We start from the raw sequence: 72089 nt of genomic DNA on the forward strand, positions 1-72089 counted from the left end.
TATGATCCTATTTCCCAGTTTTACTTTACCAGCTTTATTTACCTTTGTTTTATCAAAGTACTTTTTGATTTATGATTTACCTAGTTAGTATTGAGTTAGTACAAGAGTATCAAACTTAGCCTAGAAGCAAAGCAAATACTTAGCACCCCTCATACATAGATGCTAGTGCTAAATTAAAAATGACTACTCTAGATGGGAACATGTGTCATTGAATTGATGATGGTGAAAACCTTGGAATGATGAGACATTTCCATTGAAAGATTTTGAAGGTGAATATGACACTGAATTTGACTTGGTGATCTTGGGCAAAAAACTGATGATTGAGTTGGATGCGATACCTTACCAATATTAAGTACCCCCACAATACCTGATTATGGGTAGGGCTTAGCTGGAAATTTATGTGTCTTAGTATGGGTTCCCTCTGAACACACATCATAGGGGTTAGGCTTGAGGCTGCCTCCGTTGTTGAGAAATGATGTGAATTGAGGTGAATTGTATGGCCAAGCCCTGTGCAGTTCCCGGGTTAACAGTTGGTTTTCACCGGGAGGCCAAGCTCATGGGGAGAGGTGCCTATACTAGGGTGTGTAAGTGAAAGGTTAACGGTTGATGATCCGCGTACTGAGTTACGATTATTCGGGGTTTTATCCCTGACGGATGTAATCAAATGTTGTGGCACAAGTGTGCAACCTCTGCAGAGTGTAGAACTATTTGAATAGCCGCGTCCGCGGATATGGACAATTGGAAAGGCCATTCTGTTTCCGTCATCAGAATTTATATCTATGTGACTGGTGTTTTTGAACTGGATTTGAACGGTGACTTTGAATTTGAATCACAACTGAGTTGTGGGAATGACACTAATGTTCCCACTTGAGTTAGTTAGCACATGAGGAGTTGTTTACTAAAATGTTTATCAAATAAAATTGGCTTTATGCAAATAAACGTAGAGCTTAGAACACCATTAATAGCAATGTTAGTACTTACTTTAGTATTAGATTGCGAGTACTTAAAGTACTCACGGCTTTGTCCCTGGCTATTCAAATGGCCAGAATATGAAGCCGAGCAGCAGTACGAGGATGACGATCAGCAGGACGTCTACCACAACTAGGAGCTTCTAACGTCAAGCGTTGGCCTGTGGACTAGAGAGTCCTTGTATCTTACGCTTCCGCTATGAACTTGTGTTTGTTCGTTGATCATTAGATCAACTATTCGTGTAATATGGATCATGTGATTCCAATTTGTAAGACATTATGGTTTGTAATGAATGATGACTGTGATACTTAACTATTATGCCTCGCAACAACAATTTCCTGGGATTGCGATGTATGACATAATAGGCATCCGGACTTAAAAATCCGGGTGTTGACAAGTTGGTATCAGAGCCGTTGTTTGACCTTAGGAGACCCTAGTTAGAAATGGACGTTCTGAAAAATTTAGTTTCAAAAAGGAATGAAGTATTTCTGAAAATTTAAGTCTTTGTCTTCTCTTTGAGGTCTTTGAAAAAAAAAACAAGAAGTCATGCTCTTCCTTAGAAATATAACTAAAATTTTGCCACACTTGTTCACTTCTCTCAATTAATCCTTTACTTCACTTTCAGATGGAACCAGTGAACACGAAGTTTTACCAGCTTGGGAATGGGGGAAGCTTGATCTTCGAGCACGACCTCAACGCCCTGTCCAACCACCTTGGTCACCCGCACCCGGAGTTCCACGGAGCCCAGATCGCGAACCAGCCAGGAGGCGAACTGCAGTGGATCATCACTACGGATTTGAGGGGCAAGATGGAGCCTCCCACTTCTGAGAGGATCCTCTTCTCCTTCATGGAGAGCAACTGGCTGGACGGACTTGCCCGCGCCCTTCAGGAGGGACTCGCACGCTTGTGCGGGATGAGCGGGGAGGCACTCAAGCACCCTCGCTTTTCTCACCTCGCGAGGCGTAACTCTGCTGGGGAACCCATGGACATGTCATCCCACCCGGAGCTGAAGCACCATGTGGAGCATCTCGACTTCATGCTGTAACACACGCAGCAGGATCTCGACCACTCCCGTGAGTACGCCAACCAGACTCACGCCCGCATCATCGAGCAAGGAGACGCCATCAAGATGCTCGCCAACGACCGCAGGACCCTCCGCCAACAGCGGGCGAAGAGGGATGCCACCATCACTCGCCTCCGCGCGAAGATAGCAGCACTCGAGGCCACTGTCAAGGCCCAGGAGGAGCAGATGAAGAAGATGGAGGAAGATGGAGAAGACATTCAGGGAGGAAGCAACTACCTAAGTGACGACAACGACTTCGAAGAGGATGAGAACACCGAGGGGGAAGACTACGACTTCCTGGACGACGAAGATGATGACCACACCCCCATCGATGTTGATGAGGATGAGGAGTAGTTCACTTATGCACTATCATAGGTGTGAGTTGTATCTCGCCCCATGTATCGTAGCTTGGAGAAGAAGGGTTCTTAAAACCCTTAGTGTGTTAGCTTGTAATGTGTGTTGTTTGCTATGAATGAATGTATGTTTGTATCCTCATGAAAGACTTCAAGTTTTAAGCTTTTGAACTTAAACACAAAACAAGCCATAGAAAATTTCCCCCTTATCTCATGATCAATCTCAATGCTCAGATGGCCCCTCCAACTCGCAACGCGAATCAAGACGCTATGATGCAGATGTTGCAAGTTATGCTGGAAGATAGAGAAGCAGAAAAAGCTGAACGGCAAGCCAACCTAGCAGCACTTCAACAGCTTGCCAACAACAATCAAGGCCACCATGATCATCCAGGATCCAAGCTCAAGAACTTCCAGAATACCAACCCGCCAGTTTTCAGCAAGACGGAAGAACCACTTGATGCAGATGATTGGCTCCAAACTATGGAGAACAATCTAGAAGTAGCTGGAGTTGAAGAGAATGAGAAGGTGCTGTTTGCCACACACTACTTAGCAGGACCAGCAAGAGCTTGGTGGACAAGCACCCGTGCCATGAACGCAGGACAGTTTATGACTTGGACGGATTTCAAGCTCAAGTTCAGCAAGTACCATGTACCCCCGGGTCTGATAAAGAAGATGAGGGATGAATTCCGTGAACTGAAGCAAGGCCGGATGTCCGTGGTGGAATACCGCGACAAGTTCCTAACTTTGTCAAGGTACGCCCCGGATGAGACCGACACTACTGAGAAGAGGAAGGAAAGGTTCCTGAACGGACTGCATGATGAGATGCAGACTGTGTTGATCAACATCCCCTTCGCCGACCTCGAAGCCCTTGTGGACTCCGCCATCCAAATGGAAGGCAAACTGCACCAAGCCAGCGAGAACCGCAAGCGCCGCATGATGAACCAGAGTGGATCAAGCCACCCACAGAAGTATCGCCCTAGCTCAAGCGGAGGTTTCACTCCGAGGAACAACAAGCCACCAATGCAGAACTCGCGCCCCGGTTATCAGAACCGGAGTGAAGGAACCTCGAGGCCAGGAGGCCACTACAACAACAACAACAACAACTACAACCGCGCTCCGCCGAGAGCCCCCAACCACAACAACACCAACACCGCACCAAGGACCGGGAGCAATGCAATCCCAGTCGCGAACAAGCAGGACAAGACCACCATCACTTGCTATGAGTGTGGTGTAGTGGGGCATTACTCCAATGAGTGTCCCAAGAGGCTCGCCAAGCTCGCAGGCAACCCCGCACCACCCGCTCAGCAGCAACGCCGTGTCTCCACCGGCAAGAAGTTCGCCCCCAACAACCCGAACAACCGCGGAGGTCGCCTCTACCACATGAATGCTGAGGAAGCCCAGGAAGCACCTGATGTGGTGCTGGGTATGTTCTCTGTTAACTCAATACCAGCAAGAGTGTTGTTTGATTCTGGAGCATCACATTCGTTCGTTACAGAAGATTTTGTGTGCACTAGTAAGATTCAACCAATCAGCTTGAAACATGTCATGGTAGTTCAAATACCTGGATCAACAACTAAAGCTAGAAAATTTTGCAAAGATGTACCCATCAGAATCCATGAAATAGACTTTTATGCAAACTTGATTGTTCTGGGAACAAAAGGATTGGAAGTAGTCCTGGGTATGGATTGGATGGCGAAACATCATGGATTGATAGACTGCGCCAAGAAGGCCATCACCATGACAAGTAGCACCGGAATAATAATAGAACCCTTGTCTGAAAAGCTACCCAGAAATTTCACATGCAACCAAAGTGTAGCTAGACCAACTCTGGATCAAATCAGGGTCGTTTGTCGATACCCTGATGTGTTCCCGGATGATCTACTCGGTATGCCCCCGGATCGGGATATCGAGTTTATCATTGAGTTAATCCCTGGAACAGGACCTATAGCCCAGAGAGCCTATAGCATGAACCCCGCAGAGTTGATGGAACTGAAGAAGCAACTGGATGATATGCTGTACAAAGGTCTGATTCGACCAAGTGCGTCGCCTTGGAGATCACCAGTTTTGTTTGTGGATAAAAAGACGGTGCCACTCGTTTGGTTACGGATTATCGTAAGCTTAACGATGTCACCATCAAGAACAAATATCCCTTGCCAAAGATAGAAGACCTGTTTGACCAGCTAACCGGTGCCCAAGTATTCTCAAAGATTGACCTGAGGACAGGTTACCACCAACTGAAGATCCGAGCAACAGATATTCCAAAGACTGCCTTCACCACCAGATATGGACTGTATGAGTACAATGTCATGTCCTTTGGACTGACCAATGCCCCCGCTTACTTCATGAATCTCATGAATAAGATCTTTATGGAATTCCTGGATAAGTTTGTCGTTGTCTTCATCGACGACATCCTTATCTACTCCAAATCCGAAGAAGAACATGAGCAACATTTGGAAGTGGTTCTAGAAACCCTTAGGCAGTATCAGTTGTACGCCAAGTTTAGCAAATGTGAGTTTTGGTTGAAAGAAGTAGGATTCCTGGGACACATCTTGTCTGCAGGAGGAATTGCGGTAGATCCCGCAAAAATCAAAACCATTGAGGAATGGAAAGCCCCAACCACCCAGACTGAAGTCCGAGCATTTCTAGGATTAGCGGGATATTACCGCCGATTCGTTGAAAGATTTTCAAGCATCGCAAGACCCATGACACAACTGCTGAAGAAGGACCGGAAATTTGACTGGAATGACAAATGTGAAGAAAGCTTTCAGCTACTCAAGCTCAGATTAACCACAGCCCCAATATTGATCATGCCCGATGTCACCAAACCATTTGATGTCTATTGTGATGCATCCAAGACTGGTCTTGGATGTGTGTTGATGCAAGAAGGCAAGGTGATATCTTACCTATCAAGGCAACTGAAGCAAAATGAACAAAACTATCCAACTCATGACTTGGAGTTAGCAGCCGTAGTGTTAGCCCTGAAGGTTTGGCATCATTACCTCATGGGTAATCGATGCGAGATATATTCAGATCACAAGAGCCTGAAGTACATTTTCACCCAGAAGGAGCTGAACATGAGACAGCGCAGATGGATTGAATTAATCAAGGATTACGACATGGAAATTCACTACCACCCCGGCAAGGCCAATGTGGTAGCGGATGCATTGAGCAGACTGCCGTGTCAGTTGAACTCCATGATCGCAATAGAGCAACCAAGCCTGTACCAAGAGTTTGAACAATTCAGACTAGAGCTAGTGAGCGAAGGATTCCTCGCCAGCATTGAGCTCCAACCCACTTTGATGAGCCAGATAAAGGAAGCCCAGAAGGGAAATGCCAGCATTGACGGAATCAAGAACCAGATAGCTGCAGGAAAGGCACCCGGATTCACCGTAGATGAAGAAGGAGTTCTTTGGTACAACGAACGCCTTTGTGTACCGTCAGATTCAGAGTTGAAGCAAGTCATTTTGAAGGAAGCTCATGATACCCTGTACTCCATTCATCCTGGAGGAACCAAGATGTACCAAGACCTGAAGGAACAATTCTGGTGGCACGGAATGAAGCGAGAGATAGGAAGCTACATCGCCAAGTGTGATATCTGTCAACGAGTCAAGGCAGAACATCAACGCCCCGCAGGACTGTTGCAACCATTACAGATTCCGGAGTGGAAATGGGATTCTGTCGGTATGGACTTTATCACGGGATTGCCCAAATCTAGCCGAGGAAATGACTCCATTTGGGTAGTCATCGATAGGTTGACTAAGGTTGCACATTTCATCCCTGTCAAGACCACCTATCAAGGCCCAAAGCTTGCAGAGTTATACATATCCAGAATAGTCAGCCTGCACGGAACACCGAAGTCAATTGTGTCAGATAGAGGATCGCAATTCACCTCAAGATTCTGGCAGAAAGTGCATGAAGGACTAGGAACCCGTCTGAATTTCAGCACAGCTTATCACCCGCAAACTGACGGACAGACCGAGAGAGTCAACCAGATACTGGAAGATATGTTAAGAGCCTGTGTGTTAGAGTACGGATCCAAATGGGAAGACTGCCTACCATATGCAGAATTCTCCTACAACAATAGCTATCAAGCCAGCTTACAGATGGCCCCCTTTGAAGCCCTGTACGGAAGGAAATGCCGTACCCCTCTGAACTGGTCGGAAGTCGGAGATAGTCAAGTCTTCGGCCCCGATGTTCTCCGCGAAGCCGAGGAGAAGGTGCACAAGATCTGCGAGTACCTCAAGACCGTCCAATCAAGACAGAAGAGCTACGCCGACAAGAGACGCCGAGAGATGACATTCGAGATCGGAGATTTTGTGTATCTCAAAGTCTCACCCCTCAAAGGAATGCAGAGATTCCAACTCAAAGGAAAGCTCGCCCCCAGATATGTCGGACCATTCAAAATTCTGAGTCGCCGAGGAGAAGTCTCATATCAGTTGGAACTGCCGGAAGAGATGTCCGCCGTACACAATGTGTTTCACATCTCACTGCTTCGGAAGTGCCTAGAAGTGCCAGAGAAGACCGAAGTATTCAAGAACATCGACCACAGAGCCATTGATATCAACAAGGATCTAACCTACCGCGAAGTGCCGATTCGCATCCTTGAAGAAGCATTCAGGACCACCCGCACCAGAAGCATCAAGTTCCTGAAGATACAATGGAGTAATCACACCGAAGAAGAAGCAACTTGGGAACGCGAGGAAGACATGAAGAAGGAATACCCAGATCTCTTTAGAACCTAGTTTTCTCTAGATCTCGGGACGAGATCTTTTGTAAGGGGGAAGGGTTTGTAACATCCCAAGTTTTCAATAAAAGGAACAAGGGAGAGAATTCAAGAATCCAATTTTCAGAGCCAACAAAAACTTTCTCTCATCATATAGGACTATGCATATTAGCTCACCTTATTAATTTATTTGAGTGTGCTTTTGCCATGATGTTTGTTTATGTGTTACTCTCATTCCAAAACCCTAGCAATGATCCCTTGATCATCCAAAGTCAAATAAAAATGAAATAGAAAAGAAATTCCAAAAATCAACTTCACCCTCACATAAGGCCTATGCCATTTTTACAAATCTTTGATCTAGGCCAAATTGGTTTGCACCATCACTTGTAAATGGTTACTAAACACTTTTAACACCTTTGAAATCAAGCCAACTCAATTCAAAACAATTTTGAATCAAAATGGAGCTCACATGTGATTATGGTCATATGTGTCATTTTTACCCTAATGCCCACTTTGAGCCCCTGGCTTTTCACTTTTCACTTCTACACTTGGTCAAACCTTTTTACCTCATCCAAGACAACATCAAGCACTTCAACTTTGCCCAAAACCATCACCCCAAATTCTTTGCCAAACTCAAATGAGAAGCAAGCAAAGTTGGAACAAACTCACATATGCAAGATCATATGCAAAACGTGATTTTGCATCTCAATTCCATTTTGACCACCACCACCACCAAAATGCTCCATCTAATATTTGTTTACAACCCACCAAAAAGTTTTGCAAAATTCAAAAATTATTTTCTTGCGGGCATTTCATCAAACACCTTATAGGCAGGGTATATAATGGTGCCCATGCTGAAAAATGGAGAGGACTTGGTCCAACCTGAGCCACCACATCAACCCCTGGACCCTCCTCTCATTTCACAACATCAGTATCACCAATTACATTGACCATTGTTTGATCAAATCATCAAGAACTTGCCATGCCGTGGCATGGCATGTCTATCTCATGCCATCTCCTCACCTGGTCAATTCCAGCATGCACCACCATGTCTGGCAGCTCCCTCTCACCTCCCTGAACACGCCCGTGCACCCCCTTGACCAAGACCACGCGTGCACACGCGGGCATTGACGTGCCCAGACACGCCCAGGCACGCCCTGGACGCGCCAGAGCGCGCATGGCGCCAGCCCTGGACGCGCCAGAGCGTGACGACGCCCACGGCCCTGCGTCCCCTCCACCCTCGCTCTCAGCGCCAGTCGACGCACGACAGCTCCTTGCATCGCCTGGACACGCGCACGGGGCCGCGGGAACGCCGCAGATGACGAGAGCATCCACGACAGCCCGCCATGGCCCGAGCACTCCCATCAAGCGCGCCAGCGCCACAGAGCCTCTGCGGAGCCACGATCACGCTCGTCACCCTCGCCAGTGCACCAGCAACACGCCGCGCCCATCCCTTGCCCCTTGGCGCCCTTGGAACGGCGACGACGACGATGACCCCGCTCCGCCCTTCGGCCACCTCTCGCCGCTATAAAAGGAGGACGCCTCCTCTCAATCCGAGCACACCAATCGCTTCCATTCATCCTCACAGCTCTCCTCGACCTCTCAATTTCACCAAGTAGCCACCCCACTGCCCCAATTGCAAGCTCGCCGCCGCCGCCAGTACACGGAGCCCGCCGGCGAAGGAGGCCACCCCTGGAGACGAGACTGCTACAGGCTGCTTCATCTACCTCGCCAACGTCTTCTCCGCGCTTCGCCGACCCTCGCCGCGCCGCCGGTGAGCCGTCGACCCCCTGCCGTCGCCGCCAGTGCTCGCTCTTCTCGCCGGAGACGATGACGTCTGTCGTTCGTCCGATCCTTTTCTAATCCAACCGCTCACATTTCACCTTACCGTTTCGCTGTTAAATAGACGCTGACGCGTGGACCCCACGCTGTCAGGCGGCCCGCTGCGCTGGACGCAGTACTGGGCCGGCCCAACTCTCTTTCTCTCTGCAGCCCAGCTATTTCCCGCGCAAGCCCACGGTTTGAATTCAAATTTGGAAAATAGGAAAATACCCTAATCTGATGCAAACTTTGAATTTCAATAGGGACAAATCTACTTGGCCAAATTTTACAAACTTGATATTGTTGGAAATCTTAGGATTTTATCTACACAATGCCACTGGATAGAACCCTAGATCTATTGTAGAATTAAAGTGACAAAATAAACAAGGCAGGGACTTTTCTGCCTTATAATAATTCTTAAAAATCAACCATAAATGCTTTTCAGTTAATTCCACCTCCAATAATTCACATTTCACTTATACTAATTGTTTCTACAAAAATATGCCATGCCTACTTTGAATGATCATGGCTTAGTTGATTTAAATGACTTTATGGCTATTTCTAGTCAAAGATATTGTCCAAAACTATTAAGAAATCTTGTGAGAGAGTTTCTCTCATTTAAATCTTGTCACCACCAATTCCAAATGAAGTAGAGACTCTGGTCATTTAGGTCTCATAGGAATTGTTGGTGATATTAAATCCTTGCTATGCTAGAATTAAATGGTATGAGGTGCTCACCTCATTTAAATCATTTTCTCAAAATGATAAATGTGAAGAGGTTGACTTGGGTCAACCTAGGTCACATATTATGCATAAGAGAAATTAAATCTTAATAAGAAAATGAGAGGAAATTATTTCTCTGAATAATTCAAAGTAACATTTAAGATTAGTATGAGAGGAATTTATTTTTCTTAAATAATAAGAAAAAACACATCCACCAACTTAATAGTAATATGTGATGCTAGTTTAAGTGTGTGAACCATGTTTGTGCCTAGTTTAGTAAATTAGTTTGGTGTGATGATTGTGTACCCCGTATTCGTATTTTAGACGCTAGTACCGAGGAGTACCAGGAGGAGGAGGAGGTCTACTTCCAAGAAGAAGAAGACCACTTTGACCAGTTTCCCAACCAAGGCAAGATAATACTCTTGCAAAGTGCAAAGCTCACCATGAGCAAGGCATTACCCCATTTACTTTATGTTTATGATTCTATTTCCCAGTTTTACTTTACCAGCTTTATTTACCTTTGTTTTATCAAAGTACTTTTTGATTTATGATTTACCTAGTTAGTATTGAGTTAGTACAAGAGTATCAAACTTAGCCTAGAAGCAAAGCAAATACTTAGCACCCCTCATACATAGATGCTAGTGCTAAATTAAAAATGACTACTCTAGATGGGAACATGTGTCATTGAATTGATGATGGTGAAAACCTTGGAATGATGAGACATTTCCATTGAAAGATTTTGAAGGTGAATATGACACTGAATTTGACTTGGTGATCTTGGGCAAAAAACTGATGATTGAGTTGGATGCGATACCTTACCAATATTAAGTACCCCCACAATACCTGATTATGGGTAGGGCTTAGCTGGAAATTTATGTGTCTTAGTATGGGTTCCCTCTGAACACACATCATAGGGGTTAGGCTTGAGGCTGCCTCCGTTGTTGAGAAATGATGTGAATTGAGGTGAATTGTACGGCCAAGCCCTGTGCAGTTCCCGGGTTAACAGTTGGTTTTCACCGGGAGGCCAAACTCATGGGGAGAGGTGCCTATACTAGGGTGTGTAAGTGAAAGGTTAACGGTTGATGATCCGCGTACTGAGTTACGATTATTCGGGGTTTTATCCCTGACGGATGTAATCAAATGTTGTGGCACAAGTGTGCAACCTCTGCAGAGTGTAGAACTATTCGAATAGCCGCGTCCGCGGATATGGACAATTGGAAAGGCCATTCTGTTTCCGTCATCAGAATTTATATCTATGTGACTGGTGTTTTTGAACTGGATTTGAACGGTGACTTTAAATTTGAATCACAACTGAGTTGTGGGAATGACACTAATGTTCTCACTTGAGTTAGTTAGCACATGAGGAGTTGTTTACTAAAATGTTTATCAAATAAAATTGGCTTTATGCAAATAAACGTAGAGCTTAGAACACCATTAATAGCAATGTTAGTACTTACTTTAGTATTAGATTGCGAGTACTTAAAGTACTCACGGCTTTGTCCCTGGCTATTCAAATGGCCAGAATATGAAGCCGAGCAGCAGTACGAGGATGACGATCAGCAGGACGTCTACCACAACTAGGAGCTTCTAACGTCAAGCGTTGGCCTGTGGACTAGAGAGTCCTTGTATCTTACGCTTTCGCTATGAACTTGTGTTTGTTCGTTGATCATTAGATCAACTATTCGTGTAATATGGATCATGTGATTCCAATTTGTAAAATATTATGGTTTGTAATGAATGATGACTGTGATACTTAACTATTATGCCTCGCAACAACAATTTCCTGGGATTGCAATGTATGACATAATAGGCATCCGGACTTAAAAATCCGGGTGTTGACAGTCTGCGCTCGTTGTCCGCAGCGAGTTGTAGTCTTCTTGTATTCATAATTCTGCCTTCTATAAAGATAAGGCACACTTTGGTGTGCTCGCGGAAAAAATAAATAATCCAGAACAGGTAAGAAATACGGTCAGGCGAGACCATTCATGACGGCGATAAGATAGTTGCTGTGCTAAATCAACATCAATTACTATCACTACTGTACTAATACAGCAATGCAGGCATGCAGCCGATTTCTGGCGGTTCGCAAATTGCCCCTATCTAGGCTGGACGTGGGGCAGGACATGGACCTGACCCTGCCTTCTGTCGTGGTCAGAATTGAAGGTTCAAAACACCACAACAAAGATCAGATGATCGATTCGGTTTTGTCAGTCGGCACGACTTCACAGAGTCTGCTTGACAAAGAGAGTACCTCATCGTCAGAATCTGTGGTCCGTCTACAACAACGAGCTCTTGGTGCCCAAAAGTTAAAGAAACAAGGCAAACAATTTCACCGTACAGTAATCACAGCTTGCATGCTAGTTATGTGAAAAGTGCGGACGGCATCCCACAACAGATTGCCAATAGCTGAATTTGGAAGTCTGAACCACCATGGATTCAGTGGGTGGATGTAAATGGACTCTGCTTAATTTTTGGATAAAGGGTAAAATATTAATATCAAGAAGTACCAAGTACTCTGCCGAACCGTTTTTTTTCTTAGCTCTGCCGAGCGCAAGGCTGTCTAGGGTCACATGTTGTGCTAGGCCGTAGGTCCCCGTAGCAGGAGGGGATGAGAGCCGACCACCGGCATCCCCGAGCAGGCGCTATGTGCCAACTTCCTCTGTCCATGGCAGGAGAACAGAGGAGAGGGAAACAAGGAAAGCGGCTATGGTTTTGTCGTGCCGCCCTCTAGGAGAGTATTCTGCACAAGACCAACGATATAGTTGGTTGAGTCTAGATTAATATATTTATTTATATGGACAAAACATATCGAGGCTTCGAATCGCCTCCCTCTGGCTGCGGTATGAGGAAACCAAGCCTTCCAATCCATGGGCCCTCCCTACTGCTCCTTTGCCCTCAGAGTTAATGAGAATTGGCAACATATCAACAATTATATTAAACAGAGTACGAGATAATGGATCTTCTTGCCGCGAACCCTTTCTTGCTTGACAATAATGATCAACACTTTATAAAGAAAAAATAACTGAATGCATGCTTAAAGTGATCTTTGTCTTTTTATCAACTCGATGATGTATTACCTACAAGCGTTTGTGTGACGTCTATTGCCAATATTTGTAACAATATGGGGCTTCTAAATTTATTCGCTCCATCCTAAGAGTGCGTTCCAGTGTTATCGGACTCGATAGGTGAATATGAATAAGTAAACGGGCTAATATAAAATGGATTGTGTAAATGAAAGTTTATTTGTAAATAAGGGGCGACGTGGGCTTAGCCCAGTGGTTGGGGTCGCAGTGGCGCACCCTAACGACTGGAGTTCGATTCCTATCAGGGACGAATTTCGGAATTGTCACGCCAAGTCCCACTTCTACTATATCAAAAAATGTCTAATTCCTCCTAGATACGGTTTCATTTTTTTTTTTTTTGTAAATAAGGGAAGAAATGGGAGAGTGATTTTTTTGCCGATTAGAGCTGTTGTGTTCTTCATTCTCTATTTGAAACCCTAACTCGTGTAAACATGCAAATATATTGACATCTATTTGGTAAAGACACTCAGATCATATTCTGGACACTAGCACCACTGCAATTAAATACAAATATATTCAACTTTATGACATTTAGTTATGACTTTTTGGCAACTTGTACACCATTTTTAATATATCATTTCCAAAATTGCAATCCGATATACCTTGTTAGGATGACATGAAAACCACCCAGAGTTGTTTTGTTGACATACAGAAATTGTCACACGATTACATTGTGGGTGTAAGACTGGATATACTCTTTATTGACATGTAGAAACTTAAAACCATATAATCATATATAAACACATACATCAAGTGGACTTAAAATTACAGGAAGACCGAACTTAGGCTGAAGTGATAATTTATCTGCAGGTGCATGGACATACTTTGGTGAAAGAGTAAAGGAGAACTTCTGCACGATCATTGCCAGCATCGACTTGGCTTCCAACATTGCAAAATTTTGACCGATGCATGATCTTGGACCTATAGAGAATCCTATATGAGCATGTGGGATCTTTGCTGCTTTTGTAATCCCATTCTCAAACCTCATCGGATCAAACTCACTTGCTCTGTCACCCCAGACCTCCTTGTCTCGGTGCAGTATTGGGATAGGAATGACAATTTCATTGTCTTTACGTAAGTTGAGACTTCCCAGTTTGATATCAGAGATAGGTCTTCTCAGCATTGAAATAAGAGGGCAATACAGTCTCAGTGCCTCAAGGAGCACCATTGTCATCTGCAATGCCAATCCCCAGTGTTAGGTTGTCAGATATGACACAAATTTGTATTCAGATGTAACTATAATTAGATGTAAATATATTCAGATATGACACTAAGATAATTATTTATTCAGATGTAACTATAATTAGAAAAGTTATGGCGCCTACTTAAAATATGATGAAGTTGCTGACACTTGCAAGAATTAAAGATGGACAATTATGGAATCCATGAAAGAGTAGGTAGGTTCAGTCTTACCTCTTTTAATTTACTAAGCATTTCTGCACTAGGATTTTCCTTCCCACATTCTCTCCGAACCTCCTCTCTTACCCGCTGCTGCCACTCTGGATACACACTTAGCAAGAAGATCGTCCAAGTAAGTAGATGTGATGTGGTTTCATGCCCTGCAAAGAAGAATGTCTTGCATTCATCTATGATCTCATCGATACTCAGAATCAGTTTGTCGTGCTCCTCCCCTTGTTCTTTTGCGAAGCAAGCCTCAAGCATCAGTCCCAACAGATCATCTCCAAATCCGCTTTCCTTCGATGCTACTCGGCATTGTATCATCTCAGATAGCGTGTTCCGAAGCTTCTTTTGTAGCATCCACTTGCGTATGTTCCTTTTAGTAGGGAGATATCTGAAAATATTTACATAGTAAAAGACCCATAATTATTGTATATGCAGAATGTTACTATTGCGATATGAACTGATTTACTTGAATCCTGGTATCTGCACATCGAGGAAGGTTGCCACCATGATGGCCTGAAGTTCTTTCTGTGCGTGAAATACTTCTTTGCCCTCCCTGTAGCTACTTCCAAAAGCAGTACGAGATATAACATCTGCTGTCAACTCTTGAAATTGGTTGCTCAACTCAACTTCTATCTCTCTGTTCTTGTTATTGGCAGCCTGGTCTTCCCACTTCTTGATCAAACATTCAGCACAACTAACCATTGTTCTTGTCATCATCTGTAGGTTAGGATCCTTTTTTAGATTTTTGCAAGTAAGCGAGCGTATGGCTTGGAGTTGGAACTGAATTTTGAATTATAGGCATTTACCTTAAGCTTGTCCATGGCGAAAGCTGGATTCACCACTCTGCGGTGCCGCACCCAATCTGCGCCTTCCACCATTACGAGCCCTTTGCCGAACATTGCCAGAAAAGTCGGATGTGCATCATTTTTCATGAAATGTCCAGATTTGTTTGCGAGAATCTGCTTAACCAGCTCGTAATTGTAGATGCAAATTCGAGGTTTTGGACCGAACCAGTACAGAAATGGCCCTCCTAGTAACATTACAAATAGAAAAATTACTATTCGGTGAAAAGAGTCGAGTATGGAGGTACTATGGGCTTAGACATGTGTTCATCATATACTGCAGGACTTGACCACCCGGTACTGTTAGAACATCGTTACCTTTATTGCAAAAATGGGAGTAATTTACTAGGCCTATTTTTTCCTGTTATTTATTCTGATTGTGCAAAAAAAATCATAGTTATTTTATAATCTGCTACTCTATGACATTTAAACCTGCAGAATGTCATAAAAATATGATGACCATTTGTGCCCTTCACAAAACAACAAAAACATCAGGGAGTACTTTGAAATTCGACAGATAGATATATTTCTTTCTGATAGAAACTGGATGCTCATATATTAACACCACGGGCCAATAAATTGGGTCTTCCAAAAGTATATTTTTTGTTGAAATTTTGCAGGTTCATATGTTAACATACACTTCATCCATTGCATTTTTCCTGTAGTTACGAAAACTTTTCAGGGTGCCTCAAAACGACACAAGAACACATGCCTTTAAGAGTGTAAAAATGTCCTGCTAATTAACAAGCAGTATCTTTTGGTATATCAGACATCGTCCCTTCGACCAAGGTTACTTAAAACCAGACACACTGTTATTTCTTATCAGCTTTTGTTAATGAGAAACCATACCGTATTGATCCTTCCATTTCACAAAGTGCGGCAGGGCCCTCTTGAGGTAGTCGTGGTCGTGCACGTCCAGCTCCACGCCGTCCGCCTCCTCCTTCATCCTCCGGATGTCCTCGTTGGAGCCCCTCAGGTACCTGTACGGAGGCCCGCGGACGCCCTGCTCACGGAACATGCTGGCCACCGCGCGAGGCCGCCACAGGAGGCGCACCACGGCGTAGCTCCACAGCCGCGACACGGCCAGCGCCAGGAGCGCGGCGAGTACCGCGGGCAGAACGGCGAACAACATCGACGACGGCGGCGATCGGCCCCTGTGAGCTAGCCAGCTGGAGAGTGGTGCTTGACTGGGATCGTGGAAGGGGTGGTGTTGCCAGCTAAATAGGCTTGGCGGCTGCTTTATTAAGACGGTAAGAGCCGTTCGTGTCGCTCTCCATGAATCCATTGAATTCGTACGAATCGTGGAAAACTCTTGACTTGTTATTTTCCAAGGAGTGAATTGCATTCACGTCTCTATTCTTCCCCAATACGCTCTAATTTCACCGTCCCGGCTCCCCAATCTTTCAAAATTGCCATTTCAGTTGGTTGAGTCCGTTTTTTTTCTATGCTATTTGAGGCCAAAGCAACAAAGTTGTAAAATCAGACACACATAGACATGGTAGGCCACGATCCAAGGCCGCAGCGCCCATCGCAGCGGTAAGTGCATGCAATTCGATCACAAGATCTTACATTGTTGAACACTATAATTATGATCATTCCAAAGAGACCAACGTAAATTCCCTCAAAATAAAAAAGACCGACGTAAAGCTCTCACACTCGCTCGGATACTAGATTTTAATTGTTAACTCGCTCCTCACCAAGTGTTCACCACGTTGTTGGTAACCTGCTGCGGATCCAATAAGCACTTTTTTTAAGGGTAACCTTAAGCTTCCACATAAAATCTATTATATAATTAAAACACAAGACATAGAACGGCCAGGATTTACCAATTTAGTGTTACAATATATAAATGGTTGAGATTAATCAATGTGGATCTCACGTGGTCTTAAAAGTCCTGCGCCAACACGCTAACCTTTTTGTGTGAGTCACGGATCTGTGCAATCGATAACTAACACACAGGTGTCTATCCCGGTGGATCAGCAAATTCGTGCAATGACGATGCAGATTGGCTAACAAAGATTTGTTCAGATCCACAACTGCTTGGGCGGGCGCGACGAGCCGGAAACAGCAAAGAGGAGAAACGGCGGCTGGAATCAAGACGAGAAGGATCGTCCAACCAGATCCGTGCCGATCAATGGCATAGTCACGATTACTGCTGCCCATCCAGATGGGAGGCTGTCATGGACCATCGTGAAGCCTGCATCTCCGTCAAAGAAAGCCTAGAAGAGAAACTGCCGGGAGAGCTACTCCCTGCAGGCAGCTCCTCGACAAGTGCCGGCCGGCAGGTTAGCTATGGGATGTACTCCGCTCCACCAAATACAGTATGTTCCACCAATAAGTTGCTATATGTAAGTTGGAACTAGGGCAATTGCATATTAGATAGATCTGTTTTACGAAGCAGATGCATGATCGCCTAAGTACTATATGAACAAATTCAAATTGAATGATATAGGTCGATGGAAGAAGGTACGCACTAAGCACTCCATCTCTATAATTCTGAGGACATCATATAATCTATTTTTGACAACTATTATGCTACAACTTTTATGCATTCGCTGGTTTGAATCTTCTCAAAAAGTATTTTCAGCAAATACAGTTATTTTAGTTGTGCCTATGTTGAGGTCTTCCTAAATAACATACGGAGCTCATCAGCGACGCCTTGAACAAAAACAAGATCGAACCTGTTGTGTCTGCTTTCAACACAATGCATGCCTACCATTCCGCTTGCCAATTCCAATATTCCCATATTTTACCTTTTGGAGACGACCAACCTGTGTTTGAGGTACTGTGGTAAAGGTAACTATAGATTTGTATGTGTTGTACTATAATTATTATTGCCACAATGATTCTTTTTTTATGAGTCGCAGTGATCCTTATGCATTGTGTTGATCATATGATCAATTGTTCTCTCCAGTTAATCCAATTTACTTTGGTTTGAAGGTCAGTCTTCGGATATTGTTTGAATGTCATCAACGTACAGCGTGCATGTTACATTCGTGCATTCATTTTCAGAGTTCATTCACAGTTCATATAATATCCTGTTACAACAACACATGGGCGGAAAATTGATCATTAAGATTTTAATTAAGGATGGCATCTCAATCTTTGAGTTTGGATTAAATGGTTCGGACAAATCAGCATCAAGCTTGAAGAATCAAGTGGGGAAGATAATTATATGCACAAGAACTGTATATATGTTGTGGGAATATGTGATGATAAATAACCAAGAAGGCTATACAAAATCTACTATGGAAAAGATGGCTCTTTCTTGAGTAGTATTGTCATTGACTTGCATACTTCTATTTTGCTTATGATATGTGTGACCAAAAAAATGTATGTAATCATACAATTTGTTTTATGAACCAACCAGGCTCGGGATTTGTTTATGTATTTTGCAGTATTATATCTTCCTTATGTTACTATGTCATCCAAATAACAACTAAATTTGAGCGATAGATTTAAAACAATGATGACAGATGAAAGCGATTGAAATTCATGAGAAGCTGTTGAAGTATCGCACGGTAAACTCCTTTGCGGTATTAGGGTGCTTCTTCTGCAATCTGGGACTTTTACTACAATGAAAGAACTATTTTCATGTGTGATGGAATTTCTATGAGCTCCAATGATTTATTCACTGTCGGGCAACTTCATGTATGCTTCCCAGTGAAGTAAGAGATCAATTGCTTACTTCTATTTGTTCTATGTTTGCGTTTTTTGGCTGTCTGCAAATCAGAATAATGATGTTCTGACCAGGTATTTTATCATCAAACTATACATTTTAGAGCTGAGTAATAATATACAAAGATCCAGTGATTTATTTTCCAGTAAATTAAGAGGTCGGTTGCTTTCTTCTATTTCTCCAGCGTTTGTAACATTTGTGTTGGTGGCAACTCAGAATAATGGTGCACGTTTTATCATGGTATTATATCATGTTCTAACTAAGTATGTTATCAGAACACTATACATTTTAAACCGAGTAATAAATATTGTGATGTCCTGTTGCTATATAGCGAGGTCTTTCAGTTGCTCAAATATTTTTGCGAATGTAAATGTCTGGAAGTAGACATTTTTTTAAGAATCCTGTTTAGTATCTTTATCTTTTCTCAGAATGCAATCAAGAATTTCTATCCATACTTAAGTGGTGATGATAATTAGAGGCTCTCGGTTTTACGATACATGAATAAGTATTTCTTTAGAAAATGAAGAGATGAAATTTTTAATTTTCAGTTGGAAAAGATATGCCCCACTATCACTTTTACGGTTTTATCGGTCTATTTGTGTTGGGACCTTTCCCGTTTCCTTCACAGATTATTCTCAGTAGAAACATCTTGAAGTTGGCATGGACCGGTCGCCACCAGCGGTGCTTTGGTAGGTGAGCAGAGTACATCGAATGCACTAATGTTAGGGACGCACACTAATATAGGCTGCCACAAACTTTAAGATGACCAAACATGTTTATGTGCATTTTCTATTTTAGATAATAAAATATTTAGGATGTTTACAGATATATTACTTTCAATTAAATATACAGAAATTAAATTTCAACATATTTAAGATGATACCCTCGCGTTTGCGAGGGCCACCACGCTAGTTCGTATAGAAAACAATGTTTTATTCGCCCTATCTATGTACATGGACGTAACCAGAAACACCCTAGAGGCATGAAGGTTCCACTTAAAAACATCAGGTACATGAGAATGATTAACATTCATCAATCACTAAACCAAATGGAGCCAAGTCGCCCATTTATCACCAGGTGGAGCACGTCGAGAACAAGCATTCAAAGTTGTTAAATTTAAACCATCAACAACGTTGGCATGTTTTGTTTCACAATACTATAAAGAGAAGACTGATGAGGAGGATCGTTTTATTTGGAAATTGACTTCTAACGGTTTGTTTACTGTCAAGTCGATGTATGAAGATCTTATGTGTGACCACACCCCTTTTTTGCGCAAGTATCTCTGGAAGGTTAAAATTCCACTTAAGATCAAGATTTTCATGTGGTTCATGAGTAATAAAGTTTTGTTAACCAAAGATAATCTAGCTAAACGACATTGGAATGGGTGTACAAAATGCGTTTTCTGTGGGGAACAGGAGACCATTCAACATCTTTTTATTGAATTTCCTTTAGCTAAACTATTATGGCGTACGGTTTGTTTCACTTTTGATCTTCCACCTCCTACCAATATTACTAATATGTTTGGTAATTGGTTAAATGGAGTAGATAGACAATCTAAGGCGTTTATCCGGATTGGGGTTTCCGCTTTATGTTGGTCTATTTGGAGGGTCCGAAATGATATCATTTTTAACAAAAAAGTCTCTTTTCATTTCCTGCAGGTTATTCACATGGTATCCCATTGGGTCCAACTTTGGGCTCTACTTTCCCCGGAGGGATAGCGGGATGCTATGGTTACTGGATGCACACGGCTCCTGATGGTCGCTCAGGATATCTTGTGCCAGGCTGGTTGGCGGCATACTAGAAGGCTATGTTGAGTTGTAGTCGCAGTATGTCTTGTTTTCGGTGGTTGATTCTTATATCAATCCTCGGACATGCGTGAGTTGTAAACATTACTCTTTCGAATTTTCTACATCTACAATCTACAATACTTAAAAAGGAGAATCTGGTTCCGTATTCTGCCAGCCATATCAATACGTCTAGATTTTTCGTCGTCCCTGTAGTACTCGCGTCGCGCACTTGGGCCGTCCCACCCCCGAGCGGACAAATGTATGGGCCGCCAGCCCCGAAAACACTCCCCAGATGCCATGCCCTCTTTTTTCCCCATTCAACCCACACCGCCGCCGCTCATCCCGACCCGCAGCCGCCGCTGCTCACCCGGCAGCTCGGAGACAACCTCCGCCCCGCCTCTCCCTTGCCACTGACCCGCCTCCACATGCCTGGAAGGGAGATGAATTGAGGAGACTAGGTGGAAGACAAGATGTGTGGGATTCCTTAACCGTGCACACCTCGCCGCCTCTCCTTGAGGGCGAGCGCACCATGGATGCTGCTCCCAGCATGGCATACGCACGTCCTAGAGATCTCCGAAGCGCCCCAAGGTGAGTACCCTCTCCCTGTGCGAATCTGAGAGGAAGCTCAATCCAAAATCCCAAGCGAGCCCCTACGCCGCACCATCCGTCCGTGATGGGCGACCCCTTCCTCATAGGGTTTCAATCGTCTTCACCTCACCTTTCCTATCCGCCGGCACAACAACAAAATATTTTGGGTTTCAACTTCTCTGGTGTGTTGTGATTTATGGATCCTAGGCTACAAGAGGCGACCATCCATCTCGCTTCCCTCGCTTCATGTCCTGGTTTTGTGGCGGCACTGGTCCAAGTCGAACAAGTACGAGACCATGTTCCCGCTGCAGATCGAGGGGGTGAACACCAAGGAGGACGTGTGTGCACCAGCGAGTTCACCGCCTGCGTCTACACAGCCAAGACCAACTGCAGAGACAGTACCATCCGATGCATCTAGGGCATGGTCAGCGGCCCCAATGGCAACTCTGACGCTGTGCACACGTTGTTCCTGTCCCGCCCACCTCCATGGTAAATCCCTCTCTCACTTTTTCCACGCTCATGGTTTGTCGTTCCATGTCCTCCCATGTCCGGGGTGCAAATTTTAGCAACAAGGAACTTGCATCATTTTTAATGTGCATCATTATTTTTACTAATGATCTCTTATCATAATTGTAACATGTTTTCTGCTGATGCGTTTTTCCATTTGTAGGAATACTCGAAAGCAATGATGGGGAATACAATTGTCTGTGGTAGTTCAGACTAATCCATTCTATTCTGATGCGCAATTCAAGTTGAAGCCATAGGTTTGCCAAAAAAGTTAAATCCATTGTTCTGTATCTCAAACTGTAGCAGCATTCCTTTTCGAAGTTGGTCAAGATTAGCTCTTTTAAAAGTTGAACCAATACCTCTCCAGTTTCCTGAAGCGCAATGCCTGCGTGTGTGTGTGAACATGACATAGTTGACAGTAAACACATGCAGTGCACTTTGTTTTCTTATCATATAAATGAGAGCTTGACAGTAGCTCATGTACACCTCAAATCATCAAGTGCTAAGTTCCAAGTCCAGTGATCTGCTTGAATCAGACCTCACTGTATGTTGAATCAAATTAATCTTTCTCTCCGGAGTTTGATGTACGATGATTATTCTTTTCGAAAACGATCGCAAGAGGTTCGGATGTCACTTTCGAAGGTGCCTATGAACTATGCATTAGGAAATGCCACATATAAGTACTAGATATGCATTTCCTTGTTTCTTGGGAGTTATTGTTAATGATCTTTATTCTCTTTGGATATATGCATGGCTGATGAAGGCATTTGTTTTCTTTCAAGCCAGCGGTACTGAATCATGCTTCCTGCTATTCACAAGGAAGTGGAAAACAGCTGATGAATAATCAGAGTGTTCTATCTGCTTTTTATTTCATCCTTCATTACGATGGTGATATTCTAAATCTGGGGCTTTAAGGTATGGTTTCTTCTTCAACTGTTCCCTTGGAGAAATGTCTATTCTATCTACAACAATGGTGGCCTCCTTCTTATCTTGGAGCTATATTTTAGTGCCTCTTTGATCATTGTCATTGTGCAAAGCTCTTCATGTTATTTATTTTTGTCTCTTGCATACAACAAAAAGTATGTATACCCAACTTTGAAACCCTCCTGAAAGTTGCATGGAATTATTTACATCGACACATGATGCTCGGACATGTGAAACTAATCTGCGTGGAAACTAGCATTGCCAATTTGTGGAACTTCATATTTCATATTATGGTTCTGATGGTATATAAATCTATATGTCTAGGCAAATGACCTTGAGATATGGCTAATGTATTTATTCATTATTTGCACAATAACTACTCTCCCCAAACATGTAAGATCTGATGTTTGTATCACAATAATAAGAAAGTTTTGATCTGAGCGACCTTGACGGATCGAAACAGATGAATGTCATCGTCTAAATCATTTTCAAGGTCCTCTGAGAAGATGAATGTTCGGTGCTGGTGTGGTGATGGTGTCGAGGTGGGAGAGGAACAGGGCGATGAATTTGAAGGAGGATGCAGAGGAGGAGGACAACCACTTCGATCTAGCGATCACTGTACGTCGCGCTGTCGGCATGTCGTGCCAGAACTGCTTCCGGGATGTGATTACACCACTAGGGCGCCTTCTCTAGGTAAATGATGTTAAGAATCCTCCCACAGACAGCCAGTGTACTTGATCCATGATCAATTATGTTGCGCGTCATTCGTGGATTTTCTTTTTGTTCCATCTGTTAGAAGTTGCAAGCTCGACCTGTTTCTTCATTTTGATGATGCTACGCCAGTTGTACTGCATGGTTCAGTTTATCATCTCCTTTGGTGCATGCAATATACAAATTGATAGATATTGCCGTTGTGGTTTTCTTTACTGTTTCATATATTCTGCCCGCTGATAAGTTTTGATCTCAATGGTGATGAGTTGGAAGTCTGAATACGTTCTATGGTACCGATTTGGGATTTTGGGTACATACTTATGCCTATTTTCACCATACTCAGGTACATTTTCATTGTGACAATCTATTACTGTTTTGTCTCTTATTATATTCATGTCCTATATGCAAATATTTCATAAAGAACTAAAGTTATCTGGTCTATAACAAACAACTGGACTATGTGTGAAATGCACAACTTTGGAAACCATATTTTAGGTTTTGCTTCCGAATTGGCCCGCACCTACACGCCCGCCCCCTAGCCTTCCCCGCCCCTGTACTCTAAGCTCAACGCCTACTCCTCGAATAAGGAGCAGCTGCCTCGTGTGCACCGCGTTCTTGCTTCTTTTGCACTCGAGTTTTCCAGCGTTCGTCATATCTATGTTCAACTATATGACACACCATGACACCAATAAATTAGACGATAGGCATGTATACCTATTACTTCTATTTTCTAATTTCAGTACAGTTGATTTACAGAACTAGAATTCAAGGATCCTTGGGTAAGTGCTATTCCAAAACTGGAGGAATTCAAGAGTAGTATGTCCGAGGCAACATAGATTAGTATATCCCAAGTTCCATGTCTGTTTATGAAATCATGTTACTATAATCTTTCCCTAGCCATTTTAGTGCCTCTTTTTTTTATTTGTGCTCCTAAGAGATGTGATTGCACCTGAAATGACATTCACGTTTTGCTTTCTGGTTAGCCCTTGGTCAGCGTTACAAGACAGGTAGAAAGAAACTTGTGCTGTATAGAGTTCATTTATAGCCAACCACATCAATTTTGGAAACATGTTGTATAGAGTTAGAGTTCATTTATAGCCAACCACATCAATTTTGGAAACATGTTGTATAGAGTTAGTGTCTCCTAGACAATATTTATCAGCGACTGTCCGCTTTCTTGCATACAATTGACACTGTTATTGTTAGGATACCATTAGGCATTGCCATGTAGTATGGAAAAAAAAGAAACGAGCATACGAGGTTAATTTTAATTCCAATCTATTATTTACAGGTCAAGGATCAAAGTTACATCCAATGCAAAACTTTCAAGTACAGGTTGGGCAGATTCTAATCTATTTTACTTTACCATTTGCTGCTATATGAACATGAATAAATTTAAAAGGATCAAAACCACATTATTATGATATCAGTTCTTTATTTATATGAATATCGCGGCATGCCTTAATGCAAGTGGCTAAATTAACTTCTTTCCGGTCTGCTTATAAAATGAGTGGATCTGCTTTACTTCTTCTATTTATTACATGGATCATTTGCTTGCATATATCTAATTGCTCATATAGTAACCAACCTATATTGCTTTGAGGAGACAAAAAGAATAGTGTTGTACATATATACAAATTCTCCAGATCTTTCTATTTAAATCTTAACCACTATTTTTTGATGACGTTGTTTGTAGTTTACCACTACAACATTGATGTTTTACAATTTACATCTTTCTTGTATTCTATAGAAAGCAACAATGGAGAAAATATATTGTTTAGATTGATTGATCGGTTAATTCCGTCGTGTCCTATTTCATTTTGGAGGAGATGAGGTGAGCCTGCCTGGTTCTTCCAGCCGCCCTCCATACACAATTAGGTGGGATGGGATTAAGTAGCTCCATTTTTGGCACAAATAATCGCTTCCGCTTATTGAAATTGGGCACTAACACTTTGAGAACCACATTTTATTTATTTGTTGTTGATCGTTATGTCTGACTATGAGAATAGGGAAGACCCTACAAGAAATTTCCCTACTCAGCTACTTGAAGATCGAATCAATTGCACATGGGACATCTCATATGTACTTTACCATCTCTAATTTAATGTTTCTCTAAGAGAGTGTATTGTTCTAGCATTCCAATTTATCTCATAAGGGTGGTGTTCTTTCGGGAGTATGCCCTCTAATACTACTTCCATTATAAATCCTTGCAAAGTATTTTTCATCCATCAAGATTTAATGTACTTTTTTTTTCTTTAACCAATGTAGGAGCCAGAACAAGAACTATCTTGCCAAAGATCTGCTATGGTAGAAAATGGCACTGTTGTAGGAGGTTTAGTAGGTGGTTTGGTGTCACCTAAATTATTCTGATTTTGGTTGTCAATCATAAAATCTTTTCGATAAATATATTGTCAGATGACTCAAGCATTGTAACTCTGAAATACCTTTAATATCCAACCTTTTGTATTATTTGCTAATTTAGTACCAGTACTTCTACTCTTCTTTCCATAATAGACATGCCTAGAACACGGGTGTAGACTTACCGCGTAAGAGTAACAAGACCTAGAACTTGGAATCACGCATATGCGCAACAATGCTGTCTTGTTATTGCCTTTGGTATTATCATGTTGTATATTATGATATTCCTAATTTTTTAAATTTTCATGTTGTGAATTACATATGTGTATTGAGAAATAAAATTTGAGGATCCGTAGCAACGCACGGGCATTTGTACTAGTTTTAATAAAAGGCCGTGTGCATCGTCATGATGCAGAAGCCGGGGTACAACCCCTTTTCGAAAAAAAAATACTATAAAGAGAAGGGCATTTCTGACTTAGATGCAAATCTCCAAGCCAGCGATGCTCCCCAAATCTAATTGTGGTGTTATCTTGAAAAATAGCAACCCTCAACAAAAATAATCCTCTTCAAATTTTAGAAGTGCCTTCTAGAATAGATAATATGTAGGCTCTTAACTACTGTTTACTGATATTGGGCATAGCCCAATTCGATCCTGTTAGGGACGAATTTCTGAAATTGTCATGCCAAGTCCTGCTTCTACTATATCACTAGTATCTAGTTCCATTGCTGATCCTTCTTTGTTTTGCCTAAAGAGGTACAACCATTGTATCGATCCACTACTTGAATCTGCGAAGACTAGTTTTAGTCAGATCTATTGGTTTACCACTCTCTAACGGGCTTTCCTGCTTAGGACTGATAATATAAGAAGATCGTTTTCTTTCTCTTGCTATGTATAATAGAAATAGAGTACTAAGGTAAGTTCCTTTAAGTTAGGGCTGGTTAGTGGAGCTGGCGTTTTGGCTCGTACGCCCAGATGATCATACTATCTGGGCCGTCCATGTTTGCGTCGCGATTCGTATGGTGAGGTAATCTGCCTGGTTGGGCGTCTGCAGAAAAGGAGGAATACATGGGTTCGGTTCGCACTGTTATGGCGTACGTAGATCATTTATTGCACTGAGGGACAGCTTCCGTTGGTGAGATGACGGGTATGTTCTTGAGCCGGCCGAACTGTAAACCACTCGAAATGTTGTACTGTCGGTCCAAGATTTCTTGACTACTACTGCTTGACTAATACTGGCATAGTTGCCTGTAGACAATCTAGTTAACCACCCGGTACAGATCGTGGCAGCCCCAAGTCTACTCGAAATACACTTTGACCATGACTGCGAGCAATACTGCTAGCACTAAAACTGAGACACTAAGCATGATGTTGGCGAGGGGGAGTTGAGCTGCGTAAGCGCCTGCCGGTCCTCTTGCTTCCTGATTGCGCCGAGCGGAAGCTTGGCTGCAATTTGGATGCAGCTTCTCATCCTCAACGGCAGGGGGCGCGACCTGAACATTTGCTGCTGAGGGGGTAGCTGAGTTTGGGGCGGATGCGGGGACTAGGACTGGAGCGGCGGGAGCGGCGATGGCTGCGGCGACTTCAGGCCTGGCGGCGTACACTGGCTGTCACTCGTAGAAATCGCAGTCGCCATTATGCGAGCTCGGATACAAAAATAGATCTGTGAGCGATGAATGACTTCGAGTACTAGACCAGGGAAAAATGTGGGGGAGGGGCAGTCAGAATAATACTAACATCGTGATGGCAGCACTTGTAGAACCTCGTCCCTGGGTACTGGCCGCATCTAGCAACATAGCTGACGATCCTGTCTCCACAGAATGGGCAGGGGATGAGTGGGAGGAGCAAAGCCGGGGGGACGGTGGTAGACGACGATGCGGAGGACGCCATGGAAGGGGAGATGGGATGTGTTTTGGCGGGCTGTTTGAGGATTTGTTGGTGAATTTGGGCTAGGGTTACTGACTGGGAGAAGGAGTGTGGATTCTAAGAGCATCTCCACCAGCGGCCCCGATAGCGGCTCAGATAGTGTTTTGGACGTCGGTAGTGAAAAATGGGCTCACACCCGGCGTGCCTTAAACTGCGCCGGCTAGTTTTCGAGTCCAATAGAAGCGCCGGCAACCCCGTGCCGGCCCCTTGGCGAAGGGCGCGAATCGGGCACGCTGCCGCCTCGCGGCACGACGGTTTTCGCGGGTGGGGGCGCCTTGTCAGCGAGAGGACGCGACGGTTCGCATCGGAAACGACACGAGGAGGTTGGTCGTCGGCGTTAATGGCCTCCCGCGCGGAAATCCAAGCGGCGACAAGGGGCGGCGACTGGCCATGCGGCGTCCACCTACTTTACCCACGCGCCTTCAATGCGCGTCCGCCGCCTCCCTTAAAACCCCATCGGCGCGCAATTCTCGCTTTTCCCCGCCTTCCAACCCTAGGCGCCGCCGTCCAACCGCCGCGCAAACCTCCCACGCACCCACCGACGATGGCGCACAACGACGAGGCCGGCGGCAGCGGCGGCAGTGTGCTCCGCTCGTTGCAGCTCAGCCTCGACGAGCCTGGTGTACCATACTAGCACCACGTCCCCGTGCCGTGCCAGTACAGTGCAAACTGCCGCACGGCTGGCACGTCTCCAACACCGGCTTCGCCGTGCCGCCGTCGCCACCGGCAGGACCGCAGACGCGAGCCCTCGCGAGGGAACGGCGGACCTGATGACGCCGGCGGAGAGGAACTTGTCGGACAACGCGGTCGACAGCCCGGCCTAGCAGTGGCGTTTCGAAGATGAGCATGCCGTTGAGCTCGCACGGGCGGCCGACCGCTCGCGCGACCGCTTCAACACCGTCGGCCGCCGTGCCTGGTGGGACGGCCACTACGTCGACACCATGCTGCGCACCGGGTCGTCGGCGGCCATTGCCCGCACGCGCTCGGCCGCGCCCGCGCCTCTTCCCGGAGGCGTCGTCATCCGCGACGGGGCGAGGCGCGCGACCTCTGCTCCTGCCCGTCGGACGACGGGATCGAGCCACCGCCGTCGCCTCAAGGAGGAGGACGCCGCGACCTTGCCACCGCTTCCGCCGAAGAAGAAGCAATGGCGGGAGATGGAGGCGGAGGCGTAGGCGGCCCTCCATGGTGGTGACGACCCGGAGGAGTTCCCCGGCCAGAACTTCATCGTCGGCCGCTCCGTCGACGAGGACTACCGGCAGATCGCGATGGACCCGCGGCAGGTGGCGGTGTGGTCTACCAGGGATCACGGCGCCAACTTCGTCGACCTCGCCGGACCATCGGAGGTGCCGGCGCCAAAGGAGGAGAAGGCCGATGAGGACGACAGCTGGTCCTTCGGGGCATCCAGCGACGACGGCGACTTCAGCTAGATGTTTTTTTATTGTTTTTTAGTTTAAATTCGTGTTAAATTTGTATAAATTTCGTTCGAATTTCGAATGAATATGGTTTTAAAAATGTGATTTTAACTTCTAAAATCTATCGGGGCCACCGGTTTTGGGCTGTCGGTGTGGGAGCAGGGATGCTCTGCCAGCGTCCTCTATATGACAGTGCCGACGCCGCTGCTGGCGCCTATTCGGGGGTCGCCGGTAGAGATGCTCTAATTTAGCGGACGCGGAGAAGGAAGAAGGGATTGGATCCTTAAAAGTGGGAAGGAAAAGTTTGGTGTGTGTCGGACTGTCGGTCCAAGATTTGCCGTGAGATTAGTCCAAGACCGTGTCTGCAGAGTGGGACCAAACACTGTTCAATACATTAATTAACAAGTGAATACGGACCTCCTATACCAAAGCGTGCATTCATCCCGAGGTGGTTGCATGGTCCAGATAGTGCGATCATCTGGACGCACGACCCGAAACTGATTTCCGCTGGTTAGTGAAGTTAAGTAAGAGGGAGTTCTAGTTAAGTATGTCCATAGCTCTTGCTTCCAATTGGTTAGTGCAGAATACTACTCTCCCCGTTCAGTTCTGGAGAAGAGAAAGGTTGGGGTCCTTCTTTTCTTTCAGATAGTGGGGATGCATTGATCTTCTGAATCAAGAAGATCAAGTCATATATTATGATTTTAAAAAAGAAGATCAAGTCTGATGGTCCGGATGACTTTTGCATCCTGATGATACTGAATCGGATCAATATTTGGAATAACAATATCTGATCTATCAAATCGATTCATCATCGATAATTTAATAGTCTAAAATAGGAATTTTAGCAAAACAAACTCCGAATTGGGATTTCTTATTGGATCAGGAATCCCATTGCATTTTTCATCCTTTTCCATTTTTCTTCTTTCAGGCTGTTTTGGCTCGCAATAAAGCTAGGGTCCTGATCGAGCAAGAGCAGTATGATCATAGAAAATATTATCCTTAAGTGAACCAGCTTATCCTTCTTGGGTTGTGTTGATTGGATGCGGAGACACCTTTGACTGTGAATTCTAATGTGGCAGATCCGATTCTTTATCTGCATGGTCAAATCAATAATTCAAGTCACACACTCCCATAATCTGCCTTTTTATTTCATAAAATTAACTTCAACTATGTTGTATTGTATCAAAATACTTCAGAGTTGAAAAGAAGTATCCAAATGACATGTGTTATTTTACAACAACCCATGTTTGTAGCAATGAAATACCACAACCTGCCCTATATCATATAAATGATAATTTTAATTCTTTATGATATACCTTCCCTATAAAGGACCCGAAATACGTTACATGTCCTGATTCTTCTGCTGAAGTGATAAGCACGAAATGAAGTATCACTTAACGGGGTGGAGTATCATTTGCATGTCGATAGTTCAAGGAGGACTCTCGGTGGAGAATCTCAAAATTCGAAACAAATGCTTACTCGCCAAATGGTTTTTTAAGTTATTAAGTGAGGATCGGGTTTGGCTCCTCCATATGATTAATTCTTATCGAATATATCTTCCACTCTTTGTTCGTAATTTCCCGTTTGTGAACAGGTATTCCAAGATACTGGAATGGAAGAAAACCTACTTCACTAGAAAGTTTTATACTGGTATTTGGCCTCTTTGTCCTTAGCAAAGCAAAAAAATCTCTTTACAGAAGTTAATCTTCCGACTAGAAAGTTGTTCAAAATACATCGAAGTGACTTTATGTTGACTGACTTCTTCAAATCATGGTTCACTAAGATGAAAATATCATTCGCATACTAGAGAATCCACCATCTCCCAGGTGTGTGATAAGGCTACCCAGCTGGCCATTTTATAACCTCCAAGCGCAAGAGATTTTTGTATCACTTCTGAAAGGTATTGAGTGTCGTTTCAGAAGCGTAAGCTATCTATTATCTAAAGCCAAAAAAATCCAGATATAGGACCGTTCGTCCACTTGAATAATAAGCAAGGTAACAAAGATCATTTCTACTAAGTGAGAATAATTAATTATCAAGACTTAAATTAGAAGAACTAAAAGCAAGTGAGAGAGAGAGAGAGAGAGAGAGAGAGAGAGAGAGAGAGAGAGAGAGAGAGAGTGTGTGCGAAAGTGCGAGAAAATAGTGTCCAAAGGGTGCAAGTGTTCAAGGCAGTTTAATATTTTGTACGATTCACTTGTGTTAAGTGAAGCCCAGAAAAGGTTAAATGATGGAGTCCCAAAAGTGGTGCACATGGTAAGTGCACCTCATCATCTACCTATACTCGGTGTCAAAACCACATACCTTCGAAGACAAGGCCTTAAAAATAATAAGCTTGGTGATTATATCTCCATTCCACATACATGAGCAATCAAAAAATATTAAGGAAAAGCCTACCTAATGCATTAGCTATAAGATAAAGATAGAGAGTCTATTTTTCTTTCTTGGGCAGATCCATAATTATGTGCACCCATATCCATGATAAATTACACCCCTAACATGATATCAAGGCCACATACATGATGAAGCGATAGATATTAAGACACATATGTCCAATCGATGCATGATACTCAAGGTCCCCCGATATTTCTTCGTGACACTCATCAAAGATTTGGGCCCTGGTTTTGTTACTTCCATGTTCCCTCCTTAAATCAACATGGCCTAGTGAAACTCCTATGTAGTCATCTAAAGTATGTGTACACTTATACATTAGCACATAAGAGTTTAAGGAAAGATAACATACATGTACGCATATCCAACAAACCAAACTATTTCACCAATGCCATGAACAAGTTACTACTCAAAATTAGGTAGAGATGCACAATACGTCATACTAAAATAATGTAGTGCCACACATCATTTTACCAAGTGGTTACATCGGGGAGATGACGGAGTAGTTGTTGTAGAAGTCAATGGAGATTAACAAGACGGCGATGCTAGATGGGGAGATGTTGCCATAGGAGACTAGCATCAATTCATCCTCTAATCTCCTTCGGTGGTTCCTGGGCAGCCCCTATTTTATTCTCTATCTCCATGTATCTCCATATGTCGCGAGAAAAAAAAACCCGAATGTATATATTGAGGGTTTTGGGGCAAAATGAACGTGATGATTCGATGATCAAGGGAGCCTAGGCCCACCATTGAGCCTAGGCGGTGTATGCGATACAGGGCCTCAACATCCACTACTGGGCCCCTCGCGACCGTATTGTATTGGTTCTCTCCGTTTTCGAAAGATAGGAATGCTAGATTTTGTCCCTGGTTTATTGTGATTCCATAAGGTTCCTAAAACCAAACACCAAAAATATGAAAAGGGGTGTTCCCAGGCCTCCAGAACTATACACCAAAATAATTTGGTTGTGTGAGAAATCCCATAAACCAGTCAAAACATAAATGAAAACATAAAATCATTGCAATAACTGAGGAAACAACATAATAAACTACAAATTGTCTATATGTTTTGGATGTATCTGCATACTCATTAGCTTTCTCAATGAGAAGGGCTAGCATGTGAGCAACAATATTGAACAAGAACATATACATATGATCACCCTGCCTAAGACCCTTCATAGTTTTGAAAGTAATGGTTGATAGCACCATTTACTTTGGTACAATGAAACAAAACAAAACCATATTAGGTTGGGATACTCTTAGTGGGCACAGAGCCAAATGGTTCAGCACTACGACAACATTAGATCAAGTAATCACCACACCTCCATGTGACTTAGGTTCACCATTTTAGACCAACACCATTGCAAGAAATACAAGCCATGTTGATTTAAATATTTAACCATATTGAATTATTACAATTAGCTCATCAACTTATGTGGTTGCTGTTTTGGTATATTGCAAGAAGTGTAGTGAGTTGGTTTAGCAAATTTATTATGAGTTAGTGTAGTGAATATATCGTGATGAGTACTATGGGTCACATAGTCTTTGTAGTGAAATCCATTGCTGGAGAGGGACAATAAAACATAGGAAAAGTGCCTAGAACATGGAAGTTTCTTAAGTTCATACTATAAGAGCATCTCCAGCCGTTGGGGCTGCCCACGCCCAAATCCGGCGATATTTTCGTCCGGATTGGAGGAAAATTTGGCCTGGGGAGACCCATTTTCCCAGCCGCGAGCCCAGGATGGATGTAAGTATTTTGACGTAATACGACGAATTCAGACAAAATTGGGCGAAACTCGTTCAAACATAAGAAAAATTTAATGATATTTAACATATAGAGGCGAGTTCGTACATAAATAGGCCGAATTCGTACATACATTTGAATTCGGCGATTGGAAACTAAAACTTAAACTAAAAAGCGGCCTCCTACATGCCGAAATGGCGGTAGAAGGCCGTGTAGTCGCCGCCGTCATCGTCGTCGCTCGAGCCGGCGTCGTCCTGGGGCGGCGGCACCTCGTACCAGCGGCTCGTACCCTGGCCAGCGTCGCCGGCGCGTGGCGGCGACGGCCGGTAGATGTCGTCGTCGCTGCTCTCCTCGAGCTTGATCACCTCTCTGGGCGCGGCGTTCCTACCGGCGGATGGTGCGGCGGCGCGGGCGGCGAGTTGACGCGCGGCGGCCAGATCCAGCAGCCGCCGCTGCTGCTCCGCCTCCTGGCGCTCCCAGTCGCGCCTGGACCATTCCAGTGCGGCATCGATGGGGAGGCTATTGTCGGCGGGCACCAGGTCCTTCAGCGACCTGGCGATCACCTCGGCCACCGCGGCGTCCTCCGCGCGCTTCGCCTCCTCCTTGGCGAGCTGGTTGGCGGCGGCCGCGGCGGCCTCCTTCTTCGCCGACTTCCTCTTCCGCCCGCGCTGCGGAGAGGAGGTTTGGTCGCGGATGATGAGGGCGCCGCTGCTGCGCCCTCTGGTCGGCGGTGGAGACGCCGGCTCCTTCTTGACGCGCGCCTGTGTCGACGGAGACGCCGGCTCCTTCTTAACAAAGACCGACGTCGACCCGCCGGACCTGGTCGCCGACCTTGACCCAGACGAGGAGGAGGACGGCGCCATCCTCCTCGGCAGCCAGGAGCTACCGCGCCGGCGCAACACAGTAGCCGCCTCCGGCGGCGGCATTTGCAGGACGGGGGAATTCCCGCCCTCGATGTGCGCGAGCACATTCGAGAGGGTGCGGCCAGGCGCGCTCCACCACCGGCGGCGGCCGGCGGCGTTGTTCCTTGCCGGAGGAGGAGGAGGGCCGTCATACGCGGCGAGTTCGCGCTCGTACCTGCGCCGGAAGAACTCGCTCCACGAGTCGTACGCGTCGGGGAAGAAGCGCGGCTCCGCGCGCTGCTCGTCGGTGAATGTGGCGAGCACTGCTTTGATCTCGTCGTCCATGGCGGCCCGACCCATTGGCGGCGGCGGGATCGGCACGCCGCCCGCGCTTAGTCTCCATCCTCCCGGCGCGCGGAAGTCCGGCGGCGCCGGGTAGCCCACCATGTGGAGGTGCCGTCCCTTCCATTGGTGGAGAGAGCGGCGGCCGAAGCCGTTGTTGGCCGCACCGTCATTCGCCATTTCTGGTTCGTTCGAGATCGGGGAAGATTTGGGGGAAGGCGAGCGAGGTGAATGTGGGGCAGGCGCGGTAGTTCGGCGATAAATAGAGGTAGGCGTGCGTGATACCGAGGCGACGGCATTAACTCGCCACGTGGAAGCTACGCGGCCGACGAATACTGACCGGCGGCAGGCTTTTACAGCGCGCGGAAGACGATGCGATGAGGACGACGATCGGTGTCTCTCGCCGACAAGTTCAGGCCACCAGACGCGCGGGAAGTTTCCTCGGTGTTTCCCGCGCTTTCGTTTTGTCCGAACTCCTCGAGCCCTCCCCGGGGGGCCGGGGATGGCGTGGGCTCGCCGGATGGATGAAGGGCCAAATCCGGACGAAAACGAGGAACCGGGGGCGCGACTGGGCCGAATTTCGCCGTCCGGATGACAAAACGCGGTCCTGGGGGCCTCGTCGGGGAGACGAGTGGGGATACTCTAAATAAATAAAGTATAAATGTATGGAAATGACAAGTTTTCTATTATAGCAATAAAGCTGCCTATGTGGGTCGACAAATATAATTATAATTGCCTTATAATCAAGTTATGAAAATAAAATGATAAATTCTATTTAATCCAATTGGCATCCATGTTTATTAATTATGATAATTGAAAGTTCCACTAAGTTTCAAATTGTTATAAGATGTTGTGTTTTCTGGAAAAAAAAGTGCTAAGCTCACGATTTCAAAAATGTTGAAGAGTTTCAAGTTTAGTGATATCGTATACGAGAGACTTAGTTATATACTAGACAAAACATGTATTACATGTGTACTACCACTATTTCTAAAAGAATGCCTTGTTTTACAAAGTCAAGTAGTATAACTTTGACCAAGTTAGAAATTTTATTAATATCATAAATACCAAACAAATGTCATTAGAGACGCCATGTCACATTTTCCCATGATATCTATATAGTATTATTTGACAACTTGTTATGTAAACTTCGTAAAAGTTTTACTGGCCTTCTTTTTGAAAACTGATGGAGCATATGTTTGGTTGAATTTTAAAAAAAAATTTGAATTTTTAAATTTTTCTGCAAAATACGTAGGCACTTTTTAAAACTGCGTCTATGTGTGGCCATCTATTGTGACACTTATCTAAACTGCACTAATAGGTGGCCATCTATTCATGCTACCATCTATTGGGACATTTTTCTAAACTACACTAATAGGTATGGTTCGTAGATGGGAAACACTTGTATTTGGCCGACCGATCGCGCGCAGGGATCGGTCGTTCCGTCTCTTGCACGCGTCACCCTCCAGACCATCATCCACACGCACCAAAGCCGATGTAGCCACATGATTGCGATCGGGTGCCAGCCTAGCTGCTTCATGCACGGTTCTCTCTCAGTAAACAAGAGCATGTATGCACGCTGATGCATTGTTATCTAGCTGCAGCGTCACCATGATGCTTGCTAGTATATGCTTGTAGTCTAACTTGATGCGTGCTACCTAATGCATGCATGGCAAGCTGCTGGCTAGTTCGCTCAGCCCGACCACTCGTCATGGTGTTCGCCAGATCGCCATGCTGCCACCCGGACATGTCCGCAACCGTCTCGATCAAGCCGGCACTGATCCTACCGGAACACAAAGACCAACGAGCCTATTTCCGTGAATGTCGTCCAATCCCTTCGGTAGCCGTGACTATGATGATTACGCGGAGACAATGGACCAGTGGGATGGGCCCAGTGTCACCTGATGTAGCGCCTACAAGCCGAGTTCATGGTGGTCATCACTGCCGGAATCGCCATGGATGACGGTTTGAGGTTACTGATTATGTTGTTAACAATTGTTGTAAACAACTAGTATTTTTGTTGGATATGTTGTTGACTATTGTTGTAAATAGCCAACATATTTGTTTATTTTTTGTTGCTAATAACCAAGTGATTTCTTTTGGTGAAATCCTTAGTAACTTTTGTTAAAGTAGTTGGTAAATTTTGTTGTAATTTAGTTTGTAGCAAATTAATAGTTGCTTGACCCATTTTGCACTGCTTTTGTCTTTTTGGTGTAATATTGTAATAGTTTGCGGTTGTTGAAACAATTGGCAACATTTGTTGTAAATCACTTTGGAGGATAAAAATAATGGTTTTGCGATGTTTTTGTTATAATAGTATTTTTTGGTATACAAGATGCTTTTTTGTTGCAATTCGCTCAGCCCTAGGGATAAATTAACACAGTTGCATTTTTTTTGTAAATATGGGAAATGACATGGCCAATGAGATACACCTATTTGTATTAACTGAACAATCTTGGACCGCAGATTGATTTCCAAAAAACTAAGGGTTGAAATGCAAAACGAGTTGTGGCTTGTTTTGGCCTCAGATCGCGATCAGATGGCACGGAATGCAACCGAATTTGAGGCCCAGATCGGCCGACCGACGGCTAGGGTTGCCCTTGCAGATGGGTTCGTTATTTATTTGGCGATCTTGCAGTATCCTTGTCTCCTTTACTTTTTTTTCTTGTGGGTGAGGAACTCCTCCTCTATTCCGAAGTAACATAAAAGCCACCCGTGCAGCTTACAGGCTTATTTTGGTTCTTCATGCGTCCCCATTCTGGTGAAGCCAAGGCGCTATTCCCCGTTCGTCTATGCATTGCATCCCGGCGGCTTCTTCCTACGTCCACACAATCATAAGAAACCCCGGGCTCGCCGGTGAGCGATCGATCGATCCCCGTCGCTCGCAGCGCAGTTTCAGACACGAACAATGTCGGAGAACGCGGGGGCCCGGCCGCCAATGTCGGACAGCACGGCGACCATCATCGACATCATCCTCGCCATCATCCTCCCTCCCCTCGGCGTCTTCATCAAGTACGGCTGCGAGGTACGTACGCGCGCCTCCACATCACCGCAGGGTCGTCGGTGTGACGCCAGATCTTTACCATTTGCGCATTCAGACACTGGAAATATATATGTACCATTCCGCATGGTTGATCTGATCTGATCCGTTATTTGTGGTGTTTCTGCCCCAGCTTGAATTCTGGATCTGTCTCCTGCTGTCATTTTTCGGATACCTGCCAGGAATCATATACGCCGTCTACGTGATATTAAAAGAGTAGAGAGTCTCCACACGTCGATAATTCATGCATTAGATTCTCCAATCCGAAGCCCAGCGGGAGAATTGAAGGCTTACACATAGGCAAGAACAGTTCTTCGAAATCCGAAGGAGAAAAAAAAGGAAGAGGGCAGTTGAAATTGGAACAATTGAAGGAGTTGTTCCCCGCAGTTTTAGGCTATATTTTTTATTTTTGTTCTTGGAGAGGATTAGTTATTCCTGTCTGGAATAGCCAGACAGTAGAAATCCCAGGCGAACCTGTAATTGTACCCAAAAACATGCAGCGCATATGAACAGATTGTCTTCTCCAGTTCAAAAAAAAAAGATTGTCTTCTCGACATGTGGGTGCCTTATCTTTATCACATTTGCACTTGCAGTTCCACGACTATTGTGAGATGGATAGTAGACTAGTTAATATCCATTTCCAGTTCAAAACAGCAAAACGTGTAACAATTCGTACGGGGTGATAATAGGCCCTTTGCATCTTTGCCATCTGCAAACTAGGAAGTTAGCATTCCGGCTGAAACACACTCTCTGACCTTTGCATCTCTTCTCATCTGCATCTTGGTTGTTCATTTCCTTCTCCTTCATCTAGCTTTTGTCAAATTCACCGCCATCTGCAGTTGGTTCGCTTTCAGAATCAACACGGACATACTGCTATCCTCCTCCTTTTGGCTTCCACCAGGCCTTTGTCTCCATCAGACGTTTCAATCTTCTCCTTTGTTAGTCTGCCAGCAGATGCCGGTTCACCCTTGTCCTTCATTTTCTTCTTCTCACCCTCACCCTCACTCTTATCGCTTTCTTCTGCATCAACATTTGCTTCGACGATTGTCCTTTCCCTCTTGAGTGCCACACTGCCACATGCGTCATTTCCCCAGGATTTGCTTGTGTCCCTATCAATCGCCACCAATTCAATCTTCACCACCGGCCACCGCCCCATATTCATATAAGTAGGCCGATCGATCACTTCTGCCACAGGACGAGGGAGAGATGGGAGAGCGCGTTGAGTAGAAGCGTATCTCACGAGCTGGCGCAGCCTGAAACTACAAGCAAAGTCACTATAGCAGATGCAGCTCAAATCAGTAAATCAGTGAAATGCTGTTTCTTTCGAGCAGCGTGTAATGGGACCATGTGTAGTATATAGATTAATAGATAATCCAATTTCTGTAACCTGCATATTAGATTGGCAGTGTCTCTTTTACTGGTCGTAAATACATGGGTATACAATTTGTCAGCATGGTTTGAAAAAGAATCTCTCCCTTTTTTCGAGCTAAAACTTTGACCAATAATTTAACAAATAAAGTATAAGTCATATGACACCAAAATATATATTGTTGGAAACACATTTCAAATATGAACCAATCGTATCTCATATTTTATTGGGCAAATTGTTAGTTGAAGTTCTACCTCAAAATAAATGGTAATCTTATATTTTGGGACTGAAGGACTATAGAACACTAGAGAAAATGGCACGAGGAATAGGATGTGTGAAGTATAAAATTAGACTAAGTATACATCACATAAATATTACAACTATATATATATCTCTAAAACATACTCACCCACGAAAACAAATCTCTAAAACATACTCAAAAGATTGAAAAGGGTGTACCATAGGAAAGGTCAGCCCACCACCGTACAGCAATACATGGGGCTCCACTAGGTTTTTTTTTTAGATAAACCGCTCCCATTTTATTGATCAATAATGTTCAAGATAGATACAGGAATCGGTACAAAACTCGAGGTATCTAGCAGCCACAGATGGCGCCCCAGTTCTAGAGAAGTACAAGCCTTAGCTAAATTATGAGCCTCTACGATGTGCTCTCTTCCTTCATGAATGAACCGAACAGATGCAAAGCTCCCAGCAAAACTCATTGATTTCTCGCACAATTGCCGCACTAGTGCCTCCCAGGTTTTCAGCTATGTCATGTAGGATGTTTTTGCAGTCTGAACTTATGCTGATCTTTCTCTCATTGAGATCAGCAGCTAGAGATAGGGCTTCTCTGCAGGCCAAAACGGCAGGATCAGTAACACCCTTTAATGGAGCAGGTGCGTCCTACGCACCTTTACTTTTTTCCACTTTGTCTTTTTTGTATCTTCCAAATTATGTAACATTTCGATTTGATTTTTTTGCAGGTCATTCAAAAATAACAAATAGAATGGAGGAAAAATAGATCCGATTTTTTTTGTGCAAATTTAAAATTTAAAATATTTAAATTTCAAAATAAATTCTTGAAATACATATATAGATAATGACATAAAAAATCCAAAATATTTTTCCCACATTGCAATTGTTATTTTTAAGTGATCTGCAAATTTTCGAGTTCAAATAATGTGTGGTGTGAGAGATACAAAAATGAGAAATTGTTTGAGAGGGGAACAAAAAGAACTTGCATGGATCTTGATGCAACATAGACGGTGTGGATACGGGTGCTCACCAAGCACCTGCTCTAAAAGTCCACTCTCGGAAAACACACAGCCATCCCTTGTACAGACCCTCACAGTTTCGACAGACTATACCCACAGCACCTCTGTTCCCAGTCCTAGAAAATGCACCATCGATCATTAGTTTTGCACAAATCAGTAGGTGGGGCAAAGCCACGTACCGATCCTTCTGCTAGGAGGCTTCGGACCAGCTGAGCGCTGCGGTTGCTCAATCGTGTTCAGATCCGCGAGATAGCTTCTAATGAATAGATTTGTGGACAGCGGACTCTGAAAAATCTGCTCATGTATCACTTTTCTGTGAGCCGTCCAGATTGCCCAGTGTCACAAGAACCTTTGACAAAAACTTCATGGGTCAGCGATTCAATCAGCACAAAGATCCAATGCTTGGTAGAGGGTACAGAACTACAGATGATTCGAAAAAATGTTCCACTAGCTCTTTCATCATCCAAAGACCAAACACTTCTAGCCATTGCACAGTCGAGCAACCAATGTCTCCAAGAGTCAGGAGCACCACATAGGGTGCACCTCGGTGTCGTTGGCATGTTACGATGGTATAGTAAGTCAAATTGGCTATCTAGAAATATGATCCTATGTAATATAAAATTATAGCGCAAAAAAATATTAAAAAAATAAAACATTTAAAGTTTCTAATGACTAATACTTTTAGTAATATATGCTACCTCCATCTCGGTTCATAAGGTTTGGCTACCTCCATCTCGGTTCATAGGATTTGCACGTATTTCTGAATCGTAAATTTATAAAATATATATCTTTAGAAATCTTAAATGCTCGAGTTTCTAATGATATAATTTTATATTGTACAATTAATATTATGTTGCCCGAATTAAGAACCTAGGGATACGCGTAAGCACTATGAACTGGGAAGGAATACCAAATATTAAGTTGGTCAAAATGATAAGCTAGTGATACGCTAGACTAATAAACCAACAAGAGGGGAGTACTACAATAACTATGTAATGAGTTGTTGTTAAAAAAAACAACCTCGATTAATTATTAACTACTAACTAAGTTATGTTAGGTCTCTAGTGTTTTGGTAGAAAATTGGATTATTTAATTTGAAACCACCGAATAATCCTAATAAGTTACCGGAGAATCTATATTCAAATGCTATTGCTAACGATGGAGCGAAGCGAGGCCCATCGCTGGAGATGATTTTTGCATTAACTTGTTTTTTGATAGTTAATAATTGTTTAGCCCAAGTGGTTGTTGGTGCCAGAAAGTGTTTTCTTTGTTGTTCTAGAGATTGTTGAAATGCATACTACAAAAAGAATTTTGTCTCAAGGTGAAGTTCGCTATATTATCATCACCGCCTATATATACCTCTTGTAAGCCGCCGACTAGGCTTTATCAGATTATAAGATAACCTACGTTGTTGTGAACACTTTCAATATAGTGAAATTTTGTTGGTTGGTGCTCGTGATTTTTCTCCCTTCGTATTAAAAGGATTTTCACGTTAAAATCTTGAGTCTCCCGCTGCGATTTTTTTTTATTTTTCATTATTGGTTGTCACGTTCCAAATCGAGTATCCTTATCATTGGTTCACTTCAACTCTGATATAGTAGATGTTTTCGAACGAATTCAGAGATGAATATTGCGCGAAAATTACCCCTTTTGTTTAGCAGGATCCAAGGTATTCTCCAAATAAATTTCCGAATTACATATGCTACTCATGACAATAGAATGGACTCCTTTCGAGTTTTGACACACACACGGCAGGCAAACTTGGACAAATTAAATAAGCAGGACAAGGTGACACGTCACTCAAACAGAAAGGAGACGCACGACTCCACACTTTGACTCGAGTCTTCGTACCCAATGAATTGACCAAACTCCAAACTACCCACACACTCTCACACTGCAGAAAGATGGACGTAATAATCGATTGATGCGACGCCATGAATCAGCTAGTGCTTGTGCTCGAAGTCCTCGGTTGCGCGCGTGGGCTGGTAGCCGATGCCGTGGCGGTTGTTCGGGAACATCATGAAGGCGTAGCTGGCGACGCCGCCGACGACGGGCGGCATGACGGCCATGATGGTCCTCTCGCTGGCCTCCATGGCCGGGTAGAGGCACGAGACCGTGTCCCTGTCCAGCAGCGCGAGGGTGGCGAAGACCAAGAGCGACAGCGCCGCGTGCACGAAGTCGCCGGCGCGGAGGCGGTACCCGGACAGGTCCCTCCCGTTGGATGCGTCCGGGTCGACGGAGAAGGTGCGCATCCCGCGGCGCGTGACGACGCCGTAGTAGACCCTGCCGTCGGAGCCGACGTAGCTGTCGGTGAAGGAGGAGAAGGCGCAGAAGCCGCCGCAGAGCGCCACGAGCGCGCCGCTGAGGACCTTGTTGTAGGCGGCGCAGTGGCCGTTGTTGGTGACGAGCGGGCTGAGGAACTGGAACATGAACACCGTGCCGCTCGGCAGAAGCTTGATCAGGTCCGCCACCCCGCGCAGCGCCCGCTCCGCCACGCTCACGTTCCTCGGCGCCGGTGCCGCCATTACTAGTGGCCGCCTCGTCGTGTCGTCGCCGCCGCTCCCTATCTTCGATTCGTGCTACTAGCTGGCTAGCTTGGTTGTACTTCTTGCCTTGGCAGCTACTCGTGGTGTGAGTGGAATGGGATCTCTGAGGATTTATAGGGACGTCTCATTGCTTGATTGCTTGCCGCATGGTAATCTTGTGGAAGGTCCCTCGTGGATATTAGATGACGACCGGACCGATCGAGTAATTGAAAAGGTTGCTTGGAAGGATTTCTTTTGTAGCATTGGTTTGCTTGCACTCCTGGATGATAGTATGTATTGATATGGATGGATGGCATTTTTGCATGCTTTAAGGCAGAGATATGCATGCTTCGCATCGGCAGCGTGCTCGCTGGACTTGCTTGCCATACGAAGCTGAGAACTCAAGGGGGTGGGAAAGATTATATTTTCCTTGCTTTGTTTGGAAGATATGCAGGGAAATCGACATGGGCGTGCACGGGCTGGACTTTGTCCTTTGGTCGGCATTATCTTGGAAGATTGGAGTTGCTTTTTTGTAGGTTAAGCTTACTTAATTAACTAGATGGTACCCCGGCACTGCTGCGGGATATATGGTCTAATTTTGTTATTCCATTATGTAAATGCACCTCCAAAACTAATTAGCCAAAATGATAAAATAAATTATTTGTAGTTATGATTGCTTATACAAAGAAAAACCCTGTAACTGCAGTTAAAAAACAGAAATCCATGATTCTGATGTTTTGAACCAAGGTCAACACCTTGGGCCTGTTTGGTTCATAGAAATTCCAAAAGAAATTTGTAGGGTTCTTACCCATAGGGTTTTTTCCTATAGTTGTCATTTGATTCAAATGATTGGATCCTTCAAAATTCTTAAGGATTGCTTTCTTCTACTACAATCCCATAGGAATCCTAGCAACAGGTTATACCTTTTGAAAAAAATTCTATGTGTCTATGACAACTATAATATGTACTGAAATTTCCCGCGTTTTTCCTGTGGTGCAACCAAACGGCGTCTGCAACTAATTTATGTATTTTTATTCATGTAGGATTTCATATGTCATGAGATGCTATTCATGTGTTTTTTATATTCATATGCTTTTCAAATCCTTTAGATCAAATGGGCCCTAAATTTTGTACATGGTACATATGATAAGAAGATATCATATATTTTGGAGAAGAAAAAATAGACGGGATAAAGGAATGTACACCAAACGAACCTTGGCCCTATTTTTTATGAAAGGGTCCAGGTTTATGTGGACTTGATAACTGTGTTCAGGATGACCTGGTCGGTGATGACGTTGGGCCTCCAAGTGCAGAGTATTGTGTCAGCAGAATATTTTCCCCACAAGGATGACTCAAGGGTTATATCGAACTCTTGAGGAATGGAGTAAAGAGTTATCTCTCCCTCTCTTCTTCTGGTAATTCTTCAAAATAAAATAAAGCCTTGTGTCTCTAGCTCCACCGTGTGGTTTTCAAGCACAAGGTTTCCTGTAAGTAAAAGTAAAAGTAAAATAAAGTAGTAACTAGAGTAAAGTAAACTAAACAAGTTAAGTAAACTAAACAAGTTAAGTAAACTAAATAAAAACGGTAAAAGTTTGTTTGTTTTGGGGTTTTGAGTGCAAATAAGATAGATAAGTATTTTCTATTTTCAGATTAAAATAGTGATGCAAATAAAAAGTAAGATATAAGCAATGGAAAGGTATTTCTTATGATTAAAATTGGATCGGGATTCATGAGTTCACCTGACTATTCTCTCTTTTAAGTTGTACTAATCTGGTCTGAATTAATTGACGCGCAGTCTGCGTGGGCGTTGTTCACTTCTGACCTGACCCGCGTCGATTAATTGCGAACGGAGGGAGTAGTGCACAATAATAATTCATCAATTTGATATAAAGAATATAACTCAACATGTGTAAGATAACATTCATATGAGCATCACGTCCTAACATAGAGATGATGCAACACATCTCTCTTATACTCCACAAGACAGGAAAAACTTCATGCAATCTTGTATTAAGAATTAACAGAGTATAGCATAAGTATTTTGACATAATATTTGAATATCAAATTTGCTACCTTGAACAAATAAGATCATCACTTTTGTCACGTGACGAACATAGCACATGCATTCACTTTATCCCTAGTGAGATAGCAAAAGAAAAGGCAAAGCCATAATAGATCATGAATTTGTTGTCACTATCCAATCACTAAAACCATGATATTCCATATAACACACACATCATCCCACACACGTTCTTGCATACAAGTTGGATTAGAACCAATACTTAAGAACATGATACATAATATGCATCCGTCAATACATCTTACACAAAGTAGAGTCAAATCTCATAACATCATATCATAGAATAAAGATCCACCACATAGGTATTACATATATGTCCATAATCATGTTTGACGGCTTATATGGCACTAAGAACTATGAAGAACATGAGAGAAACAGATCAAGCTAATGCCACAAACTCGTAGTCCAGAGGTGGACTACTACCCCTTGATCATGGTGATGATGAGAAGACGTTGGAGAAGGTGGAGATCCTCTGGCAGTTGCTCCGGTGGAGTTTCCTCCTCCAATCTTCTCTGATGCAGCCTTCGTTTTTGTGTTTCTGCGGCGCTCTCCCACAGAGAACCCTTGGAGGTCATATATATAGCGAAATAATCAAGTGAATTGGACGATCGGCGGCCGAAAGAGGGGAGTTAGCGCGCCCTAGCAAGGTGGGCACGTCACCTGGCCTCTTTTGGCCCTCAGGCCTCTCCAGGTCTGCCCCAAAAGCCCATCTTGCTTCTTCTGATGAAAAAATAACGTCGCCAAAATTTTAGCTCAATTTGACTCCGTATAGGTCTCTGAATTTGACTCCGTATAGGTTTTCCTGTTCAGCAGAGTTATAACCAAAATAAAGGGGACCATTGGTAAATCCCCGTAAATCAATCTAAAACATGGTATTACCACCATATAGGTTGCAAATATTTGGGAATTCATTTTAATAAAGGAAAAAGTTCATGTATGCATTTTAAATGCATCAACATCCCCAAGCCTACCTTATGTTCGTCCTCGAGCATAAAGGTGAGAAAACTATCATGAACTTTGGAATTTATTATATTGCTTCTATGTAATCATGCAAAGTCTCACAAGGTTCAGTCAAGTAAGAATGACAGTAAGTAGGATGAACTCATAAAGTGATAACTCTTACATTCTACAATGCATGCATATACTCCCTTCGTTCCTAGAGATAAGCTATATAGTTTTTTGAGAAAAAGTCCACAATATAAGGTGTATTGCATTGCCCCAATTATATGTACAATATTTTAGAAATTTGATTATGTTTTTTTATCTTATGCAAAGTTTTATATTAGCAAATGTTAATTGCCTAGGGTTAATCCCATCCAAACATGGTGTAAATTTTCCGAAATTTTCATTCTTTAATTTCTGTGGTAGAAACTATATGGCTTATAATTAGGAACGGAGGGAGTAGTAAATAGCATTGTAAGCAAATAAATCATACTCCCTCCGTTCCTAGATATAAGCCATATAGTTTTTTGAGAAAAAGTTCAGAATATAAGGTGTATTGCATTGCACCACTCGTATGGACAATATTTTTAGAAATTTGTTTACGTTTTCTAATCTTATGCTAAGTTTTCTATTAGCTTGTGTTAATTGCGTAGGGTTAATCCTGTCCAAACATGGTATAATTTTTCCAAAAATTGCATTCTTTAATTTCCGTGCCAGAAACTATATGGCTTATATTTAGAAACGGAGGGAGTAGGTATTATGAATCATAAAGCATGCTTTTAAAATCCTATAGAGATTGTTTGGAAGAATCTCTGTCCTCTCTTTTGATTCTTTTGATACTCTTGACTCTTGAACACAATAAAGTAAGTAGGAAATATATGTGCTAGTCCTCCAACAAAACAAAAAGATAAAGAGAGCATAAAACAAGGTTTTGAGATATGCAATTGATAGCGTGCAGTTGTACACCATTGGGGAACCCCAAGAGAAAGGTGTGATGAGCACAGCAGCAAGTTTTCCCTCAGTAAGAAACCAAGGTTTAATCGACCAGTAGAAGAAAGCCGTGACTTCTGAAGGTGTTGCTGGCTTATTGGCAGGGTGCACTACCGGTGTCAGCCACAACGGGGATCCTGCACACAACAAAACCAAAATACTTTTCCCTAACTTGCAGTAAGGTTGTCAATCTCACCGGTTTCGCTGAACACAAATGATTAAACGTATAGAGTGGAAGGAGATATTTGCAGTAATTAAAGAGAACATAGCTTACAGTAAGTAAATAGAGCAGGATTGTCGTGGTTGAATTTATCAGTGTAAAGAAAAGGATCGGGATCCACAGTTCACTAGAGGTGTCTCTCCATAAAGATAAATAACATACTAGGTGAACAAGTTACAGCTGGGAAATTTACAGAATATCGACCATACATGACAAGATGATTACGTACTATGAGATTCATTTGGGCATTACAACATAATACATAGACAGTAATCCAACTACGTCTATGACTAATAATCCACCTTCCGGTTATGGTCCGAACCCCTTCCAGTATTAAGTTGTAAGCAACAGATTATCGCATTAAGTAATGTGTGTAAAGTAAACAATAGAATTACCCTCGGATAAAACATTGATGTTTTCTCCCTAGTAGCAACAGCACATCTACAACCTTAGAAGTTATTGTCACTCTTTCAAAAAACTAGAGGCATGAACCTACTATCGAGCATAAATACCCCCTCTTGGAGTCACAAGCATCTACTTGGCCAGAGTATCTACTAGCAACGGAGCGCATGCAATATCACAAATAACATATGACAATAATATATAATCGACCTCAACATAGTATACAATATTCATCGGATCCCAGCAAACACAACATGTAGCATTACATAAAGATGATCTTGAATTCTTGATCATGTAGGGCCGCTCAGAAGATCTAAACATGAAGTACAAATTGGAGAAGGCAGCCATCTAGCTACTGCTATGGACTCATAGTCCAGGGATGAACTACTCATACTTCGTTGCACTTTTTATACATTTACGACGTATCAGTAGTTCATCCCTCGACTATGGGTCCATAGCAGTAGCTAGATGGCTGTCTTCTCCAATTTGTGCTTCATGTTTAGATCTTGTGAGCTGCCCTACATGATCAAGATCATCTTTATGTAATGCTACATGTTGTGTTTGCTGGGATCCGATGAATATTGTATACTATGTTGAGGTCGATTATATATTCATGCCATATGTTATTTGTGATCTTGCATGCTCTCCGTTGCTAGTAGATACTCTGGCCAAGTAGATGCTTGTGACTCCAAGAGGGGGTATTTATGCTCGATAGTAGGTTCATGCCTCTCGTTTTCTGGAAGAGTGACAATAACTTCTAAGATTGTAGATGTGATGTTGCTACTAGGGAGAAAACAACAATGTTTTATCCAAGGGTAATTCTATTGTTTACTTTACACACATTGCTTAATGCGATAATCTGTTGCTTGCAACTTAATACTGGAAGTGTTGGAGATTTGCCCAAGAGGTAATAATAAAATGGTTATTATTATATCTTTATGTTTATGATAAATGTTTGCATCTCATGCTAAAATTGTTTTAACCGGAAACATTAATACATGTGTGTTATGTAAACAGAAAAGAGTCCCTAGTAAGCCTCTTGTAAAACTAGCTTGTTGATTAATAGATGATCATGGTTTCCTGATCATGAACATTGGATATTGTTAATAACAAGGTTATGTCATTGGGTGAATGATATAATGGACATACACCCAAATAAGCGTAGCATAAGATCAAGTCATTAAGTTCATCTTGCTATAAGCTTTCGATACATAGTAACCTAGTCCTTCGTCATGAGATCATGTAAATCACTTACACCGGAAGGGTACTTTGATTACATCAAACTCCACTGCGTAAATGGGTGGTTCTAAAGATGGTATTGAGTATTCGGGAAGTGTGAGTTGAGGCATATGGATCAAGAGTGGGATTTGTCCATCCCGATGACGGATAGATATACTCTGGGCCCTCTCGGTGGAATGTCATCTAATTAGCTTGCAAGCATGTGACAAGGTCACAAGAGATTACATACCATGGTACGAGTAAAGAGTACTTGTCGGTAACGAGGTTGAACTAGGTATGGAGATACCGATGATCGAACCTCGGACAAGTAAAGTATCGCGTGACAAAGGGAATCAGTATCATAGGTTAATGGTTCAATCGATCACTAAGTTATCACTGAATGTGTGGGATCCATTATGGATCTCCAGGTCCCGCTATTGGTTATTGGTCGGAGAGGAGTCTCGATCATGTCCGCATAGTTCACGAACCGTAGGGTGACGCGCTTAAGTTTCGATGTCGTATAAGTAGATTCGAAATATGAGATGGAGACCGAATGTTGTTCGGAGTCTCGGATGGGATCCATGACATCACGAGGAGGTACGAAATGGTCCGGAGAATAAGATTCATATAAGGGAAGTTAATTTCTGAGGTTTCGAAAAAGTTCGGAATTTTCCGGTGAAAGACCGAGAAGTTCTAGAAGGTTCCGCAAGGGACCCCTAGTGGGCCCACGACCCTAGGAGGGTCCATATGGGCCGAGGGGGTGCTACCTTGCCCTAATGGGCTAGGCGCACCAAGCCCTCAAGGCCCAGGCCGGCCACCCTTAGGGTTTCCCCAAAACCCTAGGGAGGGATCAACTTGGGGGGGAAGGATTCCCCTCCCCCCTCTTGGCCGCCGGCCCTAGATGAGATGCCGGCGCAGGGGGCCACCCCAACCAACCCTCCCCTTATATAGAGAGGGCAGGGGGCGCAGCCACCCTTCACACCAAACCCTGGCCGTCCCCCTCTCTCCTCCACCATAGCTCTGCTCCGGCTTGGCGAAGCCCTGCAGTTTTTCTACTCCACCACCACCACCACGCCGTCGTGCTGCTGATTACGAGGGGATCTACCAGACCTCCGCTGCCCACTGGAACGGGGAGAGGAAGGACTTCATCGACACCGTACGCGCGATCGAGTACAGAAGTACTGCCGGATTGCAGCACCGGGACGATCGACTACATCAACAACGAGATCGGATCTCGTAAGACTTTGGATCTTCGAGGGTTAGTCTCTCATATCTCTCGTTGCCTCGATCTTCATAGATTAGATCTTGCTTCTTTCTAGATTGGATCTTGGTTTTGTTCATGTTCATGGTAGAAAATTTTTGTTTTCCATGTTACGAACCCTTTAGTGGTATCAGAGCCGTGTCTATGCATAGATCTGTTGCACGAGTAGAACACAATGGATTTGTGGGCGTTGATGTTTTTGTTGTTTTTAGTTAGTGTACTTTGCATCTTGCGGGATGGTGGGATGAAGCGGCTCAGGCTAACTTTACATGACCGCGTCTCATGAGACTTGTTCCACGCTTGACATGCAACTTGTATTGCATAAGTGGCTTTGCGGGTGTCTGTCTCTCTCACCATAGTTAAGATTCAATTTACTCTTTATATTTACAACACTAGTATCACCGTTGTGGTTCATGTTCGTAGGTAGATTGGATCTTACTCGAAAACCCTATATCACGTAAAATATGCAAACCAAATTTGAGGCGTCTAACTTGTTTTTGCAGGGTTTGGTGATGTGATATGGCCATGATGTAATGGTGACTATATTTGATGTATGAGATGTTCATTATTGTATTATGGCAACTGGCAGGAGCCTAATGGTTGTCTTTAAATTTTTTAAGACCTGCGTGTCTATTCATCGTGTAATAGCTTTATTTCTAGTAGTTGTTATAGTAGCTATAAGTGATGGACAATGATACGTCTCAAACGTATCTATAATTTCTTATGTTCCATGCTAGTTTTATGACAATACTCACATGTTTTATATACACTTTACATCATTTTGATGCATTTTCCGGTACTAACCTATTAACAAGATGCCGAAGCGCCAGTTCCTGTTTTCTGCTATTTTTGGTTTCAGAAATCCTACACAGGAAATATTCTCGGAATTGGACGAAACAAAAGCCCACGGTCTTATTTTCCATGGAGCCTTCCAGAACACCGAAGAGGAGACGAAGAGGGGACACTGATACGTCTCCGACGTATCGATAATTTCTTATGTTCCATGCCACATTATTGATGTTATCTACATGTTTTATGCACACTTTATGTCATATTTGTGCATTTTCTGGAACTAACCTATTAACAAGATGCCGAAGTGCCAGTTGCTGTTTTCTGCTGTTTTTGGTTTCAGAAATCCTAGTAAGGAAATATTCTCGGAATTGGACGAAATCAAAGCCCAGGGGCCTATTTTTCCACGAAGCTTCCAGAAGTCCGAAGACGAAACGAAGAGGGGCCACGGGGTGGCCAAACCCTAGGGCGGCGCGGCCCCACCCCTGGCCGCGCCGGCCTGTGGTTTGGGCCCCCCGTGCCGCCTCTTGACTTGCCCTTCTGCCTACTTAAAGCCTCCGTGACGAAACCCCCAGTACCGAGAGCCACGATACGGAAAACCTTCCAGAGACGCCGCCAACACCGATCCCATCTCGGGGGATCCAGGAGATCGCCTCCGGCACCCTGCCGGAGAGGGGAATCATCTCCCGGAGGACTCTATGCCGCCATGGTCGCCTCCGGTGTGATGAGTGAGTAGTCTACCCCTGGACTATGGGTCCATAGCAGTAGCTAGATGGTTGTCTTCTCCCCATTGTGCTATCATTGTCGGATGTTGTGAGCTGCCTAACATGATCCAGATCATCTATCTGTAATTCTATATGTTGCGTTTGTTGGGATCCGATGAATAGAGAATACTTGTTATGTTGATTATCGAAGTTATATCTACGTGTTGTTTATGATCTTGCATGCTTTCCGTTACTAGTAGATGCTCTGGCCAAGTAGATGCTTGTAACTCCAAGAGGGAGTACTTATGCTCGATAGTGGGTTCATGCCTGCATTGACACCGGGACAGGATGTAAAAGTTCTAAGGTTGTGTTGTGCTGTTGCCACTAGGGATAAAACATTGATGCTATGTCTAAGGATGTAGTTGTTGATTACATTACGCACCATACTTAATGCAATTGTCTGTTGCTTTGCAACTTAATACTAGAGGGGGTTCGGATGATAACCTGAAAGTGGACTTTTTAGGCATAGATGCAGTTGGATGGCGGTCTATGTACTTTGTCGTAATGCCCAATTAAATCTCACTATACTCATCATGATATGTATGTGCATGGTCATGCTCTCTTTATTTGTCAATTGCCCAACTGTAATTTGTTCACCCAACATGCTGTTTATCTTATGGGAGAGACACCTCTAGTGAACTATGGACCCCGGTCCAATTCTCTTTACTGAAATACAATCTACTGCAATACTTGTTCTACTGTTTTCTGCAAACAATCATCTTCCACGCAATACGGTTAATCCTTTGTTACAGCAAGCCGGTGAGATTGACAACATCACTGTTTCGTTGGGGCAAAGTACTTTGGTTGTGTTGTGCAGGTTCCACGTTGGCGCCAGAATCCCTGGTGTTGCGCCGCACTACATCCCGCCGCCATCAACCTTCAACGTGCTTCTTGACTCCTACTGGTTCGATAAACCTTGGTTTCTTACTGAGGGAAACTTGCTGCTGTACGCATCACACCTTCCACTTGGGGTTCCCAACGAGCGTGTGCTTTACACGTCATCAAGCTAAATTTCTGGCGCCGTTGCCGGGGAGATCAAGACACGCTGCAAGGGGAGTCTCCACTTCTCAATCTCTTTACTTTGTTTTTGTCTTGCTTAGTTTTATTTACTACTTTGTTTGCTGCACTAAATCAAAATACAAAAAAATTAGTTGCTAGTTTTACTTTATTTGCTATCTTGTTTGCTATATCAAAAACACAAAAAAATTAGTTTACTTGCATTTACTTTATCTAGTTTGTTTTATTTACTGTTGCTAAAATGGCCAACACTGAAAATACTAAGTTGTGTGACTTCACAACCACAAATAATAATGATTTCTTATGCACACCTATTGCTCCACCTGCTACTACAGCAGAATTCTTTGAAATTAAACCTGCTTTACTGAATTTTGTTATGCGAGAGCAATTTTCTGGTGTTAGTTCTGATGATGCTGCTGCCCATCTTAATAATTTTGTTGAACTATGTGAAATGCAAAAATATAAAGATGGTGATGGTGATATTATTAAACTAAAATTGTTCCCTTTCTCATTAAGAGGAAGAGCTAAAGATTGGTTGCTATCTCTGCCTAAGAATAGTATTGATTCATGGACTAAATGCAAGGATGCTTTTATTGGTAGATATTATCCCCCTGCTAAAATTATATCTTTGAGGAGTAGCATAATGAATTTTAAACAATTAGATACTGAACATGTTGCTCAAGCTTGGGAAAGAATGAAATCTCTGGTTAAAAATTGCCCAACCCATGGACTGACTACTTGGATGATCATCCAAACCTTCTATGCATGACTAAATTTTTCTTCACGGAATTTATTGGATTCAGCTGCTGGAGGTACCTTTATGTCCATCACTCTTGGTGAAGCAACAAAGCTTCTTGATAATATGATGATCAATTACTCTGAATGGCACACAGAAAGAGCTCCACAAGGTAAGAAGGTAAATTCTGTCGAAGAAACCTCTTCCTTGAGTGATAAGATTGATGCTATTATGTCCATGCTTGTGAATGGTAGGCCTAATGTTAATTCTAATAATGTTCCGTTAGCGTCATTAGTTGCACAAGAAGAACATGTTGATGTAAACTTCATTAAAAATAATAATTTCAACAACAATGCTTACCGGAACAATTCTAGTAACAACTATAGGCCATATCCTTATAATAATGGCAACGGCTATGGTAATTCTTATGGGAATTCTTACAATAATAATAGGAACACACCCCCTGGACTTGAAGCCATGCTTAAAGAATTTATTAGTACACAAACTGCTTTTAACAAATCTGTTGAAGAAAAGCTTGGGAAAATTGATATACTTGCTTCTAAAGTCGATAGTCTTGCTGCTGATGTTGATCTTTTGAAATCAAAAGTTTTTCCTAATGAAAATCATCATAATAAAATTGTTACTACAGCAAATGCCATTCAAGTTAGAATTAATGATAATATAAGATTAATGGCTGAACTGCGTGCTAGGTGGGATAGAGAAGAAAATGAAAAACTAGCTAAAGAGAAGAATGTAGCTAAAGTTTGGACTATTACCACCACTAGTAATGCTAATGCTATACATGTTGCTGCACCTCCTACTAATACTAATAAAAGAATTGGTGTTAGCAATGTTTCCACTTCTAATGCAAAGCGCGAGAAACTGCCTGAAACTGCTAAAACTGCTGAAATCGCTGTGATAAAGCTGCTGAAATTTTTTCCAACATTGGGGATGATGATCCCATTGCTTTAGATTATAATGGTTTGAATTTTGATGATTGCCACATCTCTGAAGTTATAAAGTTCTTGCAAAAAATTGCTAAAAGTCCTAATGCTAGTGCTATAAATTTGGCTTTTACACATCATATTACAAATGCTCTCATAAAAGCTAGAGAAGAGAAACTAGAGCGCGAAGCCTCTATTCCTAAAAAGCTATAGGATGGTTGGGAGCCCATCATTAAGATGAAGGTTAAAGATTTTGATTGTAATGCTTTATGTGATCTTGGTGCAAGTATTTCTGTTATGCCTAAGAAAATTTATAATATGCTTGACTTGCCACCGCTGAAAAATTGTTATTTGGATGTTAATCTTGCTGATCATTCTACAAAGAAACCTTTGGGTAAAGTTCATAATGTTCGTATTACCGTTAACAATAACCTTGTCCCCGTTGATTTTGTTGTCTTGGATATTGAATGCAATGCATCTTGTCCCATTATATTGGGAAGACCTTTTCTTCGAACTGTTGGTGCTATCATTGATATGAAGGAAGGTAATATAAAATACCAATTTCCTCTCAAGAAAGGTATGGAACACTTCCCTAGAAAGAGAATGAAGGTACCTTTTGATTCTATTATGAGAACAAATTATAATGTTGACACTTCGTCTCTTGATAATACTTGATACACACTTTCTGCGCCTAGCTGAAAGGCGTTAAATAAAAGCGCTTATGGGAGACAACCCATGTTTTTACCTACAGTACTTTGTTTTTATTTTGTGTCTTGGAAGTTGTTAACTACTGTAGCAACCTCTCCTTATCTTAGTTTTGTGTTTTGTTGTGCCAAGTTAAGCCGTTGATAGAAAAGTAAGTACTAGATTTGGATTAATGCGCAGTTCCAGATTTCTTTGCTGTCACGAATCTGGGTATACCTCCCTGTAGGTAGCTCAGAAAATTAAGCCAATTTACGTGCATGATCCTCAGATATGTACGCAACTTTCATTCAATTTGAGCATTTTCATTTGAGCAAGTCTGGTGCCATTTTAAAATTCGTCAATACGAACTGTTCTGTTTTGACAGATTCTGCCTTTTATTTCGCATTGCCTCTTTTGCTATGTTGGATGAATTTCTTTGATCCACTAATGTCCAGTAGCATTATGCAATGTCCAGAAGTGTTAAGAATGATTGTGTCACCTCTGAATATGTTAATTTTTATTGTGCACTAACCCTCTAATGAGTTGTTTCGAGTTTGGTGTGGAGGAAGTTTTCAAGGATCAAGAGAGGAGTATGATGCAACATGATCAAGGAGAGTGAAAGCTCTAAGCTTGGGGATGCCCCGGTGGTTCACCCCTGCATATATCAAGAAGACTCAAGCGTCTAAGCTTGGGGATGCCCAAGGCATCCCCTTCTTCATCGACAACATTATCAGGGTCCGCCCCTGAAACTATATTTTTATTCCATCACATCTTATGTGCTTTTTCTTGGAGCGTCGGTTTGTTTTTGTTTTTGTTTTGTTTGAATAAAATGGATCCTAGCATTCACTTTATGGGAGAGAGACACGCTCCGCTGTAGCATATGGACAAGTATGTCCTTGGTTTCTACTCATAGTATTCATGGCGAAGTTTCTCCTTCGTTAAATTGTTATATGGTTGGAATTGGAAAATGATACATGTAGTAATTGCTATAAATGTCTTGGGTAATGTGATACTTGGCAATTGTTGTGCTCATGATTAAGCTCTTGCATCATATGCTTTGCACCCATTAATGAAGAAATACATAGAGCATGCTAAAATTTGGTTTGCATATTTGGTTTCTCTAAGGTCTAGATAATTTCTAGTATTGAGTTTGAACAACAAGGAAGACGGTGTAGAGTCTTATAATGTTTTCAATATGTCTTTTATGTGAGTTTTGCTGCACCGGTTCATCCTTGTGTTTGTTTCAAATAAGCCTTGCTAGCCTAAACCTTGTATCGAGAGGGAATACTTCTCATGCATCCAAAATACTTGAGCCAACCACTATGCCATTTGTGTCCACCATACCTACCTACTACATGGTATTTTCCGCCATTCCAAAGTAAATTGCTTGAGTGCTACCTTTAAAATTCCATCATTCACCTTTGCAATATATAGCTCATGGGACAAATAGCTTAAAAACTATTGTGGTATTGAATATGTAATTATGCACTTTATCTCTTATTAAGTTGCTTGTTGTGCGATAACCATGTTCACTGGGGACGCCATCAACTATTCGTTGTTGAATTTCATGTGAGTTGCTATGCATGTCCGTCTTGTCTGAAGTAAGAGAGATCTACCACCTTATGGTTAAGCATGCATAATGTTAGAGAAGAACATTGGGCCGCTAACTAAAGCCATGATCCATGGTGGAAGTTTCAGTTTTGGACATATATCCTCAATCTCAAATGAGAAAATTATTAATTGTTGTTACATGCTTATGCATAAAAGAGGAGTCCATTATCTGTTGTCTATGTTGTCCCGGTATGGATGTCTAAGTTGAAGAATAATCAATAGCGAGAAATCCAATGCGAGCTTTCTCCTTAGACCTTTGTACAGGCGGCATAGAGGTACCCCTTTGTGACACTTGGTAAAAACATGTGCATTGTGATGATCCGGTAGTCCAAGCTAATTAGGACAAGGTGCGGGCACTATTAGTACACTATGCATGAGGCTTGCAACTTATAAGATATAATTTACATGATGCATATGCTTTATTACTACCGTTGACAAAATTGTTTCATGTTTTCAAAATCAAAACTCTAGCACAAATATAGCAATCGATGCTTTTCCTCTATGGAGGACCATTCTTTTACTTTCAATGTTGAGTCAGTTCACCTATTTCTCTCCACCTCAAGAAGCAAACACTTGTGTGAACTGTGCATTGATTCCTACATATTTGCTTATTGCACTTATTATATTACTCTATGTTGACAATATCCATGAGATATACATGTTACAAGTTGAAAGCAACCGCTGAAACTTAATCTTCTTTTGTGTTGCTTCAATGCCTTTACTTTGAATTATTGCTTTATGAGTTAACTCTTATGCAAGACTTATTGATGCTTGTCTTGAAGTGCTATTCATGAAAAGTCTTTGCTTTATGATTCACTTGTTTACTCATGTCATACACATTGTTTTGATCGCTGCATTCACTACATATGCTTTACAAATAGTATGATCAAGATTATGATGGCATGTCACTCCAGAAATTATCTGTTATCGTTTTACCTGCTCGGGACGAGCAGAACTAAGCTTGGGGATGCTGATACGTCTCCGACGTATCGATAATTTCTTATGTTCCATGCCACATTATTGATGTTATCTACATGTTTTATGCACACTTTATGTCATATTTGTGCATTTTCTGGAACTAACCTATTAACAAGATGCCGAAGTGCCAGTTGCTGTTTTCTGCTGTTTTTGGTTTCAGAAATCCTAGTAAGGAAATATTCTCGGAATTGGACGAAATCAAAGCCCAGGGGCCTATTTTTCCACGAAGCTTCCAGAAGTCCGAAGACGAAACGAAGAGGGGCCACGGGGTGGCCAAACCCTAGGGCGGCGCAGCCCCACCCCTGGCCGCGCCGGCCTGTGGTTTGGGCCCCCGTGCCGCCTCTTGACTTGCTCCTTCCGCCTACTTAAAGCCTCCGTGACGAAACCCCCGCATCGAGAGCCACGATACGGAAAACCTTCCGCAGACGCCGCCAACGCCGATCCCATCTCGGGGGATCCAGGAGATCGCCTCCGGCACCCTGCCGGAGAGGGGAATCATCTCCCGGAGGACTCTACGCCGCCATGGTCGCCTCCGGTGTGATGAGTGAGTAGTCTACCCCTGGACTATGGGTCCATAGCAGTAGCTGGATGGTTGTCTTCTCCCCATTGTGCTATCATTGTCGGATCTTGTGAGCTGCCTAACATGATCAAGATCATCTATCTGTAATTCTATATGTTGCGTTTGTTGGGATCCGATGAATAGAGAATACTTGTTATGCTGATTATCGAAGTTATATCTACGTGTTGTTTATGATCTTGCATGCTTTCCGTTACTAGTAGATGCTCTGGCCAAGTAGATGCTTGTAACTCCAAGAGGGAGTACTTATGCTCGATAGTGGGTTCATGCCTGCATTGACACCTGGGACAAAGGATGAGAAAGTTCTAAGGTTGTGTTGTGCTGTTGCCACTAGGGATAAAACATTGATGCTATGTCTAAGGATGTAGTTGTTGATTACATTACGCACCATACTTAATGCAATTGTCTGTTGCTTTGCAACTTAATACTGGAGGGGGTTCGGATGATAACCTGAAAGTGGACTTTTTAGGCATAGATGCAGTTGGATGGCGGTCTATGTACTTTGTCGTAATGCCCAATTAAATCTCACTATACTCATCATGATATGTATGTGCATGGTCATGCTCTCTTTATTTGTCAATTGCCCAACTGTAATTTGTTCACCCAACATGCTGTTTATCTTATGGGAGAGACACCTCTAGTGAACTGTGGACCCCGGTCCAATTCTCTTTACTGAAATACAATCTATTGCAATACTTGTTCTACTGTTTTCTGCAAACAATCATCTTCCACACAATACGGTTAATCCTTTGTTACAGCAAGCCGGTGAGATTGACAACCTCATTGTTTCGTTGGGGCAAAGTACTTTGGTTGTGTTGTGCAGGTTCCACGTTGGCGCCAGAATCCCTGGTGTTGCGCCGCACTACATCCCGCCACCATCAACCTTCAACGTGCTTCTTGACTCCTACTGGTTCGATAAACCTTGGTTTCTTACTGAGGGAAACTTGCTGCTGTACGCATCACACCTTCCACTTGGGGTTCCCAACGAGCGTGTGCTTTACGCGTCATCAGACACGAGGCGGCCACACCATAGGGGGGCGTGGCCCCACCCCTGGCCGCGCCGCCATATGGGGTGGGCCCCTCGGGCGCCCCCGACTCTGCCCCTTCGCCTATTTATTCCTTCCATCAGGCTCTACATCACTATGCCCGCCTCCGGACTGATGCGTGAGTAGTTCATCCTTGGACTATGGGTCCATAGCAGTAGCTAGATGGTTGTCTTCTCCTCTTGTGCTATCATGTTTAGATCTTGTGAGCTGCCTATCATGATCAAGATCATCTATTTGTAATGCTACATGTTGTGTTTGTTGGGATCCGACGAATATGGAATACTATGTCAAGTTGATTATCGATCTATCATATATGTGTTGTTTATGATCTTGCATGCTCTCCGTTGCTAGTAGAGGCTCTGGCCAAGTTGATACTTGTGACTCCAAGAGGGAGTATTTATGCTCGATAGTGGGTTCATGCCTCCATTGAATCTCGGGGACAAAGGATGTGAGAAAATTCTAAGGTTGTGGATGTGCTGTTGCCACTAGGGATAAAACATCAATGCTTTGTCTAAGGATATTTGTATTGTTTACATTACGCACAGTACTTAATGCAATTGTCTGTTGTTTGCAACTTAATACTGGAAGGGGTGCGGATGCTAACCCGGAGGTGGACTTTTTAGGCATAGATGCATGCTGGATAGCGGTCTATGTTCTTTGTCGTAATGCCCTAAGTAAATCTCATAGTAGTCATCATGATATGTTTGTGCATTGTTATGCCCTCTCTATTTGTCAATTGCCCAACTATAATTTGTTCACCCAACATGCTATTTATCTTATTAGAGAGACACCACTAGTGAACTGTGGACCCCGGTCCATTCTTTTACATCTGAAATACAACCTACTGCAATCATCGTTCTCTGTTGTTCTTTGCAAGCAAACATCATTCTCCACACCATACGTTTAATCCTTTGTTTAGAACAAGCCAGTGAGATTGACAACCTCACTGTTAAATTGGGGCAAAGTATTTTGATTGTGTTGTCCAGGTTCCACGTTGGCGCCGGAATCCCTGGTGTTGCGCTGCACTACACTCCTTCACCAACAACCTTCACGTGGCCTTCATCTCCTACTGGTTCAATAACCTTGGTTTCTTACTGAGGGAAAACTTGCTGCTGTACGCATCACACCCTCCTCTTGGGGTTCCCAACGGACGTGTGCTTCACGCGTCATCAAGCATATTTTCTGGCGCCGCTGCAAGGGGAGTCTCTCACATCCAATCTCTTTACTTTGTTTATTGTCTTTCTTTATTTTATTTTCTGTCTTGTTTGCTTTCTTTATATCAAAAACACACAAAAATTAGTTACTTGTTTTACTTTACTTAATTCGGTTTTGCTTTACTTATTTTATTATTGTTAAAATGAATACTCTTGAAAACACTAAGTTGTGTGATTTCACAAGCACAAATAATAATGATTTCATATGCACTCCTATTGCTCCACCTGCCACTACAGCAGAATTTTATGAAATTAAACCTGCTTTACTAAATCTTGTTATGAGAGAGCAATTTTCTGGTGTTAGTACTGATGATGCTGCTGCCCATCTTAATAATTTTGTTGAACTTTGTGAAATGCAAAAGTATAAGGATGTAGATGGGGATATTATAAAATTGAAATTGTTTCCTTTCTCCTTAAGAGGAAGAGCTAAAGATTGGTTGCTATCTTTGCCTAAGAATAGTATTGATTCATGGACTAAATGTAATGATGCTTTCATTGGAAGATATTATCCTCCTGCTAAAATTATATCTTTGAGAAGTAGCATTATGAATTTTAAGCAATTGGATAATGAACATGTTGCCCAAGCATGGGAAAGAATGAAATCTTTGGTAAAGAATTGCCCTACCCATGGACTAACTACTTGGATGATCATCCAAACCTTCTATGCAGGATTAAATTTTTCTTCAAGGAACCTATTGGATTTAGCTGCTGGAGGTACTTTTATGTCCATCACTTTGGGTGCTGCAACAAAGCTTCTTGATGATATGATGATCAACTACTCTGAATGGCACACTGAAAGGACTCCTCAAGGTAAGAAGGTAAATTTTGTTGAAGAAACCTCTGCCTTGAGTGATAAGATTGATGTTATTATGTCTATGCTTGTTAATGGTAGATCTAATGTTGATCCTAATAATGTTCCTTTAGCTTCATTGGTTGCTCAAGAAGAGCATGTTGATGTGAACTTCATTAAAAGTAATAATTTCAACAACAATGCTTATAGGAATAATTTTGGTAACAACTATAGGCCATATCCTTCTAATAATGGTAATGGTTATGGTAATTATTACAACAATAGTAGGAGTGCACCCTCTGGTATTGAAGTCACTAGATTTAGATGTGCGCCTTGGCGCACGATCCCGTGTAACTCATGTCGTCGATGCAGATTTTGTATGAAGATGATAAAAGACCCATCGTACGATTGATTAAAATTAGTGATCTTCTGAATGTCAATGAGGATGAAGTTGTACATGTAACTGCATTAATAAAGCAACTCAGTGAAAAGCACACAACATTCTGTCCGAAGCTACTCAATTATAATCCAAGACAAAACATCAAAAACACGTATCAATTCCCTTTTAGTTACAGTAAAAGGAAATGATATTATAGCAAACAAAGACACACATTAGTAGGCAGTAGTATACAATGATTCAAGATCCATAACACATGCCAATTACTCATCTATATTCGTTCTGCAAACCCAGAGAAGTTGTACATGAGAATCTTGACAACGCTAAACAGGGTGGCGCACATTCACCACCAACAATGACTTTTTATGAGATAGATGGTGATCATCAGTAGCTTATTCTTCATAATAGTAAATAGTCATTTCCCCAGAACCCAATAATAGTAAACAGTAGAAGATAAAATTTCATTGATACATTTTCCCAAATCCTTATAATAGTAAATAGGTGGCCCACATTCGTCGCCAACAATGCCTTTTTATGAGACAGTGTCAGTAGCTGCTTCTTCATCTTCAGACAACAAACTGGGAAGTACATCTAGGTTTTCTTCTAATGATAATTACAGGTTATAAGACTTGCCAATATAGTCTGAAGAATTTACTACATAATTTCCGAAAAGAAGGGGTACTACTAAGAAACTGGAGACTTTAACAAAATGAAATCAAACTTAATAAAACGGCGAAAATTTGAAAAAGATACCTTGGCACATTTTTAAGAAGCCACAAATAAACTCTGTTTGAAGGCAGTAAAGTAAGCCAAAGTGTTAGCAGCTGATAACTTCCTCTGGTTTCTACCAGCCAAAGATTTTTTATGAACTTGAAAAAATTGCTCTGCAGCAACTTCTTTAGGTGGTATAGAATCCAAAAGTAAACAATTAGAGGGTATGAGGCATGTTTAGACCCGTATCTTTCATTTTGTAGGAACGGCCAAACCCGATTGAGGACAACCGTGTCGACATTGCAATATGACCAATCCTATTGAAATGTTTTAGAAAAAACAAGAACTACATCAACATAGCAGAGTGACACAATGGGTCCCTTTCACTGAAGGCACCAATCTTCATGGCTTCTTCATTGAAAACATGAGGAACATATTTGACATAACTTGTAAGGAGAGTATATATAGCCGACTGTATAAAAGGTTTTTTAGACCTCAGAAAATCAATGAAATATTTATGCATGGAAAGTGCAGCTTTAGCAGATGACAATGCGGCAGATCGAACTTTTAAATGGCTCTTGCTTTCGGTATTCGCACTGTCAACACCATCACTTTGTAATTCTACTCGTAGTAAAATGATGGTAAGAGTTGCCATTGCTAACAGTGATGATGATATTACCTAACACATGGAGACAGAATAGTGGATGCCAGGTATTAGAAGCACAGTAGACATTTATAGATAAATTACCATATGAAATTTTTTATATCCAACAACTAAACATAATGAATGCTCTTACAAAGTTATATAACTATTACTATTTCATAATGTGAAGTCCTTTTACAAGACGGTATGAGACACAAAATATAAATACTGTTACTAAAATATATAGGCATCAGTGAGGCTACACTGAGCAAAACAAAGTAACAAAGCAGCATCCTAAGTGAGTATGTCCAAGTATGTACTGTTGAAGTAACTTTGAAATCTTACTAAAACAAGAACCTATGCCAACCAGATAAAATTCCTCCAAATTCAGATACCTAGAATTGGTTGTATTTAATATCCATTTAGAGGATAAATTAAACAGATGCAACTGAATAAAAAAAAGTTCAGTGTACTACATATTTGTCAACTCTGCATAATCGATGATTTGAACACCCATAATGTTAAGGAAAGACAGTTGTGTACTATATGTTCCTTCCCTTACCTCTCAGCTATTGATTGTTTAAACATCATAATTCTGAAAATATTGACAGATGTGTAATTTCGTTACCACCCAAAAGTTGTCCAAGGAAAGGTGCTCCCATTCAAGCTATGAGCTAGGCTATACCTAACTAAATGAGAGTTTCTGAAGCTTGGACTGCCTCCCATCTAAACTTATAAGCTAAGGAAACATTATATATTTTTCTGAGTTGTTCCTTCAGCAACTAACTATCTCTGAAATCTCTCCAAATCCTCCTATTTGAGTACAAAGTAAACTATTATGGCGGTAACACTTAATTTAGCAATTAGTTGGTTAACATAATTTGATTGTCAGAATTTTTTGCATAGAGTTAATTATCTGTAAGCTACATACTACAATCAAGTTCGCTAAATGAGAACACACCCAACAATGTATCAGTGTACACATGAATAAGAAACTGAAAAAAGGTATCCATTGGGAGCGAGTCGGGAAAATATCCCCCCGCGTCGCTCCTCTCTGGGGCGACACGGGCGGCCCCCAAACCCTAGCCTCCTCGGGCCCCCTTCCACCTCCTTCCTCCTCCTCGCCGCCGCCGGAGACCGCCGACGGGAAAGCCCGTGTGGCCCTCGAGGACGGCGGCGGCGAGGCGACTCCGAGCGCTCTCGTTCCAGCGGGTGGCGCGCTCGTCCCCGGCTTCCTGGCGGCGCTGGCCGGGCCTGACCTTGGACTGCGGCGCCCCTCCGTCGAGCTCCGTCGAATCTGCACCAAGGTCTTCATGCTGTAGGCCGGGTCCAAGTGGTGCTGGTCAGGGGACCATGGCCGCCGGATCTGGGTTGGGGGAGTCTGCTGGCTGATCGAGGCCCTGCTGCACGCGGTGTGCTCCGTCAGGTGTCCTCCGATTCCACTCCTCTCCATCCTTGTCCCGCTTGAGCCGGATCCTGCGAGTACATGGCTTTGTGGTTGGCCAAGATCTGGGGTTTTTTGGCAGCAAAGGTGTGCTTTTTCTTCGTGGTGCTTTGCGAGTCTCACGTGATGGGCGTTCAATCTCCTGTTGGGTCTCTGCCTATGCCGTTCGGGTCGGTCGGGGCGGGGGAGTGTGGATGCCGAGGCAGCGGCCTCGGACCATGGAGAGGGCGGCGTCGTCCTAGTGGCGGGCGACGGCCGTCGGTGCTGCAGTCCGTGTCCTCGGCCGTGTGGGCGGTGTGGGCGCGGCGGGTGTAGGCGTGGTGCCGAGGTTGCCCAGTTGGACCTCTCTCGCCAATTTTGAAGATGGCTGCTCCTCCCTGCGCTGCTTGTCTCACCTCCTCGGCGCTGGATTTTGTTTCGGTGGGCAGGTTAGGGAGGAGGGGTTTTGTACCAGGGGAAACCCTTGGCCGACTGTGGCGGCCACGATGTCGACGACGCTGCTGGCGCCGTTCTCCTTCTTGAAGGCGATATCTAGGTACATCCCCTTCCTCCCTAACCTCCCTATTCTCGGGTGAAAACCAAAAGCTTCGGCTTGGGCGGCGGCGGCGCTCCGGCGTCGTTTCCTTGTTGGAGGCGTCGCCTTGAGATAGCGAGGTTGGTGGATAAGTTTGGCAGGGGATGGTAAGCAGTTGGTAGCGGTTGCTTCTCAAGAGTGGTGGTGCTGCAGCTGGTCTTGGTCAGCTGGGTAGCTCCGGCGCTAATCTTCACCGCATCTTCTTTGTCTGCCCCTGATAGCTTATGTCTGGTGTGCAATGGTTGGTGCTGCGGTTGGTGGTGTTGTTCGTGGGTGACGGCATGGCGAGGCGGTAGTGCTCGGAGTCCTCTTCTCCGGCAGCAGGTCTACGTTCGTCCCTCCGTGCTCAAGGTGAGCTGCTCTACCTCCTGACAGGTGCGGCGCCCCTCGATCCGGGGTGAGAAAGCAGGGTGCTTTCTTCGGAGGTGGAAACGGATGGCTGTGTGACTTTGCTTGCCCTGCTTCAGTTTGACGTCGGCGTGAGTTCCTCAATGGCGGTCTTCTTCACCAACTTCCTCTTCTGCAGCGGGACTTCTTGGCTGGACAATGGCATCGATGCTCAAGCTGTTCTTCATTTTCTCTTCTTTTTTCTTGATGTATTCGTTGCCTGTAAGCTGTTTCTTCAGCATTCTGTAACACTCTGGCCGTTACGGGCTTTGTTAATTCAAAGTCGGGCACCTGTGTGCCTTTTATCTAAAAAAAAAAGGTATCCATTAGCACGCTCGTGAATTGGAACTCTTCAAACTGCAAACTATGGCTAAACTTTCTAATACGCGAAACAACCTGCAATATTTGTGGTACAAAGTCCCCAACACCATAGGAACCACATTGAACACAGAGCCAGGTTTGTAAGTCTTCAACTCCCTAAACCATTTGTGCTTTTATTTTCAGTTGCAACTATTTAATAGGGAAGCACACTGAATATGCACCACAAGTTACCTAATATTGGCTTTATCTAATTATAAGCCTGCTTGATGACATGGACCAGAGAGAGGCTGACCTATTATTGGAGATCCAACTGCTCATTGAACAGGTTGTGAGCAATGGGAGCAAATGCTCCAAGCGCAGGATGTAGTAAGTTTTGTGAGAATAGGTGGCGTTCTCCGAACTGCATTTGAAAAATTTGCATATCTTCTCATGTTACTGTTCCTGGAATTGATTTTTTACGAGAGAATGGTGTAATGCTCAGGTTAAATTGCAGTCCGCTACTGGCTGCAATAACTGAACCAAATACAGAATAAATAAAAATACACAAAAGAAATGGGCATACACTCAAGATTTATCTGTCCAGTTCCTTCTGATCAAGCTTTCAAATGTATAGCAACTTACTTAATTGTTCATCGAACAAATTAACATGCTCCTTCCCAATGTCCCAAGTCCAAACAATATCCCAGAATTGGTATGCTAGTCAAATAGGCAAATAATTCACACAGAGAGAGCTTCTCTTTTCCAAGTTACGACCTGGGGGTCAGGTAGGACAAAAGGAAGATCAAGTTAGCTAGCCGAAGCGCAAAAATGCAAGTGTGGGGACACTTGGAACCCAACCATTCCATATGGATAAGAACATAATTTAAGAAAAATCTTATAAAATAGGAATAAGCCTTAATTATCACGTATAGATGCCAAAATAAGTTTTGAGAAGCAGAACATGAACATATAATGAATATCATATATTACCTTGTTGCAATAACCCGTTAGTGAAAATTAGGAGGGCGTGTTCATGGATCTACAAATGCTTAAATTTCTCAATATAAATCCATCAAATATTAATATAATTCAGTTGCACAAAAATGAGGAAAACGAACAGATAAAAGAAAGTATCTGCACACACAAAGACGATATGTTCTAGGAATTAAAAAAGAAGAGTGAAAGCAAGGGAGGAAGAGGAGAGTCTAGGCACCTGCGAGAGGGCCAACCCCGGCAAAGTCCTAGGTGTGAGGTCAGCTCCGGCACCGTCCTGCGCCTTTCCTCCTGACCGGCTGGGAGAAGACACCTGGAAGAACAATAACATGACACAGATCAAACAAAGGCCAAAGAAGCCCTTTATGGACTGCAAAATATATTGGAAAGACAAGTCAAAAGGGGTGATACGGAAATTTGAGAGAGGCGATCAAATAGAACAAAAAAAATAACAATCTGTAACATCAAAAGACAGAAGGGAGTAGAGCAAACCAATCATATCAGAAAATAAAAGATTTCATTTACAAAAAAATTATGTATGTTAATACTCAGATTGACTACACCAAAAGCCTGAGAAGATGCATCGGGAAATATATCGGAAAGCGGCAAAAAGAAGTAATGTAGCAGCAGAATCGTGAATATGAAGCTACGGACAAATCTAACTGGGTTTGGCAGCCTTAGTAATGACCATGAATAAGTAGCATATATATATTTTGTAATATCTTGTATCTACCACTCGAAAGCAATCAAGTAGCTATCAGTCTATCACAAGAAAAAAATAGTTGGATCATATCTGTAGCTGGCCTAATAACAAACTATCACTGTCCAACAATAATATAGGATATGATATGGTGTACACCGATGTTCTTAGCAAGCATGAAACTAAAAAGTGTCACTAAAAGCTGGAGAAGAGATGGGAAAGGTAGAAGTGGCCGAAACATAATCAAAATTGCTTAACCCTAGTCCTAAAGCTCCTACAACACAAAATGAAACATAACTGCATTTTAGACTCTTGTGGGAAAAGCTGGCACAAACATCATTCAAGAACCAGACTCGAAATTGTTTAGAGATGCGTTGTAAACTTGAATTTAATTTTTAAGCAAAATATCTAAGCCAAGAGCATAACTACAGGCAGCAGAATTACTATACATATACTTGCAACTGAAATATAAACTAAATTTATCAGAAAATGAGGCAATCAACAATTCTCTTCACAAATAAGAAAACACATGAAAATATTTTATTGGCTGGATTGTTTTCCTTACAAACTAAATACACTTCTCATGTGTATTGAGTCCGCTATAAGGCATCCCCAACTTATCCATGTTCGAGGAATTCATCTAGGTAAGGAGAGGCTCACTTTGGTTCCTGGGTGTCTCAGTCAGGTGGTTTAGCAACGCCTCGTACTCGCCAAGGGCGAGGATGACTGTGTCGGCACCGTGAACGACTCGGGTGTCCACATCTGCGCCTCCTTCCATTATACCTGATTACCAGTAAAAAGACGGTCTGAGGTGCAAGACGAACTGCAACAGGAGCGAGATAAAGCGAAGGAAATATTGGACAAGAGTGAAGGTAATATTACCACACAATGCCTATCCATCTCCGTCAAACATATTCCCCTTCCACTTAAGGGAGCAGGCCATCGGTTACCACAAAAATAATATTCATTAACCCATCTCCTAACATTGCGTTGTGCTGCTTCACCTTGAGAATTATAAGCAATATTCAATAGATAACATAATTTTCTTCTAAGCTTTACCACAAGAACAAAGAAAATAGGAAATCTTAAAATGAAATGCTAACATAAACATGTGAGATTATGTACTGAAGAAGTGAGCTCACCTTCTAGCTTGACTTGCTACTATACTGTAGAAGTTAGTACTTCCGAGATAACATAAATTTATTGTATGATTTACCATAAAATCCACATGAGATCAGCTTTTCTGAAATGAAATGCAAACATAATATAAGAGAGCATCGGAAGAAGTGACCTAATAATCCAGCATATATAAAAAATAACCTACAATTGTGATATGACGTACTAAACACCACATAATGGACAGTGGTCAGCAGGTGAAATTCGTAATTCTCCCATGCCTAGTTTATCCTATGCCAGAAAAGTACAAGATGAGCCCAAGAGGCCAGCAAATGGGGGACTGGGATTTTCCACAGGAATCCTACTTTTTATGGGACCGAAAATAAATGAATAAGCATTGCATCTTGCCGATTCACTATCTCCACCTTGTCGTAACTCCTTATCCTGCAAGAACAGCCACATAATAGAGCAAGAAAGTATGAAGTTTCAATATGCCAGAAATTGAATCAATCTTGTTACTGAAGAGTAGTTACTCCACCATTCAGTTGGTCTCAGGATAAGATAATTGGCTGTGTACTTGGATGGCTCCCTCTACAGGGAAAAAAGGAGAAGGAGGGCAGGCACCTGGGCTGGTCGTGGGTGCCCTCCTAGACGAATTGGGCGCTGCACCACCGTCTATAGCATATTTTTTGGCCAAGAACGACGACGGCCGAACAAAACTCACAACGCCCTCCATTGCAAGGAAAAGGAAGAAGAGGGGAAGCAGTTGCCCTGCTAGTCGACGCCCTCCTTGACGAACTGGGGCCTGCTACGCCGTCAGCTCTCCCCCGCGGCAGTCGCCGGCCCCCTAGCGAGGGCTGCTGCTCCGCACGGCTGTTGACCAGGAGGTGTCAGCGTCGACAACGCGAGGAGGTGTTGGTCCCGGCGATGGCGAGGACAAGGCGACGCTGCTCCCGACGACGGCGACATCTTCGGCGTGACGATGTGCTACCTCGGCGGTCGCGGCGTCGACGACGCGGACGCGGCGCAGCACACCACGAAGGGCACGCGGGGCGCTCGTCGACGGCCTGGCGGCATCCTCCGCGTGTGCCTCCTCGTCGTGGTCGTGCGTCCCCACCGTTTGCACGGCAGTGGCTGCCCGCTGCCGCTTCTTCCGGTCCGTCGCCTCGGCCGCCGCCATGAAGATTGGGACGGAAAAGGATAAGGTTTGGGAGGGGAGAGAGAACGTGGAGGCAGAGATATTTTCTCTCCTCTCTCAGCTAAGCCACTTGTATTTTTTCTCTCTCAGTTCAGCCAAGCAGACTCCAACACGTGACCCAACCCATGAAGCATTAGCGTGGCCAGTGCCCTTTCCTTTCTTGTCTAGTGCTCACCGTGGATAGCCTGAGAGGGCTTGATGGGGGTGCAACAATTATACCTTTAGATGCTTAAAGAATTTATTAGTACACAAACTGCTTTTAACAAATCTGTTGAAGAAAAGCTTGGTAAAATTGATGTTCTTGCTTCTAAGGTTGATAGTCTTGCTGCTGATGTTGATCTTTTAAAATTGAAAGTTATGCCTAATGAAGATAAAGATATTAAGTCATTTGCTATAGCAAACGCTATCCAAGTTCGAATTAATGACAATATTAGAATGATGGCTGAATTGCATGCTAGGTGGGAAAGAGAAGAAAAACTTGCTAAAGTTTGGACTATTACCACCACTAGTAATGTTGATGCTTCACATGTTGCTAAACCTCCTACTATCAATGGTAAAATAATTGGTGTTGGAAATGTTTCTACTTCTAATACAAAGCATGCAAAATTGCCTGAAACTGCTAAAACTGTTTGTGATAAAAGTGCTGAAATTTTTCAGAGTTTTGGGGCAATGATCCCATTGCTTTAGATCATAATGGTTTTGATTTTGATAATTTTCATATCTCTGAAGTTATTAAGTTCTTGCAAAAACTTGCTAGAAGTCCTAATGCTAGTGCTATATGGCCTTTACAAAACATATTACAAATGCTCTCATTAAAGTTAGAGAAGAGGAATTAAAACTTGAAGCTTCTATTCCTAGGAAGTTAGAAGATGGTTGGGAGCCCATCATTAAAATGAAGGTCAATGATTTTGATTGTAATGCTTTATGTGATCTTGGTGCAAGTATTTCTGTTATGCCTAAGAAACTCTATGATATGCTTGACTTGCCACCATTGAAATACTGTTATTTGGATGTTAATCTTGCTGATAATTCTATAAAGAAACCTTTGGGGAGGATTGACAATGTTCACGTTACGGTTAACAATAACCTTGTCCCCGTTGATTTTGTTGTCTTGGATATTGAATGCAATGCATCTTGTCCTATTATTTTGGGAAGACCCTTTGTTCGAACTGTTGGTGCTATTATTGATATGAAAGAAGGAAATATTAAATATCAATTCCCTCTTAAGAAAGGTATGGAACACTTCCCTAGAAAGAGAATGAAGTTGCCTTTTGATTCTATTATTAGAACAAATTATGATGTTGATGCTTCTTCTCTTGATAATACTTGATTTACACTTTTTGCGCCTAGCTGAAAGGCGTTTAAGAAAAGCACTTCTTGGGAGATAACCCATGTTGTTTCTTATTTTGCTACTGTTTTGTTGTGTCTTGGAAGTTGATATTACTGTAGCAACCTCTCCTTATCATTTTTATTTCATTGTTGTGCCAAGTAAAGTCTTTGATAGTAAAGTTGATACTCCTGCGCAGAAACAGATTTTTAGCTGTCACGAATTTGAGTTGATCTCTCTGTAGGAAACTCGTAAAATGATGTAAACATTCATGTGTGATCCTCAGATATGTACGCAACTTTCGTTCAATTTGAGCTTTTTCATCTGAGCCTGTTAAGTGCCTCAAAAAAATTCGTCTTTACAGACTGTTCTGTTTTGACAGATTCTGCCTTTTATTTCGCATTGCCTCTTTTACTGTGTTGAGTGGACTTCTTTGTTCCATTAACTTTCAGTAGCATTGGGTAATGTCCAGAAGTGTTAGGAATGATTGTGTCCTCGCTGAACATGTGAATTTTGATTATGCACTAACCCTCTAATGAGATTGTTTTGAGTTTGGTGTGAAGGAAGTTTTCAAGGATCAAGAGAGGAGGATGATATTATATGATCAAGAAGAGTGAAAAGTCTAAGCTTGGGGATGCCCCCGTGGTTCATCCCTGCATATTTCAAGAAGACTCAAGCATCTAAGCTTGGGGATGCCCAAGGCATCCCCTTCTTCATCAACAACTTAACAGGTCACCTCTAGTGAAACTATATTTTTATTTCGTCACATCTTATGTGCTTTACTTGGAGCGTCTGTTTGTTTTTATTTTTGTTTATGTTTGAATAAAATCGGATCCTAGCATTCATTGTGTGGGAGAAAGACACGCTTCGCTTTTTCATTTGAACACTTGTGTTCTTCGTTTTTAATGTTCATGGCGAAAGTTGAAGTCGCTTCATTTATTGCTATTTGGTTGGAAACAGAAAATGCTTCATATGGTAATTGGTATATTGTCTTGAATAATTTGATACTTGGCAATTGTTTTGAGCTCTCAAGTAGATCATGTTTAAGCTCTTGCATCATGTAGTTTAAACCTATTAGTGGAGAACTACTGTAGAGCTTGTTGAAATTTGGTTTGCATGATTGGTCTTTCTAAAGTCTAGATATTTTCTGATAAAAGTGTTTGAGCAACAAGGAAGACAGTGTAGAGTCTTATAATGCTTGCAATATGTTCTTATGTAAGTTTTGCTGTACCGGTTCATACTTGTGTTTGCTTCAAACAACCTTGCTAGCCAAAGCCTTGTACTCAGAGGGAATGCTTCTCGTGCATCCAAAACCCTGAGCCAAAACCTATGCCATTTGTGTCCACCATAACTACCTACTATGTGGTATTTTTCTGCCATTCCAAAGTAAATTGCTTTTGTGCTACCTTTAAAAATTTCATTCCTTGTCTTTGCAATACATAGCTCATGGGAAAGTAGCCTAAAAACTATTGTGGTAATGAATATGTCGCTTATGTATCTTAGTTCTTATAAGTTGCTTGTTGAGCGGTAACCATGTTTCTGGGGACGCCATCAACCTGTTACACCTTTGTTGAATATCATGTGAGTTGCTATGCATGTTCGTCTTGTCTGAAGTAAGGGAGATTTCTCATGATTAAATGGTTT

The 72089-nt window shown here is 42.9% G+C and overlaps 3 protein-coding genes and 2 long non-coding RNA genes across 9 annotated transcripts; 2 read left to right on the forward strand and 3 right to left on the reverse strand.

Annotated features, from left to right (window-relative positions):
* Positions 1–13334: 13334 nt before the first annotated feature.
* On the reverse strand, positions 13335–16174 carry LOC127332251 (cytochrome P450 709B2). The gene is made up of 5 exons (XM_051358524.2): positions 15831–16174; positions 14946–15169; positions 14606–14856; positions 14149–14527; positions 13335–13909 (listed from the first exon to the last, which is right to left on the reverse strand). Exons 1-5 carry the CDS (start codon positions 16111–16113, stop codon positions 13466–13468), a joined length of 1581 nt encoding a protein of 526 aa, XP_051214484.1. The 5' UTR covers positions 16114–16174; the 3' UTR covers positions 13335–13465.
* A 5279-nt stretch (positions 16175–21453) lies between these two features.
* Positions 21454–25634, forward strand: LOC127332250 (uncharacterized). 4 transcript variants are annotated; one of them, XR_011743519.1, is made up of 3 exons: positions 21454–21524; positions 21706–24512; positions 25446–25634. It is a non-coding gene; the product is annotated as an uncharacterized lncRNA (long non-coding RNA). The 4 variants fall into 4 exon arrangements; XR_011743518.1 differs by having other exon boundaries at positions 21706–22457; positions 22930–25634; XR_011743517.1 differs by having other exon boundaries at positions 21455–21524; positions 21706–23159; positions 24469–25634.
* An 11270-nt stretch (positions 25635–36904) lies between these two features.
* On the forward strand, positions 36905–37778 carry LOC127329951 (hydrophobic protein LTI6A). The gene is made up of 2 exons (XM_051356341.2): positions 36905–37209; positions 37358–37778. Exons 1-2 carry the CDS (start codon positions 37093–37095, stop codon positions 37442–37444), a joined length of 204 nt encoding a protein of 67 aa, XP_051212301.1. The 5' UTR covers positions 36905–37092; the 3' UTR covers positions 37445–37778.
* A 3840-nt stretch (positions 37779–41618) lies between these two features.
* Positions 41619–42507, reverse strand: LOC127332249 (protein DMP2). Its single transcript, XM_051358523.2, has one exon. It carries the CDS (start codon positions 42390–42392, stop codon positions 41811–41813), a length of 582 nt encoding a protein of 193 aa, XP_051214483.1. The 5' UTR covers positions 42393–42507; the 3' UTR covers positions 41619–41810.
* Positions 42508–65171: 22664 nt separating this feature from the next.
* LOC127332246 (uncharacterized) lies at positions 65172–69053 on the reverse strand. Of its 2 annotated transcripts, XR_007870287.2 has the most exons (7): positions 68202–69053; positions 67947–68047; positions 67687–67808; positions 67465–67587; positions 66102–66417; positions 65754–65885; positions 65172–65532 (listed from the first exon to the last, which is right to left on the reverse strand). It is a non-coding gene; the product is annotated as an uncharacterized lncRNA (long non-coding RNA). The 2 variants fall into 2 exon arrangements; XR_007870286.2 differs by having other exon boundaries at positions 65172–65885; positions 68202–68818.
* Between the last annotated feature and the right edge of the window lie 3036 nt (positions 69054–72089).

The sequence above is a fragment of the Lolium perenne genome, chromosome 4, assembly GCF_019359855.2.
Source record: "Lolium perenne isolate Kyuss_39 chromosome 4, Kyuss_2.0, whole genome shotgun sequence".
Classification (NCBI taxonomy): Eukaryota; Viridiplantae; Streptophyta; class Magnoliopsida; order Poales; family Poaceae; genus Lolium; species Lolium perenne.

Bases quoted from the DNA above. Each gene is read 5' to 3' on its own strand.
- LOC127332251 (XM_051358524.2), bottom strand. From the start codon at position 16,113: ATGTTGTTCGCCGTTCTGCCCGCGGTACTCGCCGCGCTCCTGGCGCTG. The intron at 15,170-15,830 runs GTATGGTTTCTC...TAATGTTACTAG, and splicing joins GAAATGGAAGGATCAATACG to GAGGGCCATTTCTGTACTGG. The intron at 14,528-14,605 runs GTAAATCAGTTC...AAATATTTTCAG, and splicing joins GTGCAGATACCAGGATTCAA to ATATCTCCCTACTAAAAGGA.
- LOC127329951 (XM_051356341.2), top strand. From the start codon at position 37,093: ATGTCGGAGAACGCGGGGGCCCGGCCGCCAATGTCGGACAGCACGGCG. The intron at 37,210-37,357 runs GTACGTACGCGC...TTTCTGCCCCAG, and splicing joins TCATCAAGTACGGCTGCGAG to CTTGAATTCTGGATCTGTCT.
- LOC127332249 (XM_051358523.2), bottom strand. From the start codon at position 42,392: ATGGCGGCACCGGCGCCGAGGAACGTGAGCGTGGCGGAGCGGGCGCTG.